The 71893-nt window shown below is 46.8% G+C and overlaps 1 protein-coding gene across 1 annotated transcript; it reads left to right on the top strand.

Annotated features, from left to right (window-relative positions):
- The first annotated feature begins 20374 nt into the window (after nt 1-20374).
- Nucleotides 20375-58615, top strand: TBC1D21 (TBC1 domain family member 21). Its single transcript, XM_074964885.1, has 12 exons — nt 20375-20438; nt 23425-23429; nt 29850-29948; nt 33022-33125; nt 35900-35994; nt 43727-43837; nt 45225-45325; nt 46459-46555; nt 47608-47705; nt 50833-50949; nt 58395-58484; nt 58571-58615. The coding sequence occupies exons 1-12, from the start codon at nt 20375-20377 to the stop codon at nt 58613-58615; spliced, it is 1026 nt and encodes a 341-aa protein (XP_074820986.1).
- Nucleotides 58616-71893: the final 13278 nt, after the last annotated feature.

Here is a 71893-nt window from a genome sequence, read left to right as displayed (position 1 = left end):
TGAAAACCTGTCTTAGAGTGATAGACTTAAAGAGCTCAATTCATTTAGCTCATCAAAGAGAAGGTGAAGGGGTGACTTGAGCACAGTTTATACATAACTACTTTGGAAAAAATATTTAGTAAAGGCTCTTCAGTCTAGCAGAGAAAGGTATAACGATGCAGGGTCTGGAAGCTGAAGCTAGATAAATTCAGACTAGAAATGAGGCACAATTTTTTAAGAGTGAGTATAATTATCTATTGGAACAATTTACCTAGGGATGTGGTGGATTCTTCATCACTGGTAACTTTGTAATCAAGATGGGATGTTTTCATAGGTGAGATGTTCCAGGCATTATTTTGGGTAGTCTTATGGCCTGTGTTATACAGGAGGTCAGACTAGGTAACCAGAATAGGTAACCAGAATGGTACCTTCAGGCCTTGGAATCTATTAATTTATGACTGCAAAGTGCATGCAGTGAAAAATCAGTAACACAGTAGAAGACTGAAGCATCTATGTTGCCAGTATTTAAGAAGTTCAATGCCTGTGAAAAAAGATTGTACAGTATCATCTTTCAGTATGTACAGTGAGAAGAGGCTAGAACAATGGGAAATAGGTGATAATAAGATTGATTGGGAACAGCAATTGCACGAACAAACTTGGGAGCATATTTGTTCTGTGCTGCAATTGGGTCAGCTAGCACAGACCGGAACGCAACATGGGCACAGGGTGCTAGTGGATTGCAGGATTGGGACTTTTGAGATGGATGTGTCTGTCTTGGATGATCTTATGACCAAGCCTCAGTGCATTATTTTTCAACTTCACTAAATTTTCCCCTCCCCACCTTTTATGTTAGCATGTTTTCTGATCACATCAGAACAACTTGGTGACAAGGCTGTGAGAAAATATGAAAGATTAATGAAGCTTTGTCTCAAAAGACTGAAAATTAGGCTGTTCCAGAATTTTAACTTTTCCACCATCCCTGCTGCTGATGTGGCACATTAAATGTTTAGAGAACTTGCTTCCCATGCATATTCCACAGCGAGGAAAACTGCAGCAGGGGATTGAGTCTGAAAAAATCTTGACATAGTTTAAGCTTTCAGGGTTCAGCTATATATGGGGTCTGTAGTGAAGTGAGACTCACCAGTGCAGTGCCTCCTGCTGGTCATCAGAGAATTAGCTCTGGTCCGGCCCAGAGCACCCTCTGCAGGATGGTGTCTCGCCTGCCTTAGGGCCCCTGTGTCCTTCCTGGATCCCAGTACTCCTTTACCTCAGGGTTCTCCCACAGCAGTAACCAACAGTCTGGGTCTCCTCTCCCAGGGGAACCCCCAAACCTCTAAGCCCACCTTGCCTCAGTGGCTACTGCCAGCGATCATCTAACCCCTGTTCACTGGAGCACACTGCAGTGTAATGGCCACTCATCATTGGTAAGGGGGGGGTTTGGACCTGCTGCCTTTCTCTGTAACCCAGTACCTCTCTAGGCCTTCCTGTCAGGCTGCAGCCTGGGAGGTCACCAGGCCTGAGCTCCTCAGCACTGCTATGTCCATGGTACTCTTTGCTCCTTCAGGCAGCTCAGTCCATCTCTCCCAAAGCAAGAGAGAGACTGACCCAGCGCCTGGCTCACAGCCTTTTTATAGGGCCTAGCCTGGCCCTGATTGGTTGCCTCCCAGCCTTTTCTTATTGGCTCTCAGCCCCAACCCTCTCCAAGGACTGGCTTTTAACCCTTTCTGAGCCGGAGTGGGGTGACTGCCCCACTACAGGACCATACCCCCAAATCCAGATATCCTTAACATAATCCTTCCTTCCTTCTTTAGTGTTAGAGACAGGGAAGAATCAGCCATACAATAAAGTTTTAACACCAACATGACCACTTCATTAGTACTCCGACACACATGCATGCATGCATACGTTGTCAGGTTACAATTACAAAGGACTGGGGGCTTGTTTGCATGGCAAAGATGCCCCAATATAAGCTAAGGTGTGAATTTAGACCAATATAGTTAAACTTGTTGTCATAAATATAAAGGGAAGGGTAACCACCTTTCTGTATACAGTGTTATAAAATCCCTCCTGGCCAGAGGCAACATCCTGTTACCTGTAAAGGGTTAAGAAGATCAGCTAACCTGGCTGGCACCTGACCCAAAGGACAAATAAGGGGACAAGATACTTTCAAATCTTGTTGGGGGGAAGGCTTTTGTTTTGTGCTCTTTGTTTACGTGACAGGTTTCAGAGTAGCAGCCGTGTTAGTCTGTATCCGCAAAAAGAAAAGGAAAAGTAGTACTTGTGGCACCTTAGAGACTAACCAATTTATTTGAGCACAACCTTTCGTGAGCTACAGCTCACTTCATCGGATTCATACTGTGGAAAGTGTAGAAGATCTTTTTATACACACAAAGTATGAAAAAATGGGTGTTTACCACTACAAAAGGTTTTCTCTACCCCCACCCCACTCTCCTGCTGGTAATAGCTTACCTAAAGTGATCACTCTCCTTACAATATGTATGATAATCAAGGTGGGCCATTTCCAGCACAAATCCAGGGTTTAACAAGAACGTCTGGGGGGGGGTAGGAAAAAACAAGGGGAAATAGGTTACCTTGCATAATGACTTAGCCACTCCCAGTCTCTGTTCAAGCCTAAGTTAATTGTAGCCAATTTGCAAAAGGGAATTCCAATTCAACAGTCTCTCGCTGGAATCTGGTTTTGAAACTACAGCACTTGCTCAAGAAACTCCCTGAAAAAGCACAAGATCAAATCCGCACAAACACACCCCTAGAACCCCGACCTGGGATATTCTATCTACTACCCAAGATCCATAAACCTGAAAATCCTGGGCGCCCCATCATCTCAGGCATTGGCACCCTGACAGCAGGATTGTCTGGATATGTAGACTCCCTCCTCAGGCCCTACGCTACCAGCACTCCCAGCTATCTTCGAGACACCACTGACGTCCTGAGGAAACTACAATTCATCGGTGATCTTCCTGATAACACCATGCTGGCCACTATGGATGTAGAAGCCCTCTACACCAACATTCCACACAAAGATGGACTACAAGCCTTCAAGAACACTATCCCCGATAATGTCACGGCTAACCTGGTGGCTGAACTTTGTGATTTTGTCCTTACCCATAACTATTTTACATTTGAGGACAATGTATACCTTCAAATCAGCGGCACTGCCATGGGTACCCGCACGGCCCCACAGTATGCCAACATTTTTATGGCTGACTTAGAACAACGCTTCTTCAGCTCTCGTCCCCTAACGCCCCTACTCTACTTGCGCTATATTGATGACATCTTCATCATCTGGACCCATGGAAAAGAAGCCCTTGAGGAATTCCACCATGATTTCAACAATTTCCATCCCACCATCAACCTCAGCCTGGTCCAGTCCACACAAGAGGTCCACTTCCTGGACACCACAGTGCTAATACACGATGGTCACATAAACACCACCCTATACCAGAAACCTACTGACCGCTATTCCTACCTACATGCCTCCAGCTTTCACCCTGACCACACCACACGATCCATCGTCTACAGCCAAGCTCTGTGATACAACCGCATTTGCTCCAACCCCTCAGACAGAGACAAACACCTACAAGATCTCTATCAAGCATTCTTACAACTACAATACCCACCTGCGGAAGTGAAGAAACAGATGGATAGAGCCAGAAGAGTTCCCAGAAGTCACCTACTACAGGACAGGCCTAACAAAGAAAATAACAGAACACCACTAGCCGTCACCTTCAGCCCCCAACTAAAACCCCTCCAATGCATTATTAAGGATCTACAACCTATCCTGAAGGATGACCCAACACTCTCACAAATCTTGGGAGACAGGCCAGTCCTTGCCTACAGACAGCGCCCCAACCTGAAGCAAATACTCACCAGCAACCACATACCACACAACAGAACCACTAACCCAGGAACCTATCCTTGCAACAAAGCCCGTTGCCAACTGTGCCCACATATCTATTCAGGGGACACCATCATAGGGCCTAATAACATCAGCCACACTATCAGAGGCTCGTTCACCTGCACATCCAACAATGTGATATATGCCATCATGTGCCAGCAATGCCCCTCTGCCATGTACATTGGTCAAACTGGACAGTCTCTCCGTAAAAGAATAAATGGACACAAATCAGACGTCAAGAATTATAACATTCAAAAACCAGTTGGAGAACACTTCAATGTCTCTGGCCACTCCATTACAGACGTAAAAGTGGCAGTACTTTAACAAAAACACTTCAAAAACAGACTCCAACGAGAGACTGCTGAATTGGAATTAATTTGCAAACTGGATACAATTAACTTAGGCTTGAATAGAGACTGGGAGTGGATGGGTCATTACACAAAGTAAAACTATTTCCCCCTGTTTATCCCCTCCCCCCTGTTTCCCCCCCCCCCCCCCCCCCCCGTTCCTCAGACGTTCTTGTCACCTGCTGGAAATGGCCCACCTTGATTATCACTACAAAAGGTTCCCCCCGCTCTCCTGCTGGTAATAGCTCACCTTAACTGATCACTCTGGTTACAGTGTGTATGGTAACACCCATTGTCTCATGTTCTCTATGTATATAAATCTCCCCACTGTATTTTCCACTGAATGCATCCGATGAGGTGAGCTGTTGCTCACAAAAGCTTATACTCAAATAAATTTGTTAGTCTCTAAGGTGCCACAAGCACTCCTTTTTTTTTTTTAACGAGGTTGTTCTCTCTTGGGACTGAGAGAGGCCAGACAGAAATCCATCTTCTCAAACCCATCCTAATCCAAGTCTCCCATATTGCAACCAGTGTAGGCAAACCAGGCAAGGCGGATTAGTTTATCTTTTGTTTTATATGAATTTTCCCTGTGTTAAGAGGGAAGTTTATTCCTGTTTTCTGTAACTTTAAGATTTTGCCTAGAGGGGGATCCTCTGTGTTTTGAATCTGAATACCCTGTAAAGTATTTTCCATCCTGATTTTACAGAGATGATTTTTACTTTTCTTTTTTTTAATAAAACCCTTCTTTTAAGAACCTGACTGATTTTTCCATTGTTCCAAGATCCAGGGGTTTGGGTCTTTGATGATTTTGTAACCAATTGGTTAGGATATTGTTCTCAAGCCTCCCCAGGAAAGGGGCTGTGTAGGGCTTGGGGGGATATTTTGGGGAAAGACGTCTCCAAGTGGTCTCTTTCCCTGTTCTTTGTTTAAAACGCATGGTGGCAGCAGCATACTGTTCAAGGACAAAGCAAAGTTTGTACCTTGGGGAAGTTTTTAACCTAAGCTGGTAAAAATAAGCTTAGGGAGTCTTTTATGCGGGTCCCCACATCTGTACCCTAGAGTTCAGAGTGGGGAAGGAACCCTGATACTAGTGCTAATCCCTGTGTGGATGCTTTGATTTCGGTTTGAGTTTGGTTTCCTTCATTTTGCTTAAGTCAGTTGGAAGCAGTATTAAATTCACCTCAAATAAGGGTCTCTTAATCCAAAATCATAGTATTTACACATGAGTTTGGACAGGTTTAACTATATCAGTTTAAAAACCAATTTAAGTTCAACCAGTGTAGGTTTTTTTCATGTGGACAAGGCCTAAACCACTGATTTGCAGTAGAGTTATTTGAATAAGCAGTGTTTTGGTTTGCTAGCCAAACTAGAGGCAGGGGAGTTTGGGGTTGACTGAAACAACAATTTTGAGAAATTTTGGCAAACCAAAAGGGTTGGAAAAAATTGACTTGGGGTCAAATGAAACATTTTGTTTTCAAAGGGTTTTTTTAACCTTAAAAATTTAAAAATGAAATCAAATTAGAAATGAGAAGTCATTTCAAACTGGAAAATTACAGTGTTTTGCTTTGAAAACTTCAAAATGAAACTTAAAAAAAAAAATTGCCTGGGAGGGGGAGGTTTCCAGCCAAAATAATGTGGATAATTTGACAGAAATGTACAAAATATTTTGGTCAGCCAAAACCTTCATTTTTAGGTGGAAAGCAATTATGTCCAAAAAATTTCACACAACTCTAGTTCTCAGCCATTTTCACACCTTGACCCCTTTTCCATACTAAGCCCCCCCCGGGCTCCTCCTCCATTTCTTTCATCAGTAATAAGTGATGTATAAGGCAGGCAGAGTTGTAGGAGAGAGATCTTTATTAAATATGCTGACTGGCCAATAATACATACTGGTATTCTATACTTTTAGAGATAGCAGCTTGGCCTGTATTTGCATTCCTGACTCCAATCTCACGGTGTCACACCAAAGTAGGTCCCTCCTGAAACTCTTTCTCCGGTTCCACTCCTCGTACTCTACATAGGGTGACCACCTGTTCCGAATTGGGCAGGACAGTCCCGAAATGCAGAGTTCAAGTACCGGTCCTGGGCTGAATGACTTTGGGACAGCATTTTGGGACAGCATTTGACATTGGGACAGCAACCCGGATTCCCGGCTGCATTGCTCTGCACCTGGCCAAGGCTCAGGGGTAGCACCAGCCTCTTCCTGGTGCTGGGGCTGAGGTGGGCCTTAGTCCCCCTTCACCACAAGGCCCCACCCCCATGCCTCCTCTTCCCCCTGAGACCCTGCCCCTGGACAGGCCAGAAGCCAGAGCTGGACCACGGTAATTGCTGCGTAGGAAGCCCAGGCTGCTCTGGGGAGCCCCAGACTCTCCACCTGCCCTGGACAGCACACCCTGGGGGTTGGGGACTTGGGTCAGGGGCTACTCTTGGACTCCCCGCTGCCCTGTCCAGGGCAGTCGGAGGGTCCGGGGCTCCCCAGGGGATGAGGCAGTACAGGGAGCGGAGACTTGGGGGAAGAGGAGGAGCAGGAGCAGAGCCACAGAGGGGACAGGCTCCTGCACGTATTCTGCTTCTACCTTTAGAAAAGGTGGTCACCCTAACTGTACATCTATCTGGGATCTAGACAGAGTCCCCTCCCAGTCAGCAGTATGGGAAGGGCAGTGTGGTGGCCATACTCTGACACTTGTTTGCAACCTCCATCTTGAGAATCACTCGACTAACACATGCAGACAACTCACTAAGCCAGACCCAAAGCCCATTGAAATGAATGGGAGTCTTTCCATTGGCTTCAATGGACATTGGATTTAGATATATTCTACCATCAAATTCAGCCGTGGGGGCACTAGAAGATGTTGAGGTCAATAATAATGTGACCTACTGGTAAAAGGGCTGAATTTAGCACCATATTTTTATATCCTTTGTGTCCCAATTATTCCTACTGTTGCATGGGCTAGAGAACTTTGAGGGATGAGTGTTAATTTGATTTTTACTGTGCTGACATAAAATATGGATTTTACTTTGGTTTCTTTTAAGGACAAAAGCAAATTGACTTGGTTGTTGATGGGGAAATGACTCAATAAAAATGCTTTTTAAAATGTATTGGATGTATAAAAGAAAATAATATTGTGGTCAAGTGGAGAGTCCTCAAAAATGACACACTTTGTGTTCTTATTGGAACTTGGAAAACAGCATCTGCTAATATTTGCAGTTCAATTTGAGTTGAAACACCTTTTCTGAAAATTTTCATTGAATCAGAAAACTGAAAAATTGCATTTTGAAAAGACTGACATGTTTCTAGTTGATTCAAAATGATGGGTTTTTTGAGTTTTTTATTTCAATTCAGACATTTCAGGTGTTTTCACCTTTTTGTTTTTAATTGGCCAAATTTGAAATAAAAACACCATTTTGAAACAAAAAAAGGCTAAATGAACTGCTTTGACTTGTTTGAAATTTTTTTAACCAAAAGCATTCATCAAATTCAACTCAAAATTGACAGTAGTTTCAGGGCTCCCAAAATGCATTTTTAGATGAAAAACAATTTGTCAAAATGTTTTGCCTTGTTCTACCACTGATTGATTTGTCCACATTTGTGCATCTACATTAGTTGCTGTGTGGGAGCATTTACACTAACACATTTTTGTTCATCTGGACAGTCAGGGAATAGTCATTCCTCATGCAAACACACAAATCACAAGGGTACCTATAGGAACGTAGGACTAGAAGGGACCTCTTGGGTCATTGAGTCTAGTCCCCTGCACACTTGTTTATGACCAAGAATATTCACTGTTTTTGCTATTATAAAAGATAATTCTCCATTCTAGAAGTGGGGTGACATTAGAGATCAGATTTTCAAATGAGTGTCAGGTTAGATTTTTAAGGGCTCAGCTGTTGTTTAAGCACTTAAATAAGGGCCAGAGTTTCAATATTGCTGAGCACCCAGTAGCTCCCTTAGTGATGCTCATGGCCAGATTTTCAAAGATCTCTGCACCCAATTTGCTCTGCTCATTTGAAAATCTGGCCACTTATTTGGAGCTGAAATTCTGGAGGGATAAAGAATGATCTAGTTCCAGACTGGGACTCAGGAGACATTGGTTCAAGTCCCAGCTAAGCCACAGACATTTTACACAGTCCTGGACAAGTTGTAGACAGTATGTCAATGCTGCAGCTAAGAGTGAGCCTCCCAGACCAGATACACAGACTTATGCTAGCGTGGTGCAAGCTAATGCACTTAACACTAGCGGTGTAGACGTGTGGCTCAGGCTCTCAAGCTATCCTGCCCTCCTGGGCTCGAAATCATGAGCCTCAGCCTGAGCTGCAATGACCACACTGCTAGTTTTAGTGCACGAGCTCCAGCCATGCTAGCGCAAACCTGTCTGCCAGGACTGAGCGGCTCACCCTCACTTGCAGTGTAGACATACTCAGTGTAATGCTGACAGACCCCAGTTGGCGGGTGGGCGGGCTCAAACCTGGGACTTCTGGAACTTAGTGCATGAGCCTCTCTCTCCCCCCCCCCCAGATGAGACAGAACACCACACCCAGGAGGTGTGTGGGTTACATTAGCAGAAGAATTTTAAAGATCTTTAGGCACCTAATGCCCATTGATTTCAATGGGAGTTAAGTACCAAAATATCATTAAAAATCTGGCCCTTCATCTACCCTGTGCCTTAGCTCCCACTTTGTAAAACGGGGATTAACACTTCCCTACATCCCAGCAGGGCTGTGAGGCTAAATTCTATTAATGATAATGAAGTTATGAAAATCCAAGCCCTTATGATTAGGGATGTAAAATATTAAATGTTAACCAGTAAGCATTAGCCTAGATGCGGAGGGACCCACAGTTTGGGGACCACTGGGTTAAAGGGAGCCAATGGTACTTTCTTACCTTCCACGGATGTGATGTGACATGGTAGGTCAGACCTTCAGCTGGTGTACACCAGCATTGCTCCACTGAAGTGGATGAAACTACAACGGATTTACACCAGCTGAAGGCCTTACTCCGTATGTGTAAAGTGCTTCGAGATCTCAAACAAAAAAATGCTTCTGAAAAGGCTAGCATCATATACATTGAATGTATCATAATCTTGCTGAAAATGCTAGATTTATTTACATGTGTTTGTGGAAGGGGGAGAGAACAGTGACTGTATTACCATAAATTCATCACAGCACTGTTCCACTCCACTGCTGATGAGCCATGCAAACACTTGCCAATAAATCTTTGATTTCAAGTAGGCAAGGTGACGCTACTTTCCTTTATGCTCTGTAAATAAAATATAGCCCCTTTCAAGTATACGATTACCTATATTCACCATCTGTTGATTTTTATTTTGTTTTAACTTGGCCAAAAATGGTATCTGCAAAATAGACACATCAGCTCTGAAGCCAGGCACCCTCCCTCCATGACTGCTCTGGCAGTTCATGCAGGGAAGCAAAAGACCAGCGATGACTGAGGGGCTAGTTCGGATTTGCATCATGATTGTTGAAGAGCCGTGCTGTTTGATAGGAGGCAAATGGGTCCTGTTAGGTCTGTGTAGATGTCAGGCACAGGGAGTGGATGGGGAAATCTCCCAGGGAGTATTTCGACGAGCTGCCTGAGAGATTGCACTTGTCATAGATCAGCCTTTATAACAATGACAGCTTTATTAGAAAGAGGAGGACAAAGGGTTTCAAAGTGCTTCCTCACTTTTTTTTTCTCTGACACTTTTTCTTTTCCACAAGACCCGTATCTTCACCAGGAAATTCATTTGAGATCAGGGCCCTATTGTTCCTGGTGATGCAGATATCTAATGAGAGACAGCCCTGACCCAGAAATGCTAACTGTAATAGACATGAGAGACAAAGAAAATAGAGGCTCAGAGAGGTGGAATGCATGGCCAGGGTCACCGTCAAAGCCTGGAACAGACCCCAGATCTCCTAATTTGTCATCCAGTCCCTTGTTCACTAGATGACCCTGCCAAGTCAATGTCTAGTGAACCACTTAATGACATTATGCTGAGTAAGAAAAGGTCATGCTCTGTATGTTAGCTAGTGATGGGTTATGCTTTCCAGGCCTAGAGTTTAACCACAGCTAGTTGGTGCCTTTCTACACCTGAGATGTGCTTGTATACCATGGTCAGGCAGCCATCATCTCAGTCAGGTATGCTTGTATACTATGGTCGGTCAGCCATGATCTGTGTCAGGTCACCTAGCTTGATGGTTAGAAACCAGGTTTGAAAATGGTTATGTTTCCTAGTGCAAACAAAGCCCTGGGATTTTCCACAGTTCAGTTCTATATATTGGGGGAGCGTTGCTTCAATTTGTCCCACTTAAGCACATGACTCCAAAATCAGGGCCTTAAAGAAAAACACCAAATATTGCAAGAGCTGTGATAAAATCACAAGAGATGGCAACTATGGACTCTTAGCTTCTAACTGGTCTGTCTCCATATTAGACTTTCTTCAGAGACACTGGCACCTTGTGGGAGAAGTCTCTGAGTTTGGCTGGATAGAATCCATTATGTAGCCCCTCTGCTAGTTTTGGCACCATTGATTTCCATGCACCAGCGTCACACTGATTAATTAGAGGTCAGTGGGATGAGACAGTGCTAGCCAGAGTGATGGGGTAATGCCTCGAGGCATATTTCACCCTCACTGACTTGCAGTCTTTTCATATCCTCTGTTTTTTCAGGTGAGAAGCATCTGGTGTATCCTTTATTTTTCAGCTCTCTGGGACATGGTCTGACTTTTTGTTCTGTGGCCCCATGGTGCCCAGCACAGTGGGCTCCCGGTCTATGACTATGGCTCCTAGGTGTTACCACAATGCCAGTAAATAATTGCATGGAGGGCCAGATTCTCATACCCTCATGCACAACACATAGCAGCATGCTTCATAAGAAATCCTGTTGACTTCCTGTGAAATAAAGAGGTAATCAATATGTGTAAGGTTATCAGAATCCAGCCCAGACATAGCACTGTTCTCATCTCTCCTCCATTCCTCCTCCTTGCCTTGCTGGACTGTTGACATAGCAGATCACACTATGTGACTAACGTGACTGAACCGTATTTAAATCTAATGTGACTGGAGCTTATTTTTTCAAGGCTGGGGGATGCAACTTGATGATAAGGTAGCTGGAAAGTCCTAGGCTAGGCCTACATTAGGAGCACTTCCCAGTATAGCTACACAAGTGTACTATCCCGTGAAACACTCCTAGTGTGACTGCAGCTGATAGTGGCAAAATGGTGCTTTTGCTGGAATCATTTATCCCAGTGGAGTTTTGCTGCTATAAGCAGTGTCTTGTCTTGAGTCCTGCCTCGAGTGCAGGGGACTGGACTAGATGATCTCTCGAAGGCCTTTCCAGTTCTAGGATTCTATGTTCAGTGCTCTCTGTGAAGACATGAGGGTATCAAGCATACTATGAACCTGTGGATCGAGAGGACTCCGGTTTTACCAACTCTGTGGCTCGGCAGTGAAACGTGGGCACTGAGGAAGGATGATGAGTACTGGATTGATGTTTTCAATGCTCGGGGCCTTTGTCAACTGTTCCATATTAAGTGGCAGGATGAGATGAGCAATGAAGATATTCATAGCCAAACCCAGCAACCACTTCCATCAGCATTACTTGTTTTAGACAGCTTTCTTGATATATATATATTTTATTAGGATGAAAGATCAGGGAATGTCACTACTTAGCTGGAAATCATATGGGCACCAAAAGCTTCAGTGGCATGATAAGATCGCCAGTGGTGGTGGTTGACTGAACATCCAGACTTCCTTAAGGACCTAGCTATAGATGGATCCTGGTGGTGCTAGATCTGCAAGGAGGCTACATCTTTTGGGATTTGCCAGGATGATGATTTAACTGAGTTGTATCCCTGCTTTAAATGCAAAACTCAACTCAACCTGCAACTGACCCTTCTATGACAAATGGCCCTTGTTTCAGTTCTCAGGGACTGTCTCAGACAATTTCTTCCATTGTGGAGACATAAGTTCACATCTCCCATGCTTTACTTTAAGGGTCAGATCATCAGCGAGTAGATTGGCCTAGCTCCATTGTAGTCAATATGAAGCTCAGTTGTCTGCTAGAACTAGCTCCACTCAAGTCAAGAGAGTTATATTAGCAGAAAGTGTGGCCCATCACTTTGTGGTGTGTGTGCAGTCCAGCAATGCCCAGAAGTCACAGTTTTGGGAGCCATCGCCCCAGCTTCACTTTTCTTTGTGAAATAGCTGGGAAAGTGCATCATTTTTTTCATTAAAAATTCATTTTGGAGTAGCTCTGTTTCACAACACATAATTAACTGAGTTCTCCTTCTCCATTAGTCATCCCCAGAGTTTGCAGGGATCTTGCTCATCTCTTTTCCTCTTCATTTCACTCTCTCTCAACCCTTTTGTAATTCACTCTGGCATCTCTGGAGACGCAGGGGGCCAGAGCAGCAGCTTGTGCAACTCAGCTCCACTCTGCATAAGTCAGTAGAGCTGTGCTAATTTACACCAGCTGAGGATCTGGCTCAGATATTTCATCTGACATCTGACTTCCCTTTCTCTCCTACTATTCTCCTGCCCCCAAGATGCACATTTCTCAGTTCTCCCCTGGAGGGATGGCCTCTAGGGGTGAGAAGGGTCAGCTGGACTCATGCCCCATACAGTCCTCTGCTCCTCTGCTTAGACTAGCTACAAGGGAGACAATTATTGATCCATCCATAGGCTATGTCTACTCTCCTCACTAGTGCTGGTGGCATGTAGGCAAGGGGTAGCTTACGGTGGACACTCACATGTTCCCACAATACCAGACATTCCAGTACTTCAGGGAATGCTGTGGGCCCACCTCTGCTGTTGTGACTCTGCTGCATGAGCTCACATGCATTGTGCCTACACGGGGGCGGGGGGCATTGGAGCGCCATCTGTAAGAGTGCACTGTTCCATCCCCGTAGGTGTGACATCACATGAACAGTACTTTTGAGGTCATGCTAGAAGGATGAGGAGTGGCACGCTATTAAAAATGGTGTCCCGCATCCGATATCAGACAAAACCAAGTCCAGTTTTGTCCCAGAGCCAGACAGGGGACAAACCTCCCCAAAAGAGGATTGTCTGGGTCAAACCAGACGAGTGGTATCCCTAGGGTAGCTACACGCCACAGTGAAAAGCAGGCTGTGTCCATGCTGTGGTGTGTAGCAACACATGTCAGTGAAAGGCTCTGGCCAGGGGGAGGTAGTGGGGACAGGCTCTGGCAGTGGGGAGCTGGCAGAGCCTTTCTCTGCTACCGGAGTCTTTCCCTGTGTCAAACTCTAGCAGTGGGGCAGTAGCGAGACACTACACTGCTAAGAACATAAGAACATAAGAATGGCCATACTGGGTCAGACCAAAGGTCCATCCAGCCCAGTGTCCTGTCTACTGACAGTGGCCAATGCCAGGTGCCCCAGAGGGAGTGAACCTAACAGGTAATGATCTAGTGATCTCTCTCCTGCCATCCATCTCCACCCTCTGACAAACAGAGGCTAGGGACACCATTCCTTACCTGTCCTGGCTAAAAGCCATTAATGGACTTAACCTCCATAAATTTATCCAGTTCTCTTTTAAACCCTGTTAGAGTCCTAGCCTTCACAACCTCCTCAGGCAAGGAATTCCACAGGTTGACTGTGTGTTCAGTGAAGAAGAACTGCCTTTTATTTGTTTTAAACCTCCTACCCATTAATTTCATTTGGTGGCCCCTAGTTCTTATATTATGGGAACAAGAAAATAACTTTCCCTTATTCACTTTCTCCATACCACTCATGATTTTATATACCTCTATCATATCCCCACTTAGTCTCTCTTTTCCAAGCCGAAAAGTCCTAGCCTCTTTAATCTCTCCTCATATGGGACCCGTTCCAAACCCCTAATCATTTTAGTTGCTCTTTTCTGAACCTTTTCTAATGCCAGTATATCTTTTTTGAGATGAGGGGACCACATCTGTATGCAGTATTCAAGATGTGGGCGTACCATGGATTTACATAAGAGCAATAAGATATTCTCTGTCTTATTCTCTCTCCCTTTTTTAATGATTCCTAACATCCTGTTTGCTTTTTTGACTGCTGTTGCACACTGCGGTGGACATCTTCAGAGAACTATCCACGATGACTCCAAGATCTTTCTCCTGACTACTGCACTGGGCAGCACAATATGGGGAGGAGGTGACCAGCCCTCTGTGGAGAAAGAAGTGGTTCGGGACTATTTAGAAAAGCTGGACGAGCACAAGTCCATGGGGCCGGATGCGCTGCATCCGAGAGTGCTAAAGGAGTTGGCGGATGTGATTGCAGAGCCATTGGCTATTATCTTTGAAAACTCATGGTGATTCAGGGAAGTCCTGGACGACTGGAAAAAGGCTAATGTAGTGCCCATCTTTAAAAAAGGGAAGGAGGAGGATCCTGGGAACTACAGGCCAGTCAGCCTCACCTCAGTCCCTGGAAAAATCATGGAGCAGGTCCTCAAGGAATCAATTCTGAAGCACTTAGAGGAGAGGAAAGTGATCAGGAACAGTCAGCATGGATTCACCAAGGGCAAGTCATGCCTGTCTAATCTAATTGCCTTCTATGACGAGACAACTGGCTCTGTGGATGAGGGAAAAGCAGTGGACATGTTGTTCCTTGACTTTAGCAAAGCTTTTGACACGGTCTCCCACAGTATTCTTGCCAGCAAGTTAAAGAAGTATGGGCTGGATGAATGGACTATAAAGTGGATAGAAAGTTGGCTAGATTGTCGGGCTCAATGGGTAGTGATCAATGGCTCCATGTCTAGTTGGCAGCCGGTATCAAGTGGAGTGCCCCAAGAGTCGGTGTTCGGGCCGGTTTTGTTCAATATCTTCATAAATGATCTGGAGGATTGTGTGGATTGCACCCTCAGCAAGTTTGCAGATGACACTAAACTGGGAGGAGAGGTAGATATGCTGGAGGGTAGGGATAGGTTACAGAGGGACCTAGACAAATCAGAGGATTTGGCCAAAAGAAATCTGATGAGATTCAACAAGGACAAGTGCACAGTCCTGCACTTAGGATGGAAGAATCCCATGCACCGCTACAGACTAGGGACCGAATGGCTTGGCAGCAGTTCTGCAGAAGAGGACCTAGGGGTTACAGTGGATGAGAAGCTGGATATGAGTCAACAGTGTGCCGTTGTTGCCAAGAAGGCCAAGGGCATTTTGGGATGTATAAGTAGGGGCATTGCCAGCAGATCGAGGGACGTGATCGTTCCCCTCTATTCGACATTGGTGAGGCCTCATCTGGAGTACTGTGTCCAGTTTTGGGCCCCACGCTACAAGAAGGATGTGGAAAAATTGGAAAGAGTTCAGCAGAGGGCAATAAAAATGATTAGGGGACTGGAACACATGACTTCTGAGGAGAGGCTGAGGGAACTAGGATTGTTTAGTCTGCAAAAGAGAAGAATGATGGGGGATTTGATAGCTGTTTTCAACTACCTGAAAGGGGGTTCCCAAGAGGATGGATCTAGACTGTTCTCAGTGGTAGCTGATGACAGAACAAGGAGTAATGGTCTCAAGTTGCAGTGGGGGAGGTTTAGGTTGGATATTAGGAAAAACTTTTTCACTAGGAGGGTGGTGAAACACTGGAATGGGTTACCTAGGGAGGTGGTGGAATCTCCTTCCTTAGAAGTTTTTAAGGTCAGGCTTGACAAAGCCCCGGCTAGGATGATTTAATTGGGGATTGGTCCTGCTTTGAGCAGGGGGTTGGACTACATGACCTCCTGAGGTCCCTTCCAACCCTGATATTCTATGATTAGTTGTAGCTAAATTAGCCCCCATCATATTGTATGTATAGTTGGGGTTATTTTTTCCAATGTGCATTACTTTACATTTATCCACATTAAATTTCATTTGCCATTTTGTTGCCCAATCACTTAGTTTTGTGAGATCTTTTTGAAGTTCTTCACAGTCTGCTTTGGTCTTAACTATCTTGAGCAGTTTAGTATCATCTGCAAACTTTGTCACCTCTCTGTTTACCCCTTTCTCCAGATCATTTATGAATAGGTTGAATAGGATTTGTCCTAGGACTGACCCTAGGGGAAAATCACTAGTTACCCCTCTCCATTCTGAAAATTTATCATTTATTCCTACCCTTTGTTCTCTGTCTTTTAACCAGTTCTCAATCCATGAAAGGATCTTCCCTCTTATCCCTGACAACTTAATTTACGTAAGAGCCTTTGGTGAGGAACCTTGTCAAAGGCTTTCTGGAAATCTAAGTACTCTATGTCCACTGGATCCCCCTTGTCCACATGTTTGTTGACCCCCTCAAAGAACTCTAATAGATTAGTAAGACATGATCTCCCTTTACAGAAACCACGTTGACTTTTGCACAACAATTTATGTTCTTCTATGTGTCTGACAATTTTATTCTTTATTATTGTTTCAACTAATTTGCCCGGTACTGACGTTAGACTTACTGTAATTGCCAGGATCACCTCTGGAGCCCTTCTTAAATATTGGCGTTACATTAGCTATCTTCCAGTCATTGGGTACAGTAGCTGATTTAAAGGACAGGTTACAAACCATAGTTAATAGTTCTGCAATTTCACATTTGAGTTCTTTCAGAACTCTTGGGTGAATGCCATCTGGTCCCGGTGACTTGTTACTGTTAATTTTCTCAGTTTATTCCAAAACCTACTTTAGTGTAACTTCAATCTGTGACAATTCCTCAGATTTGTCACCTACAAAAGACAGCTCAGGTTTGGGAATCTCCCTAACATCCTCAGCCATGAAGACTGAAGCGAGGAATTCATTTAGTTACTCTGCAATGACTATCGTCTTTAAGTGCTCCTTTTGTATCTCAATTGTCCAGGGGCCCCATTGGTTGTTTAGCAGAACAGCTAGCCGAACTTCCCCCCATCCCAAAAGTTTCCCCAGTTCCTAATAAATCTAAACACCATCTCTCTACACCATCGTCTCATCCATGCAGTGAGACTCTGAAGCTCTGCCTGACGACCTGGCCCTGCGCATGGAACTGGCAGCATTTCTGAGAATGCCACCACAGAGGTCCTAGATTTCAGTCTCTTTCCTAGCAGCCTAAAATGGGCCTCCAGGATGTCTCTCCTACCCTTCCCTACGTCATTGGTACCTACATGTACCATGACCACCGGCTCCTCCCCAGCACTACACATAAGTCTATCTAGATGCCTCGAGAGATCCACAACCTTTGCACCAGGCAGCGAAGTCACCAAACGGTTCTCCCAGTCATCACAAACCCAGCTATCTATGTTTCTAATGATTGAATCTCTCATTACTAACACCTGCCTTTTCCTAATGACTGGAGTTCCCTCCCCCGGAGAGGTAACCTCAGTGCGAGAGGATACCCCTACATCATCTGGAAGAAGGATCCCAACTATCACAAGGTTTCCCTCTCTTCCATTGACTGCTCTCCTTCTCTGGGCCTTTAATCCTCCTTAACAGTGCAGTGGTGGGACAAATCTACAGTGCCCCGGAAAGCCTCATCAACATACCTCTCTGCCTCCCTTAGCTCCTCCAGTTCCGCCACCCTGGCCTCCAAAGCCTGTACACGGTCTCTGAGGACCAGGAGCTCCTTGCACCGAATGCACACATATGCCACCCTCCCACAGGGCAGGTAATCATACATGCTACACTGAGTGCAATAAACAGGACAGCCCCCACTCTGCTGCTGGGCTTCTGCCTGCATTTTCTCCTACAGTTACCTAGGTTAATGACAGGGTTTTTGTTTAAATCAAGAAGTTTTGATTATAGTTTAGTGTAAAGGTTTTAAAGAATGGCAAGTGTACCTTGCCCCCTTCCAAACTCCCTCTTGAAACTCCCTGTTAGCGGCCCCTATTCACAAAGCTCCCTGGTCACTAAAAATAGTATGTAGACAGGGAGACATGGCTTGGGAAAGTAGAGATCCATGCAGGATACATATCCCCAGGCTTCAGGAGTGTCTTTACTTGGCTTGCCTAAGTCATGACTCACCATTTACATGGCTATTGATACCCATGCTAGGTATTACTAGCTGGGTCGGTACTCTACATGCCACCAAAAGAAGCGTGCAGTGTACCCATACCTTAGATTCAAAGGCCAGAAGGAACTATTATGCTCCTCTAATCTGACCCACAGGTGACACAGGCCAGAGAGCTTCAGCCAGTGACTCCTGCCTCACCTCATCTTTCTGTGCCTCCATTTTCCCATCTGTCAAAGGAGGGTAATGATACTTACCACCCTCATAAAATATTCACGGGAAAAGGCCTACCTCCTGTAACAACTGTGATCCTGCCCAGATGATCCGCAGTCGAGCTTTGCCCTCTAAAATATCCCCAGCAGTCTGTTAATACCCCAATGATAGGGCAGTTTGCACCTTTGAGATCAGGTTCAGGCTTTCTGCAGACTCAGGAAAACATCACTGCAAGGGTTTCTGTTCCTTTCACCTTTGGTAAGTTAGTTTTGTAACCGTAAGTGTGGAGAGACTCAATTTTTTTCTTTCTAAATTTAAGGTTGATTCAGGTTTATTTTTTTAACTGAGAGCCTGGAACCCAACTGTGCAGTAAATTCAAGAAGAACAATTCTGCTGCAGTTCACACAGCCTCATAATCACATTAGAGATGGAATATGGCCCAAGACTGACCCGATCCATTGTGAACAGGTCATCAGCAACCCAATAGAGGGTGATAAAGTTAGTCACCACTAAATCCTTGGCTGGGGTAAGATTTGAGCCAGTGTCTAGAGATGAGCTCTGTGATACATGAAAGGAGGGGGTAGCTCCGTTTTATGGACACCCACCCAGCCAGTTAGCTATAAAATCCCTGTTAATAGCTGTTCTCTACTTGCTTTCCCTGTAAAGAGTTAACAAGCCCACAGGTAAAAGGAAGGGAGTGGGCACCTGACCAAAAGAGCCAATGGGAGGGCTAGAACTTTTTAAAATTGGGAAAAAACTTCCCTTTATCTGTGTGTTGTAGTTCTTGAGGAAAGAGGGGAACAGGGAACAGTTATGCTGTGAGCCAGGTATGAAAAACCATTAGATCATACCTAAAGATTGCTTATCTGAAACCCCAGCAATGTAAGTAAATTAGGAAATGTCTAGGAAGATGTGATTATGGTTATTTCTGTATTTCTTATTGGCTTGTGGACTCCTCTGTGCTAACCCCAAATGCTTTTTGTTTTGCTTGTATCCTTTAAGCTGGACCTCAAGAAGGTTATTCTCGATGTTTTAATTTTGTAAGTGGGTTTTTTAAATCTAGCAAAAGCCTAAGTTCCAGATGTATTTCCTTTCTGTTTGTTTTTAATAAAATTTACCTTTTTAAGAACATAAGAATGGCCCTACTAGGTCAAATCAAAGGTCCATCTAGCCCAGTATTCTGTCTTCCGACAGTGGCCAGTGCCAGGTGCCCCAGAGGGAATGAACAGAACAGGTAATCATCAAGTGATCCATCCCCTGTCGCTGATTCCCAGCTTCTGGCAAACAGAGACTAGGAACACCATTCCTGCCCATCCTGGCTAATAGCCGTTGATGGACCTAAGAACCTAAGAACAGTATTGGATTTTTGTTGTCCTAAGAGGTTTGTGCATATGTTGTTTAATTAGCTGGTGGCAACAGCTGATTTCCTTTGTTTTTCTTTCTCAGCTCTTCCCCAGAGATGGGGTGAAAGGGCTTGAGGGTACCCCACAGGAAGGAATTCCCAAGTGCGCCTTTCTAGTTTCAAAGGGGTTTTCTGCACTTGGGTGGTGGCAGCATCTACCCATCCAAGGTCAGAGAGAAGCTGTAACCTTGGGAGTTTAATACAAGCCTGGAGTGCCCAGTATTAATTTTTAAAATCCTTGTGGGCCCCCACCTTCTGCACTTGAAGTGCCAGAGTGGGGAATCAGCCTTGACAAGCTGTTATAGAATGTCCATTGTAGGGATCCATACTCACAAACCCTTTGTGATGAGTGACCTAATATTCCTATGACATCATGGTAACTATCAGCAACCAGCTCAGTCTGTTTCTGTTCCTGAGACAGGAAGCACCACCTCTACAGGACTCTTGGAGTGGGCAGAGACAGGATAACCTTTTTTAAAAAACCACACACTTTAAAAAAAAACGTGCTACGAAACCCCCAACTTGTTTGGTTTGGTTTCATATGCCCATCTGTCTTGCGGGCTCTGGTGGGAATTGCCAAGGGCAGGTGGAAAGGGCTATGGAAACCATCTCCCCACATGTGAGCGTCTCAGTAATCAAATCTCTCTCATCCCTGCTGGTAAGTGAATTCTTCCCTATTCAAGTGGACTTCCATCCCAGTCCATAAATCCACAGCCCAAAAGATCAATGGAAAGATTCCCTTTGACCTCAGTGGCAGTTGGAGCAAGCCCCAGAAAACCAGGCACGGTGCCTGTGATGCTATTGACCTGAACTGGGACCGTATAGAACATTGTTGCAACCAAGGCCCTGTGGTGGCACCAAATCTTGTATAAAGGGGGTCAAATAAGGTGTCCAAGACAAGGTTATGGTTTGCTGGTTATGATTATGCTATCTGTATGCATGTATGATTTTTGTATTTAAAGATATAAGTATTGGCTCTATACTGTCTGTATTTCAAACTTGTGCTATGCTTCTGGGGGACACCCCAGACAAGTGGGTGTCAGCTCTGCCTAGCCTGCTTGATGGCCCATTAAGGACCATCAGCTATACAACTGACCCACTGAGAGAAGGCAGATACACCTTGTGACTCAGCAAAGTATGCAGGGACTTGCCCATGTGACTCCAAACTCCATTTTGCTGTAATTTTGCATAGTAAGCACAAAGAGGTGTTCTTACAACTGGAAAAGACTATAAAAGGCTGATGCCTGATCTCCATCTTGTCTTCAATCCTGCTTCATACCTCTGGACTAACTTTGCTACACTGAAGCTTTGAACCAAGGACTGAAAGATCCATCCCAGTTGTGGATGTACTCCAGAGACTTGATTTGAACCTGCAGTTTATTCCATCACTGCTAGAAGCCTGAACCAAGAACTTTGCCATTACTGTATGTAATTGATTCCATTTAACCAATTCTAGCTCTCATCTATATCTTCTTCCTTTTATGAATGAACCTTGAGATTTTCGATTCTAAAGGATTGGCAATAGTGTGATTTGTGGGTAAGATCTGATTTGTATATTGACCTGGGTCTGGGGCTTGGTCCTTTGGGATCGAGAGAACCTTTTTTCTTTTACTGGGGTATTGGTTTTCATAACCATTCATCCCCATAATGAGTGGCACTGGTGGAGATACTGGGGAAACTGGAGTGTCTAAGGGAATTGCTTGTGTGACTTGTGGTTAGCCAGTGGGGTGAGACCAAAGTCTGCTCTGTTTGGCTGGTTTGATTTGCCTTAGAGGTGGAAAAACCCCAGCCTTGGGCTGTAACTGCCCTGCTTGAAGCAATTTGTCCTGAATTGGCACTCTCCGTTGGCTTCCGCCAGAACCAGCATCGTTACAGTGGGGTAGTCATGCTAGGATCCACAGAACCAGGTCAATTAGCCTTTGAGTCTGAACCCCATGCTATCCAAATTTGCATTTTGGAATTGAGAGTTTTGTTGGTTAAAGATCAGTGACCAAGAGCCAGAAAGCAATGGCAGAAGCAATGAAACTGCAAGCCCTGAGAGACAGCCTGCAATTTGAATATGAACAAAAACTGGCAGAAATTCAAATGAAAGACAAGCAAGCCTTGGCCCAGTTAGAAAGAGAAGCTGCTGAGAAAGAGAAAGAAGCCAAAGCAAGGAATGCTGAATTAGAAAAAGAAGCTGATGAAAGAAAGAAGAAAGCTCACCAGATGCAACAGGAAACGGCTAGACTCCAGCTCCAAGTCAAAAAAGCAATGGAAGACCAGCAGAAACTGTATCCTCTTGAAAGTCCAGTTTATAACTAACTATGTTGATATGTTGTATTACTCTGAGCAGTTTTCTGTGTTTAAGCAGTTTTACTATGGCCAGGGAGAGGGGGATTCTAACCTGGTGGGAAATAGCTGTTTGTCTGTGCAAAAAAGCTGTCTGTCTATGAATGAAGTTTCTGAATGTCTGTCTAATGACTCAGAAGTGAATCTGGAATTAGATCAAGCACCGAAAGAACTCATTGGTCAGGACAATGTTGCTCAGGAGCAGATTAAAGTGGATGGTGAGGTTAAAGCCCTAACTGAGAAAGGAAAGGGTAGATTTTTGATGGGTGATGGATTGTTGGCTAGTACAGCTTATAAAAGTGAACCTGGAAAAGGTAACTGTGATTTGCTGGAAGTAGCTTAGTTAGGGTGACCAGACAGCAAGTGTGAGAAATTGGGACAGGGGGTGGGGGGGTAATAGGAGCCTATATAAGAAAAAGACCCAAAAATCGGGACTGTCCCTCTAAAATCAGGACATCTGGTCACCCTAAGCTCAGTTTAATGAGAAGAGCAGCCATTTATCTGTGGGGAGTGGCAATGTGCCTGGTAAGGAAAGTTTGGATGAGCCTAGGCAGCCTTGTGAGCTGAGGGCTTTGTCTAGTCAGCAGTTTGGGAAGGCAAGGATAGTGGAAGATGAGTGTCCCTATACCTTACCTGTTACCTGTGTGGAGAATTGTGACAGTGAAGGAAATGTGCCTGTGTCTGTCAGGGGTATTGAGTTGCCTATGGAGGGAGCTACTCTGGTCTCCAAGCAGTTGTCTGTGAACAGCACTCTGTGCTGGGACAAGGGAAATGAGATCCCAAGCTGTGCATCTGGTAAAGGAGAATGTGTCTCCAGCTCTTCTTTGTCTGTGGAGCAGACAGAAGGTGCCTTTCAGCCTATGATAGTTGAAAATAGTGTAGTTGTCTCAGAGTTGGTTCTGATTTCAACTAAAGCCCAGGAAGGGAATGGTCCTAAGTCTGTGTCTGCTAGGGAGAATGGCGCTGTAACTAGGTTGCATCCAGTTAGTGTTGTAGCAAAATCCCAGAGACCAATTCTGGTGCTTGTATTTTGCCTGTTGCTAATATGTAGCTGGGAAAGGGTGTAGCAACTCTGTCTAATCAGGATGATACCCTAGCCAGGGCACAAGGAGAGCAGAAAGGTGATTTAATTGTGTACCTACTGATGGTGTGGAAACTTGTAGCAAGAAGGAAAAGATTCCTGAACTTGTATGTGGCAAAGGGAAGGAGAATGTTTCTAATCTTTTATCTAGTGAATCTATGGGTTTGCCTGAAAGGGGATTCTGTTGGAATCTGCCTGATGGGCCAAAGGTGATCATGAATGTGAGTGAGACCCAGAAAGAGTCTGTGGTTGCTCAGGAAAGTGTTCCTTTAGAGCAGTGTTTCCCAAAATGTGGTACGCATACTCCTGGTGGTACGTGAAAGGGTTTCAAGGGGTACGGGGCAGAATTTTTTATTTTACTTTCTCATAATGGGACCCCCGGCCAGCAGCGGGCTGAGTGGGGCCGGCGGACAGAACCCCAGACCTGCGGCAGGCTGAGTGACTCAGCCCACTGTCGATCTGGGGTTCCGTCAGCTGGCTCCTGCCAGCCGGGGTCCCGGCCACCGGCCCCGCTCAGCCTGCTGCCAGCTGGGGGTCCCGTTCACACTGGCTGGCAGCCAGGGCTGGCTCCAGCTTTTTTGCCACCCCAAGCAGCGAAGAAAAGAAAAGCAGAAGTCATACCGCCCAAGAGCTGTGCCGAAGAAAGAAGAGGGTCAGAAGCACAGCGGAGCTGACGCAAACCACGCACGCGTGTTACCGCAGCTGGGGCAATACACTTGCCTTTGTGGCATGCACAGAAGTCATACTGATGGATAAAAGTGAATAAGTACTCTAAAGATCATAGCAAGTACATACTTGGTGTGTATAAATATACAACCTATCTCTCTTTTTGTTTTTGTTAAACCCATTTACAATGGATCGCTGGCTGAAAACAGGAAGTTTGAACATACAAAAGAAAATTATGAAGAAACTATGAATGTTAGTGATAATTATGCCAAAAAATGCAGTGATATGGCTACATCAGACAATTGTGATGACAAAATTAGTGAACCGTGTGAACCATCTGTAAGTTTATTTAACATATCAGCCGCAAAGAAAATGAAAAAAGCATGCAAATATGTTGAATAATATTTTAAACTGGGATTTTCGTGGACTGGCAATGAGGTGGAGCCTGTTCCACTATGTGTGATTTGTTACAAGACTCTCACAAATGAAAGTATGAAACCACCCAACCTAAAAGGCCATTTTGATAGCAAACATAAAGAATACAAGGGAAAACCTGTAGCATTCTTTGAAAATAGGCGCAAAGTTCTCCAAAAGTCCCAGAAAACAATTCGTAATGTGACGGGAGGTGAAAATATGAAAGCTGTGGAAGCTTCATGAAGTGTGGCGTACTTAATTGCAAAGTCCGGAGTTGCTGAAGTGATTGGCGAGACATTAGTAAAACCTGCAGCCAAAGTAATGGTGCAAGCGATGATTGGCGACAAGGCTAGCAAAGCTATAGATCATGTCCCCCTCTCAAATAACACAGTTCATCGTAGAATCACAGATATGGCTGAAAACATAAAGCAACAATTATTGTCAAGAGTACAAAAGAGTTGCTACTATGCACTGCAAGCGGATGAATCCACTGATGTTGTGAATTTAGCTAATCTTTTGTTGTTTGTCAGATATGAGCTGAATAATGAAGTCCATGATGATATTTTGTTCTGCCAACCTATACCAACACATACAACTGGAGAAGCTATTTTTAAAGTTATTGATGACTTTTCAAAAACAGTGACTTGAATTGGAGTAGTGTTGGAATAAGCATGGATGGCACCAGAGCCATGATTGGTTCAAAGAAAGGAGTTGTTGCACGTATTCAAGCTGTTGCGCCAGAAGCAAAATCGACTCATTGTTGCATTCACAGGGAAGCACTCATCACCCAGAATATGCAGGTAGATCTAAAGCAAGTACTGGATGAAGCTGTGAAAATAATCAATTTTGTGAAAGGCCACCCTCTGAATGCCCGGCTGTTTTCTCAGCTTTGTGATGAGATGGGCAGTGATTACACACAACTCCTATTTCACACTGAAGTGCGTTGGCTTTTGCGTGGAAAAGTTCTGAATTGCCTGTTTGAGCTGCGAGAAGAACTGCAAGTTTTTTAGATGAAACCTTTAACCTGAGAGACTGTACACACGACTGGAAATGGCTATGCAAACTAGCATATATTGCAGATATCTTTGCTCATTTAAACAACCTCAATCTATCCTTGCAAGGGAAACTCATATCTATATTCCATGTTCAAGACAAAGTGAGCGTCATGGTCGCAAAATTGAAACTGTGGCATAAATGTCTTAGTCGTCGTGCACTGGATTCCTTTCCATCTCTTCATGACTTAGTAATAAACTCGACTAACGAACTTGACAGTGATGTGTTGCAAACCATGAAGCAGCATTTAGAAAGCTTGCAGAAAGATCTTCGTAAGTATTTCCCTGAACTGGACAGCACCTTTGAATGGATAAGGAACCCTTTTATCATCAATGTTCAAACATTGCCAGATAACCTCTCTGCTTCAGAAGAAGAACAGCTCTTGGAGCTGACTTCAGATAGCTTCCTGAAGACAAAATTTGAGCAAAATACACTGACGTCATTTTGGTTGGGGGTTAGCTCTGACTATCCAGCTCTATTGGACAAAGCTGTCAAGTATCTTCTGCCTTTTCCCACCTCGTATTTGTGCGAGATCGGATTCTCTGCGCTGGTTGGCATCAAAACAAAAAAATGAAACTGTCTTATTGACATGGAGCCCCATCTTCGTCTTAAGATCACAAACATTGAGCCAGATATCCCCACGATAGTATCTGGTCAAAAGCAGTTCCATCCCTTCCACTGAATAGTTTGGTTTGTATTGAAAAGTTTTCAATACCGAAATAGTAAGTATTAAAACTAGTGCTTTCTTCACTAACGTAACCAAACCAGCATATTTTAATTTCAGAATGATACGAATTCACCATATACAGATATATACGCTGTTCTGCCAGACTGTTGATTCGCTTCTATTATTTTAATTATGTCTAGTACTATTTCTATATGTAACTATTAATTTTTGTTTCAACTGTATGTAATATAATTTTGTATTTATTTCTAATAAATATTTAATCCAGAATGAAACGAATTTGAAGTGTGTTATAAAAATGTGTCTCCCCCCCAATTATCTTCACCAGAGAAGGGGTACACCAGTGAGACAAATGTCTCAAAAGGGGTACGCAACTGCTGTAAGTTTGGGAAACACTGCTTTAGAGCAAGCCCTAGGTGAAGAGGGTAAAGGCAAAATTTCTGTGAGGAGTGAACTGTTGCTTAAAGAAGTTCCTGGGAAAGGAATCCCCATGGTAGTCTTTGCAAGCAGTTTGCTGTAGCTGGAGGGTGAAAGTGATTTAATCAAGGAAGTTTCAGTTCCTAACAGCCAGAAATTTTCTATTGTGAATGGATCCACTGACTTTCCTTTTGAAAGATCCTGTGTGGATAGCTTTGAGAAGGTCTCAGATGGAGTAAAAGCTGTTAAGGAATGTAAACAGCCCTATGACCAAGTGGCTGTGTTTGGCCAGCTTGTTGGGAAGACAAGGTTGTTGAGAGAGGAATGTTTCCATGTAGATTCTGTGAGTGAACAGTCTGTGTCTCAGGTTCAGAGGGAAGACTGGGTAGCTGAGTCTGCAGAGCAGAGCAGCTGTGTAGTTAATCTCTCGAGACTGCAGGGGATGGCAGGTATACTCTCATCTCTAGACACTTTGGATATGATTTGTAGTCTCTCCGTGATCTTAACATCTAATTCCATTGGAAGCAGAGGTTGGTAAGGTAAGGACAACAGAACTTTAAGTCCAGCTTGTTAGTGAAAATAAATGGTATCTCTTTAAGACAGAGGCCAGCCTTGGAATTGGTAGCAGTTAAGAATCTGAAAACTGGTGAACTGGCTCCTGCCTGTGGTAATGTAAATTAGCTGACTGACTGGGTGAGGAAAGACTTGCTAATTGTTGTTAGCAAAGAGCGCACACCCAATTAGCCAGTGAATTCCATTAAGCAAGAGAGATCAGGGTTTGATCCTTCAGGACAAGGAGGAAAAAGAGAACTTAATTTTGCAAAGGGAAGCCACAGATTAACCCTAAAATGCCAAATGGTATTGAGCCAAAGGTGTGGCATGACAAACATGACTGCAGATGGACACTAACAATGAATTTGCTGTTATTGCTTATGGTAATTTTTGTAACTAATGTGTTGCTATTACCAAAAACTGTAAAAATGTACAATGTGCCGAATCTTTTCGAAAATCCCTTGAAGAAGGACTACATGAGAACACACTTTATGTTAAAAGGCCTTGTTATACTGATGTATCACAGTTAATGCCTGTAAACAGTATTGGAACTTTTCACAGGGGAAAAGACATTCCAGACCTGATGTGCTGTATGGAAAAGGGAAACTGAGGCACACTACCATATTGCTTTCACGGCTAAATGCCAAGATTCCTGTACTATGGACAACATTAATAGCTACATTGACCTGATGTTAATTGGGTTCCAAATATTTGCTAGAGTTTGTATGGATTAAGTAACTATGTTCTTTAGCTCTTGGCAAGATCACATGAGACATACAGGAACCATGCTGCAAGAGCAGATCCAATCCACGAGTGTTCTAACCAAGTTTTGCCTTGAGTTCGTAAAGAGATTCAATCATGTTATTGAACATTACTCTGATAAACCATTTCTGTTATACACTGGTATGGCTTCTAACCCAATACTAGCTGTAGTAAGACAGAACTAAGGATGGGGAGCTCTTGGGATGCAGTCAGTGATGTTTGTATCATCCTTCCTGCATCAGTTTTGTGTTGGGGGTGTGGCGTTATTGACCTGAACTGGGACCGTATAGAACATTGTTGCAACCAAGGCCCTGTGGTGGCACCAAATCTTGTATAAAGGGGGTCAAATAAGGTGTCCAAGACAAGGTTGTGGTTTGCTGGTTATGATTATGCTATCTGTATGCATGTATCATTTTTGTATTTAAAGATATAAGTATTGGCTCTATACTGTCTGTATTTCAAACTTGTGCTATGCTTCAGACAAGTGGGTGTCAGCTCTGCCTAGCCTGCTTGATGGCCCATTAAGGACCATCAGCTATACAACTGACCCATTGAGAGAAGGCAGATACACCTTGTGACTCAGCAAAGTATGCAGGGACTTGCCCATGTGACTCCAAACTCCATTTTGCTGTAATTTTGTATAGTAAGAAAAAAGAGGGTTCTTACACCTGGAAAAGACTGTAAAAGGCTGATGCCTCATCTCCATGTTGTCTTCAATCCTGCTTCATACCTCTGGACTAACTTTGCTACACTGAAGCTTTGAACCAAGGACTGAAAGATCCATCCCAGTTGTGGATGTACTCCAGAGACTTGATTTGAACCTGCAGTTTATTCCATCACTGCTAGAAGCCTGAACCAAGAACTTTGCCATTACTGTATGTAATTGATTCCACTTAACCAATTCTAGCTCTCATCTATATCTGCTTCCTTTTTATGAATAAATCTTGAGATTTTCGATTCTAAAGGATTGGCAACAGCGTGATTTGTGGGTAAGATCTGATTTGTGTATTGACCTGGGTCTGGGGCTTGGTCCTTTGGGATCGAGAGAACCTTTTTTCTTTTACTGGGGTATTGGTTTTCATAACCATTCATCCCCATAACGAGTGGCACTGGTGGAGATACTGGGAAACTGGAGCGTCTAAGGGAATTGCTTGTGTGACTTGTGGTTAGCCAGTGGGGTGAGACCAAAGTCTGCTCTGTTTGGCTGGTTTGGTTTGCCTTAGAGGTGGAAAAACCCCAGCCTTGGGCTGTAACTGCCCTGCTTGAAGTAATTTCTCCTGAACTGGCACTCTCAGTTAGCTCCCTCCAGAACCAGCATCGTTACAGTGCCTCTAATAAAGGCGTAGTTTAATAAAGACATATAAAGGCAAGGGGCTTCCTCCAGAGCAATGTTTGTCTCACCCTAAGACAAACAACTGCTTGCTTTGCTCTCGACTTCCTGTATCATCAAGACATTTGGACTCTCTATGCGTCAGTTTCCTGTCTTGAAAATAGAGATCACAAAGCTATTATAAGGGGGACCATGGAAGAATTGAGATAGAGAATATTAGTGATGAAAATACATTCTATATGGAACCCCTTACCTCTTGATCTCAAAACATGAGTTTAAGGCTAACACACTGGGGATTGAACCAGGGACCTCCAGAACTAAAAGCATAAATGGCTACAGCTGGAGCTAAGGCTATGTAGCTGGGGGCTGTAACAGACTCTCATCCTGAAGGCAGTCAGAAGACTTTATAAATTCTTGATGAGATGAGCTTTACAGTCACTTTACCTGCTACTAAAGTGCAGCCACATCTGGGGTGAAACATAGCAGCTGTTTAACAGCACAGAGCAACAGTACGTAACAATTTAGGCCAGGACATGAAGGATAATAACTTTCTAGCTGAAGTTCACAGGGAATGAGGTAAGCACAGTGAAATCGCCTAAGGGGGAATTTGACCAGGATGCTGGGCACCAATTCTGAAATTTTCCCTGAGTTTTTAACATCCACAGCAGGAGGGACCTGGAGTCGATATCTCCCTGGCTTTCAGAGATTTTTAAGGCCAAATGAGACCCTAATTCTTGATTTGAGTTAATTCTGAGCTCTCTTTCTGTCTCCAGGGGATGAAGAAGGTGCCTATCGACAAGGTTGAGTGGGAAGGGTATTTTGATGAGAGTGGCCACCTGGTGAAATCTCGGGATTTTATTTCATCCAACATCCTGGACAGGGTGAGCAGGGTCTGCTCTGAAATGCGACAGTCAGCAGGGAAGACTATGCATGGTGGGCCTTGTGTGCCCCAGACCTGAGGCAGGGTCTCCGGCTGCAGCAAAGAAACACTCAGGCTGGGCACAAAGGTGGGGTCAAAATTCCTGTATCCTCCCACAGTCCGGAGGCCATACTGGTGCCAGGCTGGACCCTTCCACCAGTGTAAGAGAGAGAAGTCGGCTGCTAATGCAATGCCCCTTCCTTTTCCCCAGGCCACAGCCTCTGCAGCTGGTGCAGGAAGGATCATGTAGGAGCAGCTACACTGGCTCTTTGCCAGCCATGCTTCTCCCTAGGCAAGGAGCATCCTCCAGGGGGAGGCATGAACCTTCTCCTTCACAAGGAAGGATCTGGTGTTATTTCAGCAATGCCAAACTCCATAAAGGGACTAAGGCTCATTTCAGGACAGCTAATCCACCTGAAGGGTTGGTGACCTCCACTGGCCATCAGACCTTAGAGGTACCACATGCTGAGGTTGCTATGACGATTTGGAAGCCAAGCATTTTTTAAAAGAAATGCATTGATCCTTTCAAGTTTGTGCATCACTGGACAAAAAAACCACTGTGAAAAATATTAATTTCCCAGTAAAGCACAGGAATTCCTGGCCCACTCCAATACAGCCATTATGCTTATTGGCTTTTGCATTTTGGAGTTTGTTTACAAATGACTCACTTTTGCCCAGTGAGAGAGAGCATATTTTATTACAAAATAACCTGGTTTTCTTTTTAAACCACTAAAAATAGCTTTTAATTTTCATGAAAGCAGTCATGGAAATCTGAGCTGACTCCAGACAACCTGGCACCTTTTCAGAGAACTGTGACAATGTCCTAGTTCCCTTTTGGCTTTGCCAGTAGTGAGAAATCTTAGTGCTCAGCCTTAAATGCAGGTAGTTAGCTCTTGTGCTGGCTCCTGCAGACACTATCCTCCCTTGCACGACTCCACTGACCTCAGTCAACTTGCACAAAATCTGATGTCTGCATATTTTGTATTTTGTTCTCCTTGTGCCTGTGCTGCAAGATCTCACTTTGGGACTCAAAAATCATCATTGCAGTGCTCTGAGCTTCTGGCTATGCTGTGCCCAGAGAAGGTTATGGCTAAAGTCTGTCAATTAATCACAGTTAACTCACGCAATTAACTCAAAAAACTTAATTGTGATTAAAAAAAATTAATCACAATTAATTCCACTGTTAAAAAAATAGAATACCAATTGAAATTTATTAAATATTTTGGATGTTTTTCTACATTTTCAAATATATTGATTTCTATTACAACACAGAATACAAAGTGCACACTCCTCACTTTATATTATTATTTTTATTACAAATATTTGCACTGTAAACATGATAAACAAAAGAAATAGTATTTTTAAATTCACCTCACACAAGTACTGTAGTGCGATCTCTTTATCATGAAAGTGTAACTTACAAATGTAGATTTTTTGTTACATAACTGCACTCAAAAACAAAACAATATAAAACTTCAGAGCCTAGTCCTACTCAGTCCTACTTCTTTTTCAGCCAGTCACTAAGACAAACAAGTTTGCTTACATTTACGCGAGATACTGCTGCCTGCTTCTTATTTACAATGTCACCTGAAAGTGAAAACAGGTGTTCACCTGGCATTTTTGAAGCCAGTGTTGCAAGGTATTTACATGCCAGATATGCTAAATATTCATATGCCCCTTCATGCCACCATTCCAGAGGACATGATTCCATGCTAATGATGCTCATTAAAAAAATAATGCATTAATTAAATTTGTGACTTAACTCCTTGGGGAATAATTGTGTGTCTCCTATTCTGTTTTATCTGCATTCTGCCATATATTTCATGTAAAAGTAGTCTCGGATGATGACCCAGCATACATTCGTTTTAAGAACACTTTCACAGCAGATTTGCCAAAATGCAAAGAAGGTACCAATGTGAGATTTCTAAAAATAACTACAACACTCAACCCAAGGTTTAAGAATCTGAAGTGCCATCCAAAATCTGAGAGGGATGAGGGGTGGAGCATGCTTTCAGAAGAGTTAAAAGAGCAACACTCCGATGCAGAAACTACAGAACCCGAATCACCAGAAATGAAAATCAACCTTCAGCTGGTGGCATCTGACTCAGATGATGAAAATTAACATGCATCAATCCACTCTGCTTTGGATCATTATCAAGCAGAACCTGTCATCAGCATGGATGCATGTCCTCTGGAATGGTGGTTAAAGCATGAAGGGATATATGAATCTTTAGTGCATCTGGCAAATATCTTGCGATGCCAGCTACAACAGTGCCATGTGAACGTCTGTTCTCACTTTCAGGTGACATTGTAAACAAAAAGCGGGCAGCATTATCTCCTGCAAATTGTAACAAAACTTGTTTGTCTGAGTGATTGGCTAAAGTAGGACTGAGTGTAGGCGGAGGCTCTAAAGTTTTACATTGTTTTATTTTTGAATGCAGTTATTTTTTGTACATAATTCTACATTTTTAAGTTCAACTTTCAAGATAAAGAGAGTGCACTACAGTACTTGTATTAAGTGAATTGTATTTCTTTTATTTTTACAGTGTAAATATTTGTAACAAAAATAAATATAAAGTGAGCACTGTACACTTTGCATTATGTGTTGTAATTGAAATCAATATATTTGAAAATGTAGAAAAACATCCAAAAGTATTTAAATAAATGGTATTCTATTATTGTTTAACAGTGCAATTAATTGTGCAATTAATCACGATTAACTTTTTTTAATTGCTTGACAGCCCTAGAGCTAGAGCCAATTGGAAAATGCCAATTATTTGTCATGGGAAATTTTAAAAAGATTTGTTTTGAAATTTCCTGTGAAAATGTTTCAGTTTTGTTGATGAAAGAACTGAGAGTAAAAACCAAGAAACTTTTGAGTTTTACACCACCATTTTCAGTAAGAATGATCAGTGACAACTTACCCAAGATTTTTGCTTGTATACCAAAGCTGTTTACCCCATCCCCCCTCCCCCCGCTTAACTGCCCTTTGTGCCAATAAAAGCCCCCTGTATTCACCTTGCCATCCCTTTCAGGGTCTGGATCCAGCAGTGAGATCAGAGGCATGGAAGTTTCTCACTGGCTACTACTCCTGGAGGAGTTCACATGACGAGAGGCTGACCGTTGACAGTATGAGGAGGTATGGATCTATCTGTTTGCAGTGTCCTTCTATATCGGGCTCCACAAGGACGCAGATGCAGCTGGTGGTTTCACAGGCATCCCTGAAGATTTGATGATGATGATGCAGATTATGGTAGAATCTGTGAACCCCAAACAAAGATCAAGGCCCCACTATGCTGGGAGCTCTGCAGACAGGAAGCAAAGAAGAGAGCTCACAGTCCACATGTCAGACAGGGCACCACAGGGAGAGAAGACAGACACTCCAGAGTGAATGGGTTAGGAGAAAGATATCATATAGTTGAGCAGAAACCCATTTGTCCCAGCTTGCCACTTGCCAACCCAGTGTATCCCGATGAAGGCTAAGCATCACGGTAGGTTCCATGGAGGGATTTCACAGGGTAAGGTGGTGGCTTTGCAGATATTGATGGGCCACACTTATGTCAGCGTTGAATGCGGTAGAACAGATTTAATTAAAACAGGTTCTTAATCTGGTGACTGCATTCTCTCTGTGCATGGGCCCCCTGGAGATGAAATTCAGGACCCTTATTGTCCACAGGTACCAGCCCCAAGGGTGTGATCCCACAGCAACTGTGCTGAGCTTCTCTTTTGGTTTCTTCCCTTCCAGCCTCAGGTCTGCCCTCTATTCGGCACTGGTGAGGCCTCATCTGGAGTACTGTGTCCAGTTTTGGGCCCCACACTACAAGAAGGATGTGGAAAAACTGGAACGAGTCTAGCAGAGGACAACAAAAATGATTAGGGGTCTGGAGCACATGACTTATGAGGAGAAGCTGAGGGAACTGGGATTATTTAGTCTGCAGAAGAGAAGAATGAGGAGGGATTTGATAGCTGCTTTCAACTACCTGAAAGAGGGTTCCAAAGAGGATGGATCCAGACTGTTCTCAGTGGTAGCAGATGATAGAACAAGGAGTAATGGTCTCAAGTTGCAGTGGGGGAAGTTAGGTTGGATATTAGGAAAAACTTTTCCACTAGGAGGGTGGTGAAGCACTGGAATGAGTTACCTAGGGTGATGGTGGAATCTCTTTCCTTAGAGGTTTTTAAGGTCAGGCTTGACAAAGCCCTGGCTGGGATGATTTAGTTGGGGATTGGTCCCGCTTTGAGCAGGGGGTTGGACTCGATGACCTCCTGAGATGCCTTCCAATCCTGATATTCTATATTCTAAGAAGGTGGGGAGGGGCTAGTGGCTTGGCTTCCTATGGTAACCCAGCTTCAGGTCTAACACCCCTGAATGCTGCAGTTACCTTCAGAATTTCTATTTTGCAACATTTTCTTGAGCCTTCCCTTTTCCCTGCCAAACTGTAACTGCTACATGGAGAACCCTGGCCTTCCACCCAGGTTGCTAGGGTGCACGCCAGAGCACCTAGGAACTTCACAGTGACGGTTGACAGAGAGTCCAGCAGCCACTTTATCATCAGTGTAATAGTAAATATTTATATAGTGCTATCACCCCTTTCTGCTGGGTGCTGTACGAATGTAGATAAGAGACTATTCCTGACCTGCAGTCTACAATCTAAAAGACTGACTTTCAGCGCACTATGCTGCTAGATACCAGCTGAGCATAAGGCCCCAGATCTTCCTGCTCCTAAAGCACAGCCTTTTATCTCTTGAGCTAATGGAGAATCTCTATCAGTTGTTAGCAGTATAGGGCTTAGGATGTGTAAACTATGCACTCTGTCCCCCTCTTGTGGTGGCTAGGTCAGCTGGTGATTGATGAGTCTGCCACAGTAGTGTCTAGAAGAGACAGCTCTTTTAGCTCAGGATGTAGGGCTCATATATTAAGATCCACAGGTCCCATGTTCGATCAATACATTTTGGGATGTATACATAGGGCATTGCCAGCAGATCGAGGGATGTGATCGTTCCCCTCTATTCGACATTGGTGAGGCCTCATCTGGAGTACTGTGTCCAGTTTTGGGCCCCACACTACAAGAAGGATGTGGAAAAATTGGAAAATGTCCAGCGGAGGGCAACAAAAATGATTAGGGGACTGAAACACATGACTTCTGAGGAGAGGCTGAGGGAACTGGGATTGTTTAGTCTGCGGAAGAGAAGAATGAGGGGGGATTTGATAGCTCCTTTCAACTACCTGAAAGGGGGTTCCAAAGAGGATGGATCTAGACTGTTCTCAGTGGTAGCTGATGACAGAACAAGGAGGTCTCAAGTTGCAGTGGGGGAGGTTTAGGTTGGATATTAGAAAAACTTTTTCACTAGGAGGGTGGTGAAACACTGGAATGCGTTACCTAGGGAGGTGGTGGAATCTCCTTCCTTAGATATTTTTAAGGTCAGGCTTGACAAAGCCCTGTCTGGGATGATTTAATTGGGGATTGATCCTGCTTTGAGCAGGGGGTTGGACTAGATGACCTCCTGAGGTCCCTTCCAACCCTGAGATTCTATGATTCTATGATATTCTATGAATCTCCACTGCCAATGACCTACACAATGCTGTCAGCACTACCAATATGAAGTTGGACATTACCAATATGAGGTTTGCAGAGGGTAGAGGTACACACGCACATGCCAGTTTGTTGCAATATAAGCTAGACAACCAAAATTAAAATCTTGGTAAAATTGCTCATTTTTGGCAACCTAGTTGCAAAACTGGTGACAAATTCTAAATAAAACAGATCAACTGCTCTTTCCTACCCCTCTGATTTCCTTCATTTACTGTGAATCTTCATTTACCAGGTTCTGATGGTGCAAAACTCTTAAAGCCCTTATGAGTTATGCTCCATTCTTGCAGCGTGTTCTCAATAGCTACCTCTCGCATTCTTTCAGGAAAAGTTACGAGGCCTTGTGCAACATGTATGACAAGATCCAACCGTTACTAGAGACAGAGCACAGGGACTTCATGCAGGTCCGCAGCTTCATCAGTAAGTTGTCACAGGGTTGAGCTGGGTGTTTCTAGGGGTAAAGAAGCAGGGGAGGCAGCAGATAGATGAGTCAATGTGATTTGCCAGGTCGCTAGCCCCTTGTCACATGGATCTCCCTAAGCTCCAATGATCTTCACTGGAGATTCTGACTCAAAAGTACTGTGATGTGTTTGCCTTTCAGAAGCCTAAGGACACCTGTAGTTTGATTTCATTCTTCTACCTGAGCACAAGCCTTACTCAGGAGAGGTCAACTTAGCTTGGAGCGTGATCATTTTCCATCTTGTCAGTTAAGCAGTATTGGACATAACTTTATCTGGAGGCAGACCTCCAGGTGCAGCCAGGAATATTATTGTTATGACGCAAAGAAAAGGAGTATTTGTGGCACCTTAGAGACTAACAAATTTATTTGAGCATAAGCTTTCGTGAGCTACAGCTCACTTCATCGGATGCATTCAGTGGAAAATATAGTGGGGAGATTTATATACATAGAGAACATGAGACAATGGGTGTTACCATACACACTGTAACCAGAGTGATCACTTAAGGTGAGCTATTACCAGCAGGAGAGCGGGGGGAACCTTTTGTAGTGATAATCAAGGTGGGCCATTTCCAGCAGGTGACAAGAACGTCTGAGGAATGGGGGGGGGGTGCGGGGGGGAGGGGATAAACAGGGGGAAATAGTTTTACTTTATGTAATGACCCATCCACTCCCAGTCTCTATTCAAGCCTAAGTTAATTGTATCCAGTTTGCAAATTAATTCCAATTCAGCAGTCTCTCGTTGGAGTCTGTTTTTGAAGTGTTTTTGTTAAAGTACTGCCACTTTTAGGTCTGTAATGGAGTGAGCAGAGAGATTGAAGTGTTCTCCAACTGGTTTTTGAATGTTATAATTCTTGACGTCTGATTTGTGTCCATTTATTCTTTTATGTAGAGACTGTCTGGTTTGACCAATGTACATGGCAGAGGGGTATTGCTGGTATCACTGTTCTTTCTGTGTCATGAATGATTTGAACCACCGCCCTGACACTGTTTGAGGGGGCACTGTACTGCCATAAGCACTGCCTTTCAAATGAAATGTAAGACCAAGGTCCTGATCACTGCTAGTCATTAACAGTCCCATGATGCTATTGGGAAGAGCAGGAGTATTAACCCCGGTGTCCTGGGCAAATTCCAACTCAAGTAATTACATCGCTGCTTACCTAAACTCCACCCCTGCAGTTCCACTTTGTAACATTCTTCTAGTCCTGAACTGCAGTATTTGATTGCTTGAGTTAGTGAATTCCACATCTTTGCCTGGAGCCATCAGCATTTCAGAGATGGGTCAAGTGACCCAAGGAGAGAAAGTTATGTAAAGAAAGATACCAGATAGAGATGTAGTAAGAGAGAGACTAGGAGTCTGGAAATCCCCTCAGGGTCAATTGCTTGTGGATGAAAGGAACTATAAAAGTGATTAGCATTATTATATTCAGATTCCCATTTAGTCTTTTCCCAGTTGTACAACAAAAGGAATATTAAACAATATTGCAAACTTAATGTTACACTGGTTTGTAACCTGCATAAATCAACCCAGCTGAGACAGGAAGGAGCCTGAGCACAGAGATAGGACTGGGTAGATACTTTAGAAGCAATTGATTCTCCATCCTGGTGGAGAGTCTTAGAAAAACCATAGTCATAGAAATGCATTGGAAGGAACCACAAGAGGTCATCTAGTGCAGCCCCCTGCACTGAGACAGGACCAAGTAAACCTAGACCATCCCCAGGTTTTTGTCCAACCCATTCTTAAAAATCTCCAATGACAGGGATTCCACAACCTCCCTTGGAAGCCTGTTCCAGAGCTTAACTCCCCTTACAGTTAAAAAGGTTTTCCTAATATCTAACCTAAATCTTCCTTGCTGCAGATTAAGCCCATTGCTTCTTGTCCTACCTTCAAGTGGACATGGAGAACAATTGATCCCCATCCTCTTTACAACAGCCCTTAACATCTTTGCACACTGTTATTAGGTCCTCCTCAGCCTTCTTTTCTCAAGACTAAACATGACCAAGGTTTTTTTTTTACCTTTCCTCAGAGGTCAGGTTTTCAAAACCTTTTATCATTTTTGTTGCTCTCCTATGGACTCTGGCCAGTTTATTCCCATCTTTCCTAAAGTGTGGTGAGCTGAGGCTTCACCAGTGCTGAGCAGATCGGGACAGTTACCTCCCGTGTCTTATATACAACACTCCTGTTATTACACCCCAGAATGATATGAGCCTTTTTCGCAAGTGCATCACACTATTGAATCACATTCAATTTGTGATCCACTATAACCCCCAGACCCTTTTCAGCAGTACTACCACCTAGACAATTATTCCCCATTGTATAGTTATGCATTTGATTTTTCCTTCCTAAGTGAAGTAGTTTGCACTTGTCTTTATTGAATTTCACCTTGTTGATTTCAGACCAATAATCTAATTTGTCAAGGTAGTTTTGAATTCTAATCCTTCCTCCATGGTGATTGCAACCTCTCCCAGCTTTGCACCATCTGCAGATTTTGTAAGCATATTTTCCACTCCATTATCCAAGTCATTAATGAACATATTGAATAGTACCAAACCCAGGACTGTGGGACTCCACTAGATATGCCCTCCCAATTCAACAGCAAACCATTGACTCCAACCGAGTATAAAAGAAATCACATTTTGCCTCTATGTAAACAGATATGCACTTAAATAGTAGATACCAACAATTGTTTCCTCCAAGTTCAGTCGTGGTTCCAGCGCAGCTCCCTTGTTCAGCTTGGCTTAGAGAATGTTGTGTTTCCCAACATTCCAAGGTCCTACTTTGCCACTCCCCCTGGGCCTCTTGCACCCAATCAGAAAGACACACAGCCAGTAATTCTGGATGCAAAACACTGATTTAAAGTAACACACATTACCTGCCATTTGGTGAGTTATTAGCAGCTGTAGAAGTATAGATTAGCAGCAGCTGGTGCTGTCACATCCAGGCACTTGACCAGTGTACTCTTCCCTCAGAAGTACATTTTGACATTTGGATTTCATCTAGCAAAGAGTTTGCATGTTTGAGCAGAATTTCTCTTTTTATTTCTTGGTGACTGTTCTTGCTACTAAGGGGTTATAAGCCCACAGAGGTACACGCAGTACCGCAGCCTACTGAAATCCAACATTCACGTTCAAGATGTAGCATTGCCAGCACGTTGGGACTGATTGTGGACCTAGAATACCCAGCTGCCAATCAGCAGCTTTGAGCTTCTGAGCTCAGAGCCCTTTCATACTGCTCACCTCACCACAGCTGTTTTACCGCAGCACCCATTCCGTAAGCATTTCTAATACACCCATCCCTGGGGTCTCTGCACAGGCCAGTCACATACAGTAAGAGCATTGCAGGGGCCAGATACTGCACTGTATTAATTTTCCACTCAGTGCAGTATGGAGGGGGAGCTAGTTATGGCTCCCTTATTCTCTGCCCAGTCCTGGCACAGGATAAAGCACTCCAAACTAGCATCAGTCTTCCAAGGACTGTCTGCCAGCTGAGGATAGCCAGAGTATAATGTGATCTGATTACATCCCCTTCCCTCCTCTTTCCTCCCCTCCCTGAGCATGCCCCTGTCTGCCTTTGCTATGCCCCCTGAATCAGAGCCAGAAGGAGAGGGTGGAGCAGAAGCCAGCTGTGCCAGCTGTATGCCCACTGAAGACTCCCTTCAGCCAGGGAAATCCTCGGCAGTGGAGATTGGGCCAGATCCCACACACAGAGCAGTGCAAAGGGAACAGACACCTGTCCCACTATGTACAGTCATACTATCACATGCATTTCCTTGGATAGTTCTGCAGCTAGCAAGCAAGTAGGAAATAGAATTATAGAATCACAGTATCATAGAATAGAATCATAGAATATCAGGGTTGGAAGGGACCTCAGGAGGTCATCTAGTCCAACCCCCTGCTCAAAGTGGGACCAATCCCCAACTAAATCATCCCAGCCAGGGCTTTGTCAAGCCTGACCTTAAAAATATCTAAGGAAGGAGATTCCACCACCTCCCTAGGTAACTCATTCCAGTGTTTCACCACCCTCCTAGTGAAAAAGTTTCTCCTAATATCCAACCTAAACCTCCCCCACTGCAACTTGAGACCATTACTCCTTGTTCTGTCATCAGCTACCACTGAGAACAGTCTAGATCCATCCACTTGCGAACCCCCTTTCAGGTAGTTGAAAGCAGCTATCAAATCCCTCCTCATTCTTCTCTTCCGCAGACTAAACAATCCCAGTTCCCTCAGCCTCTCCTCAGAAGTCATGTGTTCCAGTCCCCTAATCATTTTTGTTGCCCTTCGCTGGACTCTTTCCAATTTTTCCACATCCTTCTTGTAGTGTGGGGCCCAAAACTGGACACGGTACTCCAGATGAGGTCTCACCAATGTCAAATAGAGGGGAATGATCACATCCCTCGATCTGCTGGCAGTGCCCCTACTTATACATCCCAAAATGCCATTGGCCTTCTTGGCAACAAAGGCACACTGTTGACTCATATCCAGCTTCTCGTCCACTGTAACCCCGAGGTCCTTTTCTGCAGAACTGCTGCCTAGCCATTCGGTCCCTAGTCCGTAGCAGTACATGGGATTCTTCCGTCCTAAGTGCAGGACTCTGCACTTGTCCTTGTTGAATCTCATCAGATTTCTTTTGGCCAAATCCTCTAATTTGTCTAGGTCCCTCTGTAACCTATCCCTACCCTCCAGCGTATCTACCTCTACTCCCAGTTTAGTGCCATCTGCAAACTTGCTGAGGGTGCAATCCTGTAGTTCCCAGGATCCTCATTCTTCCCTTTTTAAAAGATGGGCACTACATTAGCCTTTTTCCAGTTGTCCGGGACCTCCCCCGATCGCCATGAGTTTTCAAAGATAATGGCCAATGGCTCTGCAATCACATCCGCCAACTCCTTTAGCACTCTCAGATGCAGCGGATCTGGCCCCATGGACTTGTGCTCGTCCAGCTTTTCTAAATAGTCCCGAACCTTTCTCCACAGAGGGCTGGTCACCTCCTCCCCATGCTGTGCTGCCCAGTGCAATAGTCTGGGAGCTGATCTTCTTCATGAAGACAGAGGCAAAAAAAGCATTGAGTACATTAGCTTTTTCCACATCCTCTGTCACTAGGTTGCCTCCCTCATTCAGTAAGGGGCCCACACTTTCCTTGACTTTCTTCTTGTTGCTAACATACCTGAAGAAACCCTTCTTGTTACTCTTAACATCTCTTGCTAGCTGCAAGGTGTGATTTGGCCTTCCTGATTTCACTCCTGCAAGCCTGAGCAATATTTTTATACTCTTCCCTGGTCATTTGTCCAATCTTCCACTTCTTGTAAGCTTCTTTTTTGTGTTTAAGATCAGCAAGGATTTCACTGTGAAGCCAAGCTGGTCACCTGCCATATTTACTATTCTTTCTACACTTCGGGATGGTTTGTCCCTCTAACCTCAATAAGGATTCTTTAAAATACAGCCAGCTCTCTTGGACTCCTTTCCCCCTCATGTTATTCTCCCAGGGGATCCTGCCCATCCGTTCCCTGAGATTGCTAAAGTCTGCTTTTCTGAAGTCCAGGGTCCGTATTCTGCTGCTCTCCTTTCTTCCTTGTGTCAGGATCCTGAACTCGACCATCTCATGGTCACTGCCTCCCAGGTTCCCATCCACTTTTGCTTCCCCTACTAATTCTTCCCCGTTTGTGAGCAGCAGGTGAAGAAGAGCTCTGCCCCTAGTTGGTTCCTCCAGCACTTGCACCAGGAAATTGTCCCCTACACTTTCCAAAAACTTCCTGGATTGTGTATGCATCGCTGTATTGCTCTCCCAGCAGATATTGGGGTGATTGAAGTCCCCCATGAGACCCAGGGACTGCGATCTAGTAACTTCCATGAGTTGCCGGAACAAAGCCTCGTCCACTTCATCCGCCTCGTCCGGTGGTCTATAGCAGACTCCCACCACGACATCACCTTTGTTGCTCACACTTCTAAACTTAATCCAGAGACTCTCAGGTTTTTCTGCAGTTTCATACCGGAGCTCTGAGCAGTCATACTGCTCTCTTACATACAATGCAACTCCCCCACTTTTTCTGCCCTGCCTGTCCTTCCGGAACAGTCCATGACAGTACTCCAGTCATGTGAGTTATCCCACCAAGTCTCTGTTATTCCAATAACATCATAATTCCTTGACTGTGCCAGGACTTCCAGTTCTCCCTGCTTGTTTCCCAGGCTTCTTGCATTTGTGTATAGGCACTTGAGATAACTTGCTGTTTGTCCTGCTTTCTTAGTATGAGGCAGGAGCCCTCCCCTCTCACGCTCTCCTGCTCGTGCTTCCTCCCAGTATCCCACATCCCCACTTACCTCAGGGCTTTGGTCTCCTTCCCCCGGTGAACCTAGTTTAAAGCCCTCCTCACTAGGTTAGCCAACTTGCTTGCGAAGATGCTCTTCCTTCTCTTCGTTAGGTGGATCCCGTCTCTGCCTAGCACTCCTCCTTCTTGGAACACCATCCAGGAAGGGGTAGTGATCCGAGGGCTTGATGAGTCTCGGCAGTCTCTCCCTCATATTGCTGCTTGCCAGGAGCTAGGATTCACAGACTTCTCGGTATTCCCGGTTGGGGTGGCAGATAGATGACTCAGTCCTCCTGAGGAGACAGTCCCCGACCACCACCACCCGCCTCCTTCTTTTGGGAGCTGTGGTCGTGGAACCCCCATCCCTAGTACAGTGCATCTCATGCCTTCCAATCGGCGGAGTGTCCTTCTGTTCCCTTTCCTCAGATGTATCATCTTGTCCTCTCTCTGCATTAGTACCTGTGGAGAGAATATGAAAACGGTTGCTTACCTGTATCTGCATTGCTGGTACCTGGACGCTGCCCTTTCTTCTTCTGGAGGTCACATGCTGCCAAATTTCTTCACCATCCTCCTGTCCGCGCAGTGCAGCCTGCTCTGAATCTTCAGAACGTTGTGCCCGTAGAAGCATATCCTGATGTCTGTCCAGGAAATCTTCAGTTTCACTTATGCAACGCAGGGTCAATACTTGTTTCTCCAGACCTTGAACCTTCTCTTCCAATATGGAGACCAGCTTGCACTTTGTTCTGACAAAGTCGCTTCTGTCCTGTCGAAGAAAGACAAACATGGCACATTCAGTGCAGGTCACAACAGCTGAACACTCCCCATCCATATTACCTTCCTTCTACGAGGTTCCTCAGGAGTTGTAGTAACTAGTCAGAGAAGCCGGCAAGGTGTAAGCCTCAGTGGGCTCTCCCCAGGGAAACTCCCTCTGTTCGCCTCTCTGCTGTTCGCCGCTCAGCTGGTTCGCAGCTGACTGGCTTTTTATAACAGTTAGGCCCACTCAAGGCTCATCTGGAACAAAGCACTCCCAATTCACACCTTTCAAACAACCAATCAAGCATACTGTCAAACTGTCCCCACAACAGACACTCAGATACTCACCAATACAGCCTCTCTAATGCAACCCTTAGCGTACCTCCTCTCAGACAGATCCCAGGTAAACTCCCTCTGTTAGCCTCTCTGCTGTTCACCACTCAGCTGGTTCGCAGCTGACTGGCTTTTTATAACAGTCAGGCCCACTCAAGTCTCACCTGGAACAAAGCACTCCCAATTCACACTTTTAGGAGTCTGTAAGTTCCCTTCTCCTCAGGAGGGCTGCATGATCTGAGCCAGCGATGTAGTCTTCTCCAGGCACCCTGCTCCCATAAGGGAAACAAGTCTCTTTCTTCCACAACAGATTCTGACCTGCAGAGACTGTACCTCCGAGACGCACAAGGCTACGCCATAGTGGACAAGAAACGGCTGGAGAAGATCCTTCTGCTAAGTTACGTATGCAACACGGAGGCTGGTGAGTGCTGGGGCAGCAGCACACCTGGGCATCAGCAAAGGATCCTTATGATGTCACTGAGGCTTACAGTGACCATACGTCCCATTTGGGCTGGGACAGTCCCTTTTTTAAGCCCTGTCCCGGCTGTCCCAACTTTTTATCCAAAAGGTGGGCATTTGTCCTGTTTGCTCTTGCTGTCTTGATCAGTTGGCAAAAGCAAATTGGTCAAATGCCCTCTTTTGTCACAAAAGTGGGGTGCAGTGCTGAGGGGGCGAGCGGAGATATCAGCCCCCCGCAGAGGGGAGGTAGGGCTTGTGGGAGGAAGCAGTGTAGAATTCCAGCATGCGAGGCCCCCTCTGTAGGGTTCCAGCTACTGGCACTAGCATGGGGCGGGGCCCTCTGGTGAGCAGCTGCCGGTGTCCCGTTTTCTCTTTGGGAAATATGGTCACCCTACTGAGGCTCATTTCTGAAAGAGGGACATGCTGGTGCTTTCCACTGAGCGAGATGGCAGGATAGGTGAGGGGTGTGCAGAATGGCGGGGGGAAACCACGTGTAGCAGAATAGGAGGTGGCAATTGGGCCAGGGAAATCATGGGAAATGGGGTGACTAGGGGGCTGGGTGGTAGTGAAAGGGATGTCTGTATCACTTTCAGGTTTCCTGTTCAAGCATAGCCAAAATCCCTCCTCCCAGACTCTCCCAAACCAACTGGTGACATGCCAGCCATGCCACAGAATGCACTCCCGGAACATGCCCAGACACGACAGTGATGGGCACATTACAAGGACCTGGTAAAACAGAACACAGTTTAACCCTCCCGCCACCCCACTTGTGCGGTCCCTGTCCCTCAGTGACCAACTAAGCTCCCACAAGCTGTGTCAAAAGCACCTTTTCTTATTCTGTGCAAGGGCAAATTTCTCAGGGTGTTAGGGAACTGTGCATTGTGCACTCATGCAGGCTGTCTCACAAAGAGGCCAAGGCTCACATGAGTCACTGGAACTGAACTCCCCTGTCCCCACTCCCAGCCAGAGCTGCGACCCAGGGGTGGAGTAGGGGAGGGGCTAGCAATGGCACTGCCCAAACTATGGATAAATAAAGGACTTTGATCTCCACTACTGCCCATGTGACAGGGCAGTGAGCCCCTGGGTTAGACCCTGTGACCTGTACCCCATGCCTGTGTTTCATTCCCTTCTGATCTGTTCATTTCCGGAATTTATTGCCCCTCCTTCACTTAAGAGCGTGGGGTCTTTCATTGTCTTGGTGAGCTCCGTCCACAAATCCCCATTATCAAGTGGGAGGAGAGCATGTTAACCTAATCCCCAGGGATATGCTGTTTCATAGCATGTTTCTGGACTGCTGCAGTAGTCTGTTTGTACATCTGAGTGTGTCTGTGTGTTCTCTCTCCTGGCAGAGTACCAGCAGGGGTTCCACGAGATGCTCCTGCTATTCCAATTGCTGGTGGAGAAGGAACATGAGGTCTACTGGCTGTTTCAATTCTTCCTCCAGAAAACAGTAGGTCAGAGGGTTTGTAGGGCCCCGGCTTTGTGCCCTCACTGGGCCATTCAGTTGACCAGCCTGCAGCAACGCTCCCTGGAGGCAATCTGCCTGACCTGACCACCCACACCCAGCTGTGGCAGACACCCCAGAGAGAAGAGGGCCAGCTTGACCCCCTCCTGGTTTGCAAGCCCCCCCACACTTCGCCAGTGATAAGTCACCCAACTCAACTTTTCCTCCCAGCCACCCTGCTCCACCCCCTGTATGACAAATGGCGTGACTTGACCCATGTCCCGCCTGCCAAGCCACAGTGAGGAGGGAGATGGAGCCAGCCTTGCAGGACATGCCCAGGCTGCTGGTGGAAGCTGGATAGTTGGGGAGGTGGTTACATCACCAGAAGACCTGGAACAGCAATTTGGCAAAACACTCCCCATCAGTCAGAATGAGGGATGGGAGGGGAGTCAACTCTTTCCTAGCTCCTAATAACCCAATAGATCAAACTCACTAGAACTGAAGCCAAGAGGCTCCTGGGTTTTGTAGTTTGGCACACTGTTGGATAAAGCCACCCCAGGAAAACTGCAAACTGCAGTAAGACGTCCTCACCTTGACTTCTCACCATGCTTCCCAGGGCATTGCACCCCTCCAAGTTGGCAAACCAGAGGCAGTGCCCCCTAGCTGTCTCAGAAAGACAGACCATCTTGGACACCACACAGGCCCGGTGTCTATGAGCACCATGCAAGCAGAGGTTATATCTAATGTATGTTTAACTCTAGACATATTAGTACATGCTTACAGAAACAGAGAAACATAAGCAACAGTGTGCACTGAGTTTGTGTCTAATGGCTGGGCCACCAGAGGGTAACAGCCTACTGCTGCTACCAGCTACTGGGAGCGAACCTTTTGCTTAAGCATAGCGATCTATAATACAATTCAGAAGGTCCCAGGTTGAAACCCAGTTGGTGACTCATGCAGGGGCTTGTTTCACATAGATCTTGGTAGTGTAAACCCTGGCCAGATTCATTCCTGGGGTAAGGCCAATGGAGTTATGGAAAGGATGAATTTGGCTTCATGGATTTAACAGGAGGCTATAGCCAAGCTGGGCCATCTGGTCTCTTCCTGTCCTCCAAACCTTCCTGAATTGTCTCTTCCAGGAGCACAGCTGTGTTGTGAACATTGGGGTCGGGAAAAATCTGATAATGCTGAAAGCCGTGATAGCATTTATGGATCCTGTCTTTGCAAAGCACTTGGGTAAGTCCTGCTACTCTCCCTCCCCACCCAGAGAACAACAAAGCAAATGCTACTGGAGCTCAGGTAATTTCCAGGCGTTGGAAGCAAAACAAAGGAACCATTTGCACAGTGACAGGTTTTGCCTAGGTCTGCCACATCTTGTGTGCATGGAGGCTGAGGCCCTGAGCAGGGGTCCCACATCCTGGGTTTCCTGGCATTGGAGCAGGACGGTGAATCTCAACCCTCCCCATCCACTTTTCCTGTCTTTCTCTATCACTATCTTGTGATGGATAGGGGGAGTGGTCCTCTGGTATTCCATAGAATCACCGAGCTGTGGGGATGGAAGGGACCATGCAAAGTCATTAAGTCGAGCCCCCTGTGCTGTGGCAGGACCAAGTAAACCAAGACCATCCCTGACAGGAGTTTCTCTTTTAAGGCTCCTTTCCTGCACTGAGCTGTACTTTCCTTAGACTAGAAAGGCCAGACCTGGCTTCCTTAGGGATCTATTGATGTCACCATGGTGGAAAATCCAAGCTCTTCCTTCCCCTCTAGGTCCTACACTGTACCTCCATGGCACTCCCTGGGACATTACATGGGTTTAACTAGGAGGCTTGAGAATGACTAGGGTTGCCAACACATCCCAGTTTCCCTGGGAGAGTTCCAATATTGACTCACATTCTACAAGTCACGGGGATGGGCCGTCAGAGTCTCGGTATCTTTTGGGGCCTATGCAACATCCCCTTGTTATGACATAGCATGGAGTTGCCATGATAATGCCTTGATGTTGCATGGCAATGTAACAGCATCCCATTCTGTGACAATGTCACTATGTGCTGACGCTGCATTGCCTGATGATGAGAGCTGGCAACATGGTGATGCAATGTCCAGGCGTTGCAACAGGATGTGTGCTCTGGAGAACCAACTTTTAAAGGTGGCAACCTAACATGTATTGCAGCAAATAAAGCAACTGAGAAGAGAGCCCCAATGTGTGACTCTCTGATTTACACCTGCACAGGCTGGATGGTAAGGTGTGTCTCGGTCCCTGACCTGAGCTTGCTTTTCTCATCCTCTAGAAGGGAAGGGCAGAGTTGTGCAGTCACTGTTCCCCTGGTTTTGCCTCTTCTTCCAGCGAGTCTTCAAATCCTTTGATGACGTCTGGAGACTGTGGGAGGTGAGAGCTTTCTGACATTCTGTGGCTTTCCTGGCACCTGAAGGCATGATGGGTACCCGACATTTGTAACTTTCCTTTCCCCCTACAGAGGGCAAAGAGTCTCAGCCAGAGAGGCTGCCTAAGTGACTTGCCAGAGTGGATGTGACTCCAGGGCAATGAACTAATCATCTCTTGCAGCATTTCTGTGATTGAGGACCAATGACTTGGCCCACTCCAGAGTGGGACTGGAAACTAAGGCTGGTCACAAATGTTCCCTCTAAATTGTTTTTTGATGGATTTTTTTTTTTGACAGAAAAAAATCTTCATGAGAAGTGACTGCTTTCCTTGGGAAATTTTGAATTTTTTTTCGTTATTTTTGAAAAACCAATATCCTGAAAGCTGAAATATTTCATAGATTCCAAGGCCAGAATGTACCATTGCGATCCAGTCTGACCTCCAGCCAGAGAACTTCCCCAAAACAATTCCTAGAGCAGTTTGATTTGGTAATACTGTCCTAGTGTCTCATGGGAGTTGTAGTTCTATTGCCTCTTGTACCCATTCTTCTCTAGGAACCTCTATGGGTCTACATCTCTCATAATGCACCATAGCCAGGGATTTCCATTATGCACTACTTCTCCTCTTCAAGAGGGGAGACTGTGATGCATCATGGGATATGAAGTCTGCCTAGGAAGCCTGGCCTATAGAAAACTGTGGACTTGACTTTGGAGTCCTGGGTTCTATTTTAGGCTTTTTCACTAGCCTGCTGGGTGACCTTGGGCAAGTCACAGCCCCTTCCCGTGCCTCAGTTTCCCCATCTGTAAAATGGGAGTAGGATATTGCCCTCATTTGTAAAGCACTATGAGACATGCTGATGAAAAGCACTTAGATAAAATCTAGGAATGTTTATGGTGATTTTTGAGACTGGGAGAATGAGGCAGCTGGCTTCCATAAGGCATTGGCAGCAGCACTTCCAAATAGAAATATTTTGGGTTTTGGCTGAAAAGTTTCAGTTTTGTGAACATTTTCTGTAAAATGAAACCCCATTTCCTGCCCAGTTGTGTTGAAAACTCCAGGTGGTGGAAGGCTAGAGGGCTGAGCTATGCAAAATTCTCATAAGAAGAGGTTTTGTTATAAACCTGACACATGGGCTGAGAAATGTGTGACCCTTCAGGTGAGCTTAGGCTGGGCTTTGATGGGACCTGAGTTGACTTATTTTCATAGCTCCAGGAGGCGCCATTGTGGTCATCTGGTTTGACCTCCTGAATCACACTGGCTAGAAAACCTTGCCCAGTGAGTCCAGCATCAGTGTGGAATGATCCAAGTCTGCTTTTGCTCCCACAGCTGCAAGAGGCAGTTTCTTCTGATATTTCCAGCCGGACTGGGAGATGGGAATAATGGAAACCTCACTAGACAGCATAGCATCTTGGGAGGTCCCTGACTCAATTTTGCAGGCCAGAGAGGTAGAGCCCTGCAAGGATACAAAATGTGGATCTGCATCCACCAGGATCAACCCGCAATCAGACCCGCAATCTGCTAGCTGACTTTTACCTGTATCTGCCCCACACCTGCAGCAACAAGCTGTCTCACAAGGGCTAGTGATGAGGGGGAGGGGCAGAGAGTGGGCGGGGCGGGGTCTTGCAGGGAAGAGGCAGCACGATGGTGGTGACTGGGGATAAGGGGTAGTGTGGGGGTGGGGTGTTGAGGAGAAGGGTAGGGTTGCCTGACATCTGGTTTTCAACTGGAACATCCGTTTGAAAAGGGACCCTGGTGGCTCTGGTCAGCACTGCTAACCAGGCCGCTAAAAGTCAGATTGGCGGCACAGCAGACCTAAGGCAGGCTCCCTGCCTCCCCGGCTCCACACTGCTCCTGGAAACAACTGGCATGTCCCTGTGGCCCCCAGGCACAGGTGCGATCAGGGAAGCTCTGCGCGCTGCCCCAGGGAACTGCGGCCAATGGGAGCTGCAGGGTCGGCGCGTGCGGGTGCGGACAGTGCACACCGTGCGTGTGTCCAAGTTCCAAGGTAAAGGGAGGATTGCTGCAGCAACAGGATTCTTGCCCCACCAAACCAAACCGCTCACTTAGTGTTCTCATTTCCCAGCCCTCTCCCTGGTGGTTTTCATATCTCAATTGGTATTTGCACAGAGCTCCCTCTCCATGCTCGCCCTTCCTGCTGAGGTCTCAGGGCTGTGCCATGGCAGGAGAAACTCTATCTGAAGTGGGGAGGAGGATGTCTGAACACCCTGCGCAGACAATGCTGGAAGTGAGATTATTTGGCCAAGTGAGTCTCCAAAAAAATATCAAAAGCCACTTTGCCCTTGGGCAAAACCTAGAATCAGTTCACCCAGCAGCAAATGCAGCTCAGACCAAGTGGATGAGTTCATTGCAAGATGAACGACCAATATTGGTATATGGTTAATTTGCACTTGCTTAATATATTGGAGTCTCTATGGACCCAGCAAGTCAAGGGGCTCTGTGCTGTTGGAGGTGCTATGTTTTGTCTGAGAAGTCAAGTCAAGGGTCTCGGCACTTGTTTTTGAAAAAGAGCCCCTACTACTTATTTTGCAAGAGGAGTAGCATTAGCTGTAGTGTTGTCAGCCAAGATCAGGGCCCTATTGTGCTAGGCGCTGTACATATAGCAGGAGACAGGACCTACGCCCTAAGAGTATATCCTCTAAATTGATCCCTGCTTTACACTCAAGTGGGAAGCTGCTGGTCAAAGAGGATAAGGGAATCTGTGGCAGAGGTGGGAATTGAAGCCAGCTCTTCTCAGTCCCATTCATGTACCTAAACCATAAGCCCAACCTTCCAAATAGATACAGTCCCCCTCCCTAAAATTACTCCTGTAATTTCATGTGCAGCAACTGTTTCTCCATTTCCCCTATTTATTTGTGTAGTGTTGCTGCATGCTCTGAAATAGCTGCCTTGTTCCACCACACAAGTGGCTGCATTTCAATGGCAGATGACTCAGTGATCTCAAATATATAGTCTACGAAAAGCTTTGGGATCCTCCAGCATAAAAGGTGCTATAGACTGCTAGTACATTTTGTTCCTGAGACAAAAGGTTCAGATTCTGCTGGGTTTGGGTGGAGCATGGGAATCACCTCTGACGTTTTTCACTGATTCTGGCCCATGGTCTGTTTCTTCCAAGGTATTCCTGATGGGGATACCATGCAGAAATTTCCAAGTGATCGTGGCCTACACTATGCTGCAGAGTGTCAGAGACCAAATCCTCCAGGAAAATATGGGTGGAGATGACATTTTAATGGTGAGCCAGCCAGCAGGGAGCCTGGTGTGTAACACAGTCCCCCCTCCCACAGGAAATCAGTAGATAAGGAGGGGAATGGGATGCACTGCATCATCCCTCTAGGAGAGGGATTCAATTCAAGCCCTTCTCAATAGCAATAGAGGGTTGTTGCCATCAGGCTGCTGTTTGGTGCCCTGACTGAGATGAGTTGGTGGGTCTCAGGTCAGGTCCTAGTGGACAGCTAGCTACATCACCAGACACACATTTCTGCTTGATATGGATCAGCCCCCTTGTTGGCAGAGAGGCCAAGCAATGAATGTGATTAAAAGGACACGCTCACCCGCTGAGGTGGGCCTCCTCACTCAAGGATGGGACATATTGGCAGGGAACACTGAGGGAAGCATGCACTTCCACAGCATGAGCTCTGCCTGTCCTGGGTGCCATTCTCCAAGGTAGTCAAGTGGCACTTTTCTCAGGCACTCAGTTGCCTTTAACAAATGTGAGTTCAGTGTTTTTAATGGACATGAGCCCAAATATGAAATAGGATCCTAAACCCCCTGAACTTTGGGGATGTTCAGACCAGGAGCCAGATCTAAAGTCTGCAGCTTGGTCCTATCCTGATATGCAGAACTTGAAGGAAGCTTGGCATCAGATCTGATTCCTGGCCTGACCTTTGTGAAGAGGTCCCATTTCAATTTTTCAAGCTGTAATCTCTGAGAATGAATGGGGAAGGACAAAGAGGGGGAATTTTCAAATAAAAAAAATGGAATTAAGAATCTAGATCCCTGGTTCCTTCCTAATGCAGCAGATTAGTTCTTCAAGAGGATTTATGAGGAAAGATTTATTATAGGCAGAGCTAGTAGTGCTGCCTGGAGTTAAGGTTATCCAACACTTTCTTTTATATGGCCATGTTTACACTTGCTCATACCTTTGCCAAACTGTAACTATTCTGGCTGAAATTTCCCATGCTTGGTGTCAGCCTCAGGCTGATTATTTTTGGAAAGTTTCAGCAAAAGCAATTCAGACATTTCTGAGAACAAGATTAAGGAAAGATACATTGTTTTGCCCATGTTAAAAATTTTCACAACCATTTTGTTGAAGCTCTCCCTACCCCTCCCCTCGTGCTTTGGGACTAGAACTTGAAATCTTACTAAAAGAGGCAGGGGTCCTGTAGAAAAGATAGTAGGTGATCATGTAATTGAAGACTGTATCATAAAGCATACACACAAGGGAGGCCCAATTCAGGGTGCTCAGAAACCTTAATTCTGGCCCATCCTAATGTTTGAGTACTTGACTTTGCAGTCTTAGTATTCTTTTAACGGAGGTTTGCATGTGTAATATAGGATATGTTCCATGAAGGAAATGTGGGGGAGGGACAGGAGTGATGGCTGTGTTCAGTATTTAAAGATCTGAAATATCAATAAAGGAAAAGGATTGTTTGGATGATCAAAAGAGAAATAAATAAGAGTGAAATGAAATCAGATGAAAATCAGATGAAAGCCAGCAAAGGAAAATGTCAGAGTGACTCTCCTGACAGTCAGATCTGTGAGGCTGTGGAGTAGCCTCCTTTGGGAAATGGTAGGTCTTCTAGCACTAGAGCCATTTGAAACTGGGATGCATAGTAGAGTGGTGGTGGACTTTCCTCTAGGGTATAATCTTGTGCCAACAAAGGCATGGACAATATGTTACCTAACAGCTCTTTCCTGCCTCTCATGTCTAAGATTCCCTGATATGACCTTTTCATGATTGCCACTTCTCTTGACCCCCCCTCTAGTTTTGCAGTTGGCACCCCTAAAATTTGCAGATGGTCTAAAAGATGAGGTGGTTCAGTTCAGCACCCATGAACATGGATGGTTGTCTAAACCTCCTCCAGACTGACCTGAACTCCCTGGCTCTCCAAGCATCTTCACTGACCGGCATGTCCTGTTGAATGTGCATTTCTTTTTATTAATATTACAGTAGGATCACTAGAGATTGCGGTCCTGTTGTGCTAGGCACAATAAGAGATACTCCCTGCCCAACAATCTAAACAGGCAAGGGCTAGGAGGGGAAACAGAGGGACAGAGACTTGCCCAAGGTCACCCCACAGTCAATGGCAAACCTGGTATAGAGGCCCAGGTTATTCATACAACAATGCTGCGTTTTCTAAACTGAAACGTTTGCAGTAAAGGGCCAGTTTCCACTGGACACTCAGTGGGAAGGTTTCTAAGGTTCAGGATGGGATTTCTGGTCAAAACCACGGGGAGCATGTGACCCACCTCAGACCAGTCATAGAATCATAGAATATCAGGGTTGGAAGGGACCTCAGGAGGTCATCTAGTTCAACCCCCTGCTCAAAGCAGGACCAATCCCCAACTAAATCATCCCAGCCAGGACTTTGTCAAGCCTGACCTTAAAAACTTCGAAGGAAGGAGACTCCACCACCTCCCTAGGTAACGCATTCCAGTGTTTCACCACCCTCCTAGTGAAAAAGTTTTTCCTAATATCCAACCTAAACCTCCCCCACTGCAACTTGAGACCATTACTCCTTGTTCTGTCATCTGCTACCACTGAGAACAGTATAGAGCCATCCTCTGTGGAATCCCCTTTCAGGTAGTTGAAAGCAGCTATCAAATCCCCCCTCATTCTTCTCTTCTGCAGACTAAACAATCCCAGTTCCCTCAGCCTCTCCTCATAAGTCATGTGTTCCAGTCCCCTAACCATTTTTTGTTGCCCTCCGCTGGACTCTTTCCAATTTTTCCACACCCTTCTTGTAGTGTGGGGCCCAAAACTGGACACAGTACTCCAGATGAGGCCTCACCAATGTCGAATAGAGGGGAACAATCACATCCCTCAATCTGCTGGCAATGCCCCTACTTATACATCTCAAAATGCCATTGGCCTTCTTGGCAACAAGGGCACACTGTTGACTCATATCCAACTTCTCGTCCACTGTAACCCCGAGGTCCTTTTCTGCAGAACTGCTGCCGAGCCAGTCCCTAGTCTGTAGCGGTGCATTGGATTCTTCCGTCCTAAGTGCAGGACTCTGTGCATTTGTCCTTGTTGAACCTCATCAGATTTCTTTTGGCCCAATCCCCTAATTTGTCTAGGTCCCTCTGTAACCTATCCCTACCCTCCAGCGTATCTACCTCTCCTCCCAGTTTAGTGTCATCCGCAAACTTGCTGAGGGTGCAATCCACACCATCCTCCAGATCATTAATGAAGATATTGAACAAAACCGGCCAGAGGACTGACCCTTGGGGCACTACACTTGATACCGGCTGCCAACTAGACATGGAGCCATTGATCACTACCCGTTGAGCCTGACAATCTAGCCAGCTTTCTATCCACCTTATACACCATTCATCCAGCCCATACTTCTTTAATCTGCTGGCAAGAATACTGTGGGAGACCGTGTCAAAAGCTTTGCTAAAGTCAAGGAGCAACATGTCCACTGCTTTCCCCTCATCCACAGAGCCAGTTATCTCATCATAGAAGGCAATTAGATTAGTCAGGACTTGCCCTTGGTGAATCCATGCTGACTGTTCCTGATCACTTTCCTCTCCTCTAAGTGCTTCAGAATTGATTCCCTGAGGACCTGCTCCATGATTTTTCCAGGGACTGAGGTGCGGCTGACTGGCCTGTAGTTCCCAGGATCTTCCTTCTTCCCTTTTTTAAAGATGGGCACTACATTAGCCTTTTTCCAGTTGTCCGGGACCTCCCCCGATCGCCATGAGTTTTCAAAGATAATGGCCAATGGCTCTGCAATCACATCCGCCAACTCCTTTAGCACTCTCGGATGCAGCGCATCCGGCCCCATGGACTTGTGCTCCTCCAGCTTTTCTAAATAGTCCTGAACCACTTCTTTCTCCACAGAGGGCTGGTCACGTCCTCCCCATGCTGTGCTGCCCAGTGCAGCAGTCTGGGAGCTGACCTTGTTTGTGGAGACAGAGGCAAAAAAAACGATTCAGTACATTAGCTTTTTCCACATCCTCTGTCACTAGGTTGCCTCCCTCATTCAGTAAGGGGCCCACACTTTCCTTGACTTTCTTCTTGTTGCTAACATACCTGAAGAAACCCTTCTTGTTACTCTTAACATCTCTTGCTAGCTGCAACTCCAGGTGTGAGTTGGCCTTCCTGATTTCACTCCTGCATGCCCGAGCAATATTTTTATACTCTTCCCTGGACATTTGTCCAATCTTCCACTTCTTGTAAGCTTCTTTTTTGTATTTAAGAGCAGCAAGGATTTCACTGTGAAGCCAAGCTGGTCACCTGCCATATTTACTATTCTTTCTACACTTCAGGATGGTTTGTCCCTCTAACCTCAATAAGGATTCTTTAAAATACAGCCAGCTCTCCTGGACTCCTTTCCACCTCATGTTATTCTCCCAGGGGATCCTGCCCATCCGTTCCCTGAGGTTGTCAAAGTCTGCTTTTCTGAAGTCCAGGGTCCGTATTTTGCTGCTCTCCTTTCTTCCCTGTGTCAGGATCCTGAATTCAACCATCTCATGGTCACTGCCTCCCAGGTTCCCATCCACTTTTGCTTCCCCTACTAATTCTTCCCGATTGTGAGCAGCAGGTCAAGAAGAGCTCTGCCCCTAGTTGGTTCCTCCAGCACTAGCACCAGGAAATTGTCCCCTACACTTTCCAAAAACTTCCAAGATTGTCTGTGCACCGCTGTATTCCTCTCCCAGGAGATATCAGGGTGATTGAAGTCTTCCATGAGAACCAGGGCCTGTGATCTAGTAACTTCTGTTAGTTGCCGGAAGAAAACCTCGTCCACCTCATCCCCCTGGTCCGGTGGTCGATAGCAGACTCCCACCACGACATCACCCTTGTTGCTCATGCTTCTGAACTTAATCCAGAGACTCTCAGGTTTTTCTGCAGTTTCATACCGGAGCTCTGAGCAGTCATACTGCTCTCTTACATACAATGCAACTCCCCCACCTTTTCTGCCCTGCCTGTCCTTCCTGAACAGTTTATATCCATCCATGACAGTACTCCAGTCATGTGAGTTATCCAACCAAGTCTCTCTTATTCCAATCACATCATAATTCTTGACTGTGCCAGGACTTCCAGTTCTCCCTGCTTGTTTCCCAGACTTCTTGCATTTGTGTATACGCACTTGAGATAACTTGCTGTTTGTCCTGCTTTCTTAGTATGAGGCAGGAGCCCTCCCCTCTCACGCTCTCCTGCTCGTGCTTCCTCCCGGTATCCCACGTCCCCACTTACCTCAGGGCTTTGGTCTCCTTCCCCCGGTGAACCTAGTTTAAAGCCCTCCTCACTAGGTTAGCCAGCCTGCTTGTGAAGATACTCTTCCCTCTCTTTGTTAGGTGGAGCCTGTCTCTGCCTAGCACTCCTCCTTCTTGGAACACCATCCCATGGTCAAAGAATCCAAAGCCTTCTCTCCGACACCACCTGCGTAGCCATTCATTGACTTCCACGATTCGACGGTCTCTACCCAGACCTTTTCCTTCCACGGGGAGGATGGACGAGAACACCACTTGCCCCTCAAACTCCTTTATCCTTCTTCCCAGAGCCATGTAGTCTGCAGTGATCCACTCAAGGTCATTCTTGGCAGTATCATTGGTGCCCACGTGGAGAAGCAGGAAGTGGTAGTGATCCGAGGGCTTGATGAGTCTCGGCAGTCTCTCCCTCACATCGTGAATCCTAGCTCCTGGCAAGCAGCAGACTTCTCGATTTTTCCGGTCAGGGCGGCAGATAGATGACTCAGTCCCCCTGAGGAGAGAGACCCCAACCACCACCACTCGCCTCCTTCTCTTGGGAGCGGTGGCCGTGGAACCCCCATACCTAGGACAGTTCATCTCATGTCTTCCAGTCAATAGCCTAGTGATCAAAGCACTCACTTGGGACACTTAGGGTCACATTCCTGCTCTGAATCCAGCAAAGCAGGGATTGAAACTGCAGTCTGTCACATCCCAGGGGAATAGCCCCTGAGCTATTCTGGGGTGGGGCTCTGTCTCTCTGGTTCATCCTGATGCGGGATGAGATTTTTTTTTTTTTATTTCAAAATTTTTCACAGAACAAGAAAACTTTTCCGTACTCAGCTCTACTCCTTAGGCCTTAGACAGGCCTTAACCTCCACGGGACCAGGTGACCTCTCCCCATTTTAGAATGTGCCAAAGATTTGCAGGGCAGAGCGGAGAGGAGACTGCTGCCTTTGGGCTGTATATCGTATCAGAGCAGAATCTCTCATGAGATTCCCAACCCCTGTCAGGGATGATCTAGGTTTACCTGGTCCTGTCTTAGTGCAGGGAGTTGGACTAGATGTCCCCTCAAGGTCTTTTCCAGCCCTGCATTGCTATGATTGTAATCCCTGGTGGGAAGGAGGGGATGAAATTATGAATAGGAAACGTGAGAATAAAAAAGTGAAGCAAATGTCAAAAATGCATAGTGTTCAGGCTTGGATGAAGATACAGGTAGCTCCTGGTAGCTGGGTCACCCAGTCCTAGCTGCCACATTAGATACCCCGTGCCCTGATTAAAACATTCAGCAGGCACACCATGGCAGCAGAGCCAGGTTTTGAGCAGTGGTGGGGTTGGGGGGTGATGGTGCCAGCCAGGGGTGAAAGTAACTGAGGCCACTTCCCAGTTCGGGGCGGGCCGGCTCCGGCCCCTGGAAGGGGTGGGGCCTAGGGTGGAAGGGGCGGGACTGGGGGTCAGCATCCCCCAGCCAGCCCTTCCAGTCCGGCTGGCCCGTGCCGCCCAGGGCTCCCGTGTTGATTTAAAGGGCTCGGGGCTCTGGATGCTGCTGCTGCCCTAGCGGCAGTGGCGTCCGGAGCCCCAAGCCCTTTTAAATCACTGGCCCCAGGGCAGCTGTTCCCTTTGCACCCCCCGTCCATTGGCGGCCGGGGGGGCCAAAAGGGGCAGGAACGTTAAAGCGCTACAGGGTCCTTAGCCGCGCCCCGCTGACGGGGGGGCACAGCAACATTAAAGCGCCGCAGCGGCAAAGGAGCATCCTTAAAGCGCTGCTGCGGTAGCGCTTTAATGTCCCTGCCCCTTTTGCCTCCCCTGTCGGTGGCCCTGCTGGCACGGACCCTACCGGCAGGGCCGCCGGCAGGGGGAAGGGGCAGTGATGTTAAAGTGCTGCTGCAGCAGCACTTTAAGGACAGTCCTTTGCCGCGGCAGCGCTTTAAGTTGCTGCCCTTCCCCCCCCCAAGGTCGGTGGCCCTGCCGGTCCGGACCCCACCAGCAGGGCACTGACAGGGGGGACAAAAGGGGCAGGGACATTAAAGCACTGCCGTGGCAACGCTTTACTGTGGGCTGGGTACGGGCCGGTGCGGTTCTTACCGGTACGCAGTACCGGCCCCTATCGACTCACTTTCACCCCTGGTGCCAGCTTCGGTGATACCTATTGGCTTGAAAAGGCACTGCACATACAGCTAACGGCCACCAGGGGAGCAGCCTCCTGCCCCCTATTTGCTCTACCCTGGTTGGTGGTGTCTCTGCTCTCCTTTCCCCCCGTAGGTCTGTGGAAACATCATAGACCTGGATGCAGATGAGCTGATCTCCAAAGCCTGCTCCACGTACAAACTGCTCATGGAACACAAGGAAAAGGTAATGGGCAGAGGCTTGTGCTGGCGGGATGGGAGCGCTGGGAGAATCATCTCGTCAGTGTCTCACCCAGACCCTTTTCTCCACAGGTTCCAGATGAGCTGAAGGAGTTCTTCCTTCAGGCAGACTCATAGAGACAGAAGAGTTAGCAATAAATGTGTGTGTGACCCGGAGTGGGCATCAGAGTTTGGCCCTGGCTGCTGTGCCACCCTGGCAATAGGTCGCCACCCTCGCCCCCGGAGATCTATCAGTTCGGGGGTGGGGCAGGACTGACATAGGTAACCGCCACTGGAGAGGAAAGGGCTGCAGCTGGAGTTCACTGGCATCTGGAGGGAAGCCCCCAACAGGAGCTGCTCTGCTGTACACCCACAGGGCCACCAGCCCTAGACCAGCTCCAAATCCTGGAGGTGCGAGAGTGGCATAAAGCCACCATAGTAATCCCTGGGGCTCCTGGGGCCATGCCCACTCCTTGGTGTGTCCGCCCATGTGGCATCAGGCAGAACTGAGCCTGCAGTTCACCCTGTCTCTCAGGCCATGAGCCAAAGCCCCCTGGCATGAAGAGGACTTCCATAGGCTGCAGCAGGCTATGGGTGGCTCTGTGCTGTGCGAATGCCCCAGCTGAGCAGACAGCTCATGGCACTAGAAGGTGACCGATTCTACTATCCCCAGGTGCTGTTAGTAACCCAGGCAAACCAGGTGGTGGGCACCTCTATTAGAGCCCTGCCACTTGCCCTGAACCCGATGGGATCTGACTATGAGTCAGCTCCGGTCAGGGGGAGCAGAGATGTCCCAGGGCAGAAGGCAGTGCTGATCCAGGTTCAGGGGGAAGGATCAGGGTCAGGTAGGGTGGACTTGGGTCCAGTTTGGGTCTGGATCAGGCCTATAAATTAAGCCCAAGCAGCCCTCTAACTTCTACTGGGTAAACAGGCAACTTGTAACCTTGCAAGGGTCCCTTCAAAGACCAGAGCCTTCCAGCCCCCCCAGTCCCATTTCTTCCACCTGTTTGGGCAGCTTTCCTTCACCCCGAGGCCCACTGGGATCCTGTGCTGTTTGCACTGGGTTCCCAACAGGACACAGCAGCTTTTCTGGGTGTGCAGCCTTCTCCCGACTGGGCACATAATCCTAGCCAAACTCCCTGCTATAGTGCCTGGGAAGGGAGGGGGCTGGTAACTCCCCCTACACAGATCTGTCAATGCAATCTCATGCAGACCACTGGTGCCCCTGGATCATAGAATCATAGAAGATTAGGTTTGGAAGAAACCTCAGGAGGTCATCTAGTCCAACCTCCCGCTCAAAGCAGGACCAGCCCCAACTAAATCATCCCAGCCAGCTTAGCTCCATCCTCTTTGGAACCCCCCTTCAGGTAGTTGAAGGGTGCTATCAAATCCCCCCCTCACTTTTCTCTTCTGCAGACTAAATAAGCCCAGTTCCCTCAGCCTCTCCTCGTAAGTCATGTGCCCCAGCCCCCTAATCATTTTCGTTGCCTTCCGCTGGACTCACTCCAATTTTTCAGATAGTCTGGTCTTGGGCAGCAGCACCCACCCCTGCCCCCTGTTCTTCCAGGATTGGGCCCCCACAGCTCTGCCAGTGCACCTGAGTCCTGCCCAGTGGCTTGCTCCTTGTACTGTGGTTCTGAGCCTCTGCTGAACTACAGCAGTGCTCCTGGTAGGCCCTGGGACCAAGCACTGGATGCACCAATCCTGCCTCCTGCCAAACTAGTCCACATGCAGGCTTTGTCCTGCCTCAGTTTTCCCTCCCCCAGCTCTGCTACTATTTCTCAATCACAGCCTGCCCTCCAACACCCGCTGCTAGGGCTGTCCCCAGAGCCCATGGTAGGCAATGGAAAGACTCTGGTTGACTTCAGTGGGCTCTGGATCAGGCCATTAGGATCATAGAATCATAGAATCATAGAATATCAGGGTTGGAAGGGACCTCAGGAGGTCATCTAGTCCAACCCCCTGCTCAAAGCAGGACCAATTCCCAATTAAAACATCCCAGCCAGGGCTTTGTCAAGCCTGACCTTAAAAACTTCTAAGGAAGGAGATTCTACCACCTCCCTAGGTAACGCATTCCAGTGTTTCACCACCCTCCTAGTGAAAAAGTTTTTCCTAATATCCAACCTAAACCTCCCCCACTGCAACTTGAGACCATTACTCCTTGTCCTGTCCTCTTCTACCACTGAGAATAGTCTAGAACCATCCTCTCTGGAACCACCTCTCAGGTAGTTGAAAGCAGCTATCAAATCCCCCCTCATTCTTCTCTTCTGCAGACTAAACAATCCCAGTTCCCTCAGCCTCTCCTCATAAGTCATGTGTTCCAGACCCCTAATCATTTTTGTTGCCCTTCGCTGGACTCTCTCCAATTTATCCACATCCTTCTTGTAGTGTGGGGCCCAAAACTGGACACAGTACTCCAGATGAGGCCTCACCAATATCGAACAGAGGGGAACGATCACGTCCCTCGATCTGCTCGCTATGCCCCTACTTATACATCCCAAAATGCCATTGGCCTTCTTGGCAACAAGGACACACTGCTGACTCATATCCAGCTTCTCGTCCACTGTAACCCCTAGGTCCTTTTCCGCAGAACTGCTGCCTAGCTATTCGGTCCCTAGTCTGTAGCTGTGCATTGGGTTCTTCCGTCCTAAGTGCAGGACCCTGCACTTATCCTTATTGAACCTCATCAGATTTCTTAGTCCAGTGCCAGGACTCTCAGACCATTCCATCAGTTCTGATCGTACTGGTTGGGGCCCATTTTGACTACAGTGAATCCTAGTCCCCCGGGGCAGCCCTAGTATGCCAGGTGGAGGGGGGGAACCTAGGTACATAAAGCCACGGTGCTGCCTAACACCCGCTCACATTTGGTTGGGAATCTTAACGCACGTCAAAGTTGGTTCTGATCTGCCCATGTCACTTTAATATCCAGCCTGCTGCAGACACTTTATTGAGAGTCACCCATGTCCATTTAAGGGGTTGACGGGAAGCCAAGAGCACCCTGCAGAGCTTCCACTTTCTGCAGCCATTCCAACCCCACTGCTCTGCTCTCTTTGCCTTGCTGCTTTGCATGCCGTGGGGAGAGCAGATGGCAGGTTCTCAGGTGTCTCCCTGTACCAACAAAATAAACAAAGCCTGGGAAGGAGCACTGTAACTGCAATGGAGCAGGGCTGCCCACTGATCTGCAGTGTGTTTTAAGTAACATGCCAGGCACCTGCGCCCTGCAGGAGACTCTCCTCAGAAGGGACAGGGATGGACAGGAGATGCTTTTGGAGTGACTCAGGATGTTGGAAAGCCACTAGAGCCCCAGCCAGGTGGCACGGCAGATCGATCCTGTGAAATGGGCTTGGTCACCTTCCCCTGGCATCCATCCCACAAGGTGCTTGGTGGCTTAATGGGAGGCCTGGGGGCGCTGAAGTCAGTAGGGGGTTTCCCCTTCCAGAGGGCTAACCCTATTGGTTGGGATCCAATTCCCTCTCCTTCTAGAAAACTGGTCTGGAACCAGGCAGGCATGAAACCTGTAGGGGTTCTGCAGAACGGAGGCAGTGCACTCTGATAGGCCTATGTGTCCCCAGGCTTGCAGCAGGCTCACTCTTAGGAGGCGCTCACACCTCTTGAAGCCTTCCACCACCTCTCCTTCCCCTTCACCTCAGCTTAGACCTTGTGTAAGGCTGGGTCATCACATACAGGGATTGAACCCACAAGCTGTTCATTGAAAGAGTATGAGCCTCCACCCGCTGAGCAAAAAAGCCAGCTATGGTAGAGCAGGGGCAGACTCATAAACTTATATACATTGTCTGGCCACTAGAGTAGGACAACGTGCCACAATGCATTCGCCTGGGGCACATTTGCATCAACCCTCATGTGAGATACATACTCTGCCTCGCCTCTTTCACTCCCTGACTAAACAGATTGTCCCCGGCTTAGGCTCTGCTTCCTTTATGCTTCACCTCTTCTCTTCCCACACTCTCCCATCCCTCTGAGCTCTGGCTGGCTGGGTTATTCCCAGCTATGCATTGGGCATTGCATGGGAAATGCATGCCCTGAAGTGCCGATGAGTGAAATGGGCAAAGGGAAGATCATTACCCCATAGGGAACTGAGGCATACTGACTTCTCCAGGATCCCAGAGGATGACCTGAGCCCAGCTTAACCACATCATCACTTGTGGCTACCACAAGACCAGCCTTCACCTCTTAATAAAACACTGGTGGAAATAAAACCACCAACCACTAGCATGGGAGGGGTAATCCCCTAGCCACCATCCCCTGGCTGTCCTCCATGCCTTTCTCTTCATACTGCTCCTCTCTCCATCTCCAGCCAGACATCATGTGCCACTGAACGCCACCCGTCTGGCATATTGTTGCTGCTAACTATCTTTTCATGCTTCTCAGCTTCAAGGGGCATGTATCAACATCAAAGCAACTTTTGAGTCGACAGGTCAGCATTTTGGCTTGCACTGGAAGGTGTTCCAAATGTTCTGCTGAATCTGGTGTGCAATCATCACACCGGTACTGGTGTGAGAGTGCATGTTGGTTCATGGCTTTTGCCATGTTTCTTAGGTGTGCAGCAGGGATGCATTCTCACCCTGGAACTATTCTGTTGAGTTATCGACTGGATATTAGCACATGCCACTCCACACACTGGAATCAAGGTTGGTCAAGCAATGTTCACCAACCATCGACAATGCTGCCCTGCTTGTGGAAAAGTCAAAGAATTTCATCCCTGCCCTCCAAAGTCTCCAAGATGTCACCCAGGCTCTGGGGTTGAACATTTCCTGGCAGAACACCAAGATCCAGAATCTTAGAGTTGGGCACCAGAACCCCCAGTGCAGGTTGGTGGCGAGTACCATGGAGAATGTTGATGAATTCATCTGCCTAGGCTGCAAGGAGAATTCAAACATTCAGAGCAAACTGAACACTCTTTGATGAGTAGGTCTCGCCACCTCCTGCATGATATCCATGTCTCACCTATGGACATAAAAATGTCTTTCTTTGAGACCAAGTTGAGGATCTATCAAACGTATGTATTGCCTGTATTGCTAGATGGATCAGAAGCCCAGACACTTTCACAGGCAGACTTGGAGCCACTAGAGTCATTCCAGGTGTGCGGTCAGTGCCAAATCCTGAGAATAAAGTGGTATGACTTTGTGCTCAATGTCACAATCTCAAAAAGATCTGGCCTTCCTACCATTGCTCACTGTATTCAGAAGCAGTGTTGTGTGCTCTTTGGCCATGTTGTGATGATGGACAAAAACAGCCCAGCACACCGTGCTCTCAAATTCTCCACTGACACACAAAGGGATGCACGTCTTGGCCTACCTGGTTCCACCCACAGGGCCACCACAAAGATTTGTGGATAAATAGGAGTGAACAAAATCTGGGAACTTCCCCACATGATGCCTGGTGCGACACCATCAACCGTGGTACCTGTGGCTGCCACAACAGTCCTTAGTCCTCCAAGTCTAGTTGGCAGCTGGTATCAACTGGTGTGCCCCAAGGGTCGATCCTGGGGCCAGTTCTGTTCAATATCTTCATTTATGATCTGGAGGATGGTGTGTACAGCACCCTCAGCAAGTTTGCAGATGACACTAAATTGGGAGGAGTGGTCGATAAACTGGAGGGTAGGGATAGGATACAGAAGGATCTAGACAAATTAGAGGATTGGGCCAAAAGAAATCTGATGAGGTTCAACAAGGACAAATGCACAGAGTCCTGCACTTAGGACTGAAGAATCCCATGCACCGCTACAGACTAGGGACCAAGTGGCTAGGCAGCAGTTCTGCAGAAAAGGACCTAGGGGTAACAGTGGACAAGAAGCTGGATAAGAGTCAATAGTGTGCCCTTCTTGTCAAGAAGGTTAATGGCATTTTGGGATGTATAAGTAGGGGCATTGCTAGCAAATCCAGGGACGTGACCATTCCCCTCTATTCGATATTGGTGAGGCCTCATCTGGAGTACTGTGTCCAGTTTTGGGCCCCACACTACAAGAAGGATGTGGAAAAATTGGAAAGAGTCCAGCGGAGGGCAACAAAAATGATTAGGGGACTGGAACACATGACTTCTGAGGAGAGGCTGAGGGAACTGGGATTGTTTAGTCTGCAAAAGAGAAGAATGAGGGGGGATTTGATAGCTGCTTTCAACTACCTGAAGGGGGATTCCCAAGACGATGGATCTAGACTGTTCTCAGTGGTAGCAGATGACAGAATGAGGAGTAATGGTCTCAAGTTGCAGTGGGGGAGGTTTAGGTTGGATGTTAGGAAAAACTTTTTCACTAGGAGGGTGGTGAAGCATGGGAATGCGTTACCTAGGGAGGTGGTGGAATCTCCTTCCTTAGAGGTTTACAAGGTCAGGCTTGACAAAGTCCTGGCTGGGATGATTTAGTTGGGGATTGGTCCTTCTTTGGGCAGGGGGTTGGACTAGATGACCTCCTGAGGTCCCTTCCAACCCTGATATTCTATGATTCTATGATTAGTAGGCTGTGATTATTAAAGACAAATGTTGCAGGAGTGCAGGCTTCTATTATTGTGAAGGAAAGCGAGATACTTTGTTTAAAAACAGAGAGACGCACTTCAATTGTGCCCCAAGTTTGGGGGCTTTTGTCATTCCCCATGAAGACAGGCCAGCTGTAAAACAAAGTGAGAGTTTAAGATGAAGAAAGAGATGCCAGTCCGTGTTGGAAATGCTCAGGTTGGCAGGTGGAGCAGAAAATCTGCCGATATCATATTCAGAGCCCCTAATATGTTCCGGAGGTGTCCAGTGAATATTAACACAGAGTTGCATTTTATCACTCCAGACATTTTTACTGACACTGGGCTATTTATTTTGCAACAGATGCTCCCTGGGTGGGGATTTGGGAAGCTGAGCTAATTCAGCCTGAAACACTTCATTTGGGAGATAAGAAGAGCCAGTGAAGAGAGAAAAAGTTGGAAGGACCTCAGACAGGAGAAGCTTTCTGTGATAGGGTGTCTGCCCCACAGCAGCCTGTAAGGGATTAATGGATCCCTAGGAAGGCTGTGCGGAAAGCAGCTAATAGGAGAGGGGCTGTGAGGAGCAGCCAATCAGGGCCCAGCAGGCCCATAGAAGAAGAGCTGCAGGGCAGAGCAGGTTCAGTTGCTCCCTGGAGCTCAAGGAGGGAAGACTGGCTGCCTTGGAGGTGGAAGAAAGCCAGCACTCTGGACAGAGCAGTGCTACGTGGAGGGAGCTAGGGAGCGGCTGGAAGTTGCAGGCTGAGACCTTGAGGCAAAGGCAAAGGCAAAGAAGATGCTGGGGCTGTGAGGAAGTGACCCAGGGAAATAGACTGAGAGGTTTGAGGGTAGCACAGCTGCCATCTACAGGGTCCCTGGGCTGGGACCTGGAGTAGTGGGTGGGCCCGGGTCCCCACACACACACTTGCCACTGAGGAAGTGGCTGGACTGTGGGACTGTCCCCCAGAAGTGGGTAGCACAGAGTGTGACACAGCCGGAGGGCTGTGTCCTGAAGAGGACGCCCTGGTCCTTGGAGTGACACGAGTCCAGGAGCAGAAGTGATGGCAGGTGAGACACCACTGAGAGTCAGCGTGACAACTTGTGGAGCTGATCCACAAGATGACCAGCAGGAGGCACTAGTGTGGTGAGTCCCACCCCATCACATGTGGTGGAGAATGCAGGTACACAGTCATAGAATATCAGGGTTGGAAGGGACCTCAGGAGGTCATCTAGTCCAACCCCCGCTCAAAGTAGGACCAATCCCCAACTAAATCATCCCAGTCAGGGCTTTGTCAAGCCTGACCTTAAAAACTTCAAAGGAAGGAGATTCCACCACCTCCCTAGGTAACGCGTTCCAGTGTTTCACCACCCTCCCAGTGAAAAAGTTTCTCCTAATATCCAACCTAAACCTCCCCCACTCAACTTGAACCATTACTCCTTGTTCTGTCATCTGCTACCACTGAGAACAGTCTAGATCCATCCTCTTTGGAACCCCCTTTCAGGTAGTTGAAAGCAGCTATCAAATCCCCCCTCATTCTTCTCTTCTCAAGAGAGAATGCCCTTGCTGGGATGGGGGACAGAAGCCTTACACAAAGAGCGGGAAAGAGCAAGAACCCAAGAGAGTCCCACCTGTGAGGCAAACAGGGAGGGAACAGGCGTGCTGGGCCTGTGGGTGACAGGGGCACCTGTGGCGGGAGCGCCCTGACCTGAGCTGTAAAGTTAAGGCTAGCCCCGGGAAAGGGGCTGAGCAAGGCAAAGACCATGGGAGGCCCATAGCCAAATGGAAGTGAAGGGTTTCCTCTCATTGCCATGAGGAGGGCCGTATAAGAAGACATTACCTCCTTAGGAGAAGGCAGGATAGAAAAGGGCTGCCCAGAAACCAGACTAGGTCAGGGACTACCCCAAGGTATGTGGTAGTGATGACCAGGCATGGAGCCATTTCCCGCATTCAGACTGAACATACAAAAGGGATTGCTCCAAGTAGAGCTGAGCTGCAGCTCTAAGACTGCTCCTGCTTGCACCAGGGGCTGAACTGGACTCAGAGGGGCCCTAGGAGTGGGAAGGCATACTGCCCTGAGTAGCTGAGGCCGTTCAGTCAGACCAGAGGAATGTGTCCACTGATGTCAGCAGAGTTACTCTAGAATGACCTGGGTGCTGACAAGATCAGAATCTGGCCCCTCGTCCAATGAGATTGCATGGGCAAGTCCTAGAGAACTGAATGGAAGGGCTCACCTGTCTCCAGACTTTGGGAACCAGCCTATGGAATGCAGGAGAGAAGCCTGGGCTGCTATAGAGTGCTACAGAAGGGATCAGGTACTCAAGTAACCTCTCTAGGTGTAGAGAGTTGATTTCTTCCTTATTAAATTCTACTGGACATTGTAGTAAGGCAGAGCAGCCTCCCACTGAGCCAAAGGGACCACTCTGTGAACCCTGGTGAGTGAAGCGAGGTCAGGCTTGCCCCTCCCACTGGAAGTCAGAGGGATGAACAGGAAGTATAAAGGGTGGGTCCTGGTGTTCATAGAATATCAGGGTTGGAAGGGACCTCAGGAGATCATCTAGTCCAATCCCCTGCTCAAAGCAGGACCAATCCCCAATTTTTGCCCCAGATTCCTAAATGGCCCCCTCAAGGATTGAACTCACAACCCTGGGTTTAGCAGGCCAATGCTCAAACCACTGAGCTATCCCTCCCACACTGAGCTATCCCTCCCCTAAGTTGGGCTGCAGCGCTGAAGGAGACAGACACCTCCTGACCACTCCCGAGCTGGGAGTCTGCAGCGGATCCCCACTGAGCTGAGGACTGGCCAGAGCTGCTGGAGCCATCTGCTGACCCAGGTACCGAGGAGCCACTGGGACTGCCACTGGCCTTCTACCCAGATGAATCAGAGGACCCCCTACGGATCCAGGTACCCCCTGAGGGGAGGAGAGGAAGTGGCCCAGGGGCAGCCGACTCTAGTCTGGCTCCATTGCTGCCAGAGACCCCGTCAGCATATTGCAGCTGGATACCCCACTGACCCAGTGGTGGAAAACTCTGCCACTGTTAGGCCCCTGGGCTGGGAGGCAGTGGGGTTGGGTGGGCCTGCGTCACCCTACTGCTGCCACTTCACCCCTGGAGTGGCAGTTCCCCCTCTCTAGGCCAAGGAGCCTGCGAATGTCAGCCATCCACCAGAGCTAGGATGCCTGACCCTCTTGCTGCTCGGCCCTGAATACAGGCCTGAGCCATAGACTCTTGGCTGCCCTGCCCTGCCAAAGGACTTGGACTCGCAGCTGTTTGCTCCTTTGCCCGGATTGCAGGCTAGAGACCCTAACCGACTACCCCTCTGCCTGGACTGCTTGCCAGAGCCACAGGCTGTGAGTTGCCCAGCTAAATCCCTAACTGTACTGACCCAGAGGAGGAGGGACCACTGCTAATCCACTACAGACATGTCTAAACCTATCAATATCTTCCCATGTAGGGCAGAGATGTAGGCCACCAACTTTATCGCAGCCTATCCAAGGGCCTGATCCAGTGCCCAGTCAAAGCCTTCCAGAGAGTTCAGTTGGTTTCGGATCAGGCTCAAATTGTGGCCCAAATGTCAGAACATTTCATACTTCGTTCTCTGGGTACAAACTAAACCAAACACCCTCTTTGGTCCACTAATCTATTGAGTATGAGAATGCCAGCTAGCTTCTGTATAAGACTTAACACAACAGGAAATCCTACCTCATTTGTTGTTTCATTACATAGCACACAGTGGATCTACCAAGTGCAAGACAATGGGCTGTGTTCCCCATATTGGGTCTCCTGTTTTTAATCACCCAATTACGAGTACAACAAAGCTGGTGTATCTATCAACGTAGCTCTGAGACTCAGTGCCGCAGGTCTTTTTTGCAGTGTAACCATACCCTTTCTCCAGATTTGCAGCTCACCTATTATCCCAGCTCTGCCCTCTCCCCGCCCACTCTGCCAAGGCACCCCAATCCTGATCCCCTCTTTCGTGCTTGGCCCCCACTTAACTCTGCCAGTATAGCTCACGCCTAATCTGAAACACTGCCTGCCACTCCAGTTTGTGGCCCTCATATCCCTCTGCTAATGTATATCAATCCTGATCCATTGCAGACACTGCTATTCTAGTCTTGCACTTCAGTCCTGACCTGCATTCCCCTGCTGTTCCAGTCTTGAGTCCTCCATCCCACAAACTCTGACCATGCATCTCAGTTCTGCTTTGCAAGAACCATACTTTTCCCATTCTGGGACACGCACCAAACTTTACAAAGTATCTCAGCCTGGAACTGCTTCCAGGTTTGCCTGTGCATGGTACTGATCCAGCAAATCAACAGATTGGTAGAGGGGATAGCGAGCTGTAAGGCTAGCTCCTTTGAATTCCATGTAGATCTGGTCAGCAGTTATGGAGGAGCAATCTCTCCAAGACATCCATCAGAGGGTGACATAGGTACAAGCAAGAACAGCTACTATGCAGCAGTGGCACACAACACATGCAGTCACTTATGATGGCTGCTTGCTTGTGGCTTGACTGTGGCAATCAAGTCACTATTGCTGTTGTGTGCAGCAACATTCAGATACGTTTTCTTCTTCAAGTGGATTGTGCTCTGTCTTGTGCACCATCGAGAAAACTCCCAGTCCAGTGCTGATTCCAGCTTCAGTAGTGCTGGAGGTGATCCCCACATGGAAAGCACAGACCTGCATTCTCAGCTAATGTGCCAGTGCCAATCATCAGTTCTTGCCTCCGCCCTGCAGGCATGTGTGGCTCACACATCTACAAAGCTGGAGTTTTGTTTCCTGAGTAGTGCATCTTTAAATGTCTAACAGCTCTCTTGGCCTGTCTCTGGCCTGCGCCCAGAGCTTTTGTAGCCTGTGATGGAGAGAGGACATACACACACACACACTGTACGCTCTCTTGTTGGGGACTTTACTTTTATTCTTTCTTAACCTAAATGCGGGAGATAGCTTCGGAGCCCTGGTATCATATGGGTGTGACAGTTTCCCTGGGGTGCAACCTGAAACTGGGGTACCGCTGAGCCCTCTGGATTACCAACCAGGGTACCCTCTCACACTGTGATGCTGTGACAAGCTGCAAACCTCTCCAGGTATTGCAGTTACACAAACATCCACAGGCAGGGACACACCCAACTGAGTTACATGAATGCTTTTGCCAGCCACTCATGAGCCAACAATAGAGAGGCTCCAGCCAATTCCCTTCAGCTCCCCAGCCTTGCACCCCAGAGCTACTCCATCTTGCCCTGGTCAGAAGTCTGACCAGTGTAAGTTTATAACCCAGTCCACCACTTCCACAAAAGAAAGTGGACATGCACCAGCCCTTGCAACCTGAGCAGATTTTCCAAGCACTTCAACCAAAACACACTGTTTATTAGCTACAGAAAGATAGATTGTAAGTGATTATAAGTAATAAGCATACAGATCAAAGTTGGTTACCTACGAAATAAAAGTAAAATCGCAATCTGAATTCTATAAACTAGACAGGATTTGAATCAAGGAGTGTCTCACCCTGATAGATAGTACAAACAGGTTACAGATCTTCCACATGCAGGCTGGAACTCTCCTTCAGCCTGGGACCACCTGTCAAAACCCAATGACCCCCTCCCTCAGGGGGGTCCCCTGGGGAAGCAGATCGGCATTGTATGTTGCTACGGTGTTTCAGGCATTGCAAGGCATTTTGGGAAGGGTTAAAGGTGTGAGTGTGGAGTGAAATATTCTTTTGCAGGTTGTGAGAGGCCGAAGGGGGAGGAAGAGAGAGACAGGAATGGGTTAACTCGATGATCCAGCTAAGTCCGAAGATGACCAAAGCCGCCCAAGGCCAACACACCCAAGCAGACTTTCTGATGCCAAGAAAGACAGGGGCCTGGATTCCAACCCCGACCAGCTGTGAGAACAGAGCAGTAAGCTGAACAAGACTGCAGGGGACTGCAAAAACTAGTGAGAATGCGAAGGTCAGCAAATGGGAACATAACAACCTGAAGCTGATATGGTTTGGGGAACCCAAGGAAGCCACGGAAGGCCAGTTTGGACTGGTACAGAGAGCAGGGGGGACAAAGGTCCCTGGACAAAACGCCCCCAGAAGAACCCAGGATTTAAAACCCTCCCGAGAGCTGAAGCAAGTCAGAGATCAACAGTGGACCCTGGATGACCTGTGCACAGGACAGAACTCCCATCCACCTCTCCCCCACCTTCTTCATACGTTACACCCGGGCTTGGCCAGCCTCGGGTAGTGTGTGTGTGTGAGTATGAAAGTGGGTTAGGGCTTGGACCACTAATGCTTCCTTCCTTCCTTCCTCTGAGTGATGTGGGGAACCCCCAGCACTCTCTGCTGTTATTTTACTTTATTTTATTAATAAAGCTTTAAACTCCATCACTTGGTGTGCTCCGTCATCTCCTCCCCTAATGATCCTGCGGCCTCAGCCTCATCACCTGACGCCTCAGGCAGATTGGTAACTTAAATCTATCACAGTTTTGGTGGAGAATTGTGGAGTGGGGGTGGGAGGCACGGAGCGCACCAACTGTTCTGCCCTTGGTATTTCATGTTTGGTCTGTCCGGCACTCTTGGTATTTCATGTTGAGGATTTTATAATTAAAGGTGTGCCCACCCTCAGCAGTAGTATGCCTGAGAACCAGAGAAAGGTTTAGCATTTCTCTCTCCACCCCAGTTGGCGGGGGAAGGGTGCAGGTGAGTAGAGGTCCCAAGTATTAGGAGGAGGACTTAGTGATTCTTGTTCCAAGCAAACAGTCCTCAATGCATACACCCTCAGCCGTAGCATGCCTGAGTTGAAGAGGAGAACTTAGGGTGTCTCGCTCTGCCTGGGAAGGGTTTTATTTGGTGTATGGACCCTCTGTGGTATTAGACTGAGTAATACAGAGGGAGGCTTAGTGTCTCTCCCTCCAGCCCGGGGGGGTGAACATTTTAAGCCCCGGTATCAGCATGGGCAACGTGAAATTTCAAGT

Source organism: Natator depressus, chromosome 10 (assembly GCF_965152275.1).
Source record: "Natator depressus isolate rNatDep1 chromosome 10, rNatDep2.hap1, whole genome shotgun sequence".
Classification (NCBI taxonomy): domain Eukaryota; kingdom Metazoa; phylum Chordata; order Testudines; family Cheloniidae; genus Natator; species Natator depressus.
The sequence above is the reverse complement of the archived record's forward strand: the minus strand, read 5'-3'. Positions and strand labels throughout refer to the sequence as shown.

What these genes read in the sequence shown, in the direction of transcription:
- TBC1D21 (XM_074964885.1), top strand. Translation starts at nt 20,375, where the DNA reads ATGGAAACCATCTCCCCACATGTGAGCGTCTCAGTAATCAAATCTCTC. An exon ending in GCAGGTCCGCAGCTTCATCA is followed by an intron (nt 35,995 to 43,726) that starts GTAAGTTGTCAC and finishes CTTCCACAACAG; the next exon opens with ATTCTGACCTGCAGAGACTG. An exon ending in AATTCTTCCTCCAGAAAACA is followed by an intron (nt 45,326 to 46,458) that starts GTAGGTCAGAGG and finishes TGTCTCTTCCAG; the next exon opens with GAGCACAGCTGTGTTGTGAA.